Source organism: Arachis ipaensis, chromosome B1 (genome assembly GCF_059453495.1).
Source record: "Arachis ipaensis isolate K30076 ecotype BB chromosome B1, ASM5945349v1, whole genome shotgun sequence".
NCBI lineage: Eukaryota > Viridiplantae > Streptophyta > Magnoliopsida > Fabales > Fabaceae > Arachis > Arachis ipaensis.
The window spans coordinates 942,366-1,008,712 of record NC_142436.1 but is presented as its reverse complement, the minus strand read 5'-3'; the positions used below and the strand labels follow the sequence as shown (position 1 = coordinate 1,008,712).

At 32.9% G+C, this 66,347-nt stretch overlaps 5 protein-coding genes and 2 pseudogenes across 13 annotated transcripts; 5 read left to right on the top strand and 2 right to left on the bottom strand.

Moving 5' to 3' along the window:
- The first annotated feature begins 12,732 nt into the window (after positions 1–12,732).
- Positions 12,733–13,719, top strand: LOC148575525 (uncharacterized; annotated as a pseudogene).
- A 13,357-nt stretch (positions 13,720–27,076) lies between these two features.
- On the bottom strand, positions 27,077–32,944 carry LOC107627419 (Pentatricopeptide repeat (PPR) superfamily protein). Of its 4 annotated transcripts, none has more exons than XM_016330277.3 (7): positions 32,732–32,944; positions 29,483–32,065; positions 29,333–29,385; positions 29,182–29,262; positions 28,017–28,101; positions 27,630–27,722; positions 27,077–27,544 (listed from the first exon to the last, which is right to left on the bottom strand). In XM_016330277.3, the coding sequence occupies exon 2, from the start codon at positions 32,004–32,006 to the stop codon at positions 29,553–29,555; it is 2,454 nt and encodes an 817-aa protein (XP_016185763.1). In that variant the 5' UTR covers positions 32,007–32,065; positions 32,732–32,944; the 3' UTR covers positions 27,077–27,544; positions 27,630–27,722; positions 28,017–28,101; positions 29,182–29,262; positions 29,333–29,385; positions 29,483–29,552. The 4 variants fall into 4 exon arrangements, with proteins under 4 accessions (XP_016185763.1, XP_088356882.1, XP_088356883.1 ...); XM_088500756.1 differs by having other exon boundaries at positions 29,483–32,151; positions 32,732–32,920; XM_088500757.1 differs by having other exon boundaries at positions 27,119–27,544; positions 28,025–28,101.
- A 2,433-nt stretch (positions 32,945–35,377) lies between these two features.
- On the top strand, positions 35,378–40,324 carry ICME-LIKE1 (alpha/beta-Hydrolases superfamily protein). Its single transcript, XM_088500755.1, has 11 exons — positions 35,378–36,226; positions 37,191–37,267; positions 37,381–37,450; positions 37,547–37,627; positions 37,793–37,867; positions 38,239–38,340; positions 38,520–38,660; positions 38,884–38,949; positions 39,049–39,192; positions 39,505–39,595; positions 39,713–40,324. The coding sequence occupies exons 1-11, from the start codon at positions 35,673–35,675 to the stop codon at positions 39,872–39,874; spliced, it is 1,563 nt and encodes a 520-aa protein (XP_088356881.1). The 5' UTR covers positions 35,378–35,672; the 3' UTR covers positions 39,875–40,324.
- Positions 40,325–43,252: 2,928 nt separating this feature from the next.
- On the top strand, positions 43,253–45,959 carry LOC107627256 (Bifunctional inhibitor/lipid-transfer protein/seed storage 2S albumin superfamily protein). The gene is made up of 2 exons (XM_088500754.1): positions 43,253–43,660; positions 45,648–45,959. The coding sequence occupies exons 1-2, from the start codon at positions 43,312–43,314 to the stop codon at positions 45,662–45,664; spliced, it is 366 nt and encodes a 121-aa protein (XP_088356880.1). The 5' UTR covers positions 43,253–43,311; the 3' UTR covers positions 45,665–45,959.
- Positions 45,960–47,145: 1,186 nt separating this feature from the next.
- LOC107627011 (uncharacterized) lies at positions 47,146–52,292 on the top strand. Of its 4 annotated transcripts, XM_088500753.1 has the most exons (11): positions 47,153–47,415; positions 48,523–48,655; positions 48,762–48,894; positions 49,022–49,150; positions 49,942–50,032; positions 50,207–50,274; positions 50,723–50,795; positions 51,268–51,389; positions 51,469–51,570; positions 51,734–51,833; positions 51,970–52,292. In XM_088500753.1, the coding sequence occupies exons 5-11, from the start codon at positions 49,949–49,951 to the stop codon at positions 52,144–52,146; spliced, it is 726 nt and encodes a 241-aa protein (XP_088356879.1). In that variant the 5' UTR covers positions 47,153–47,415; positions 48,523–48,655; positions 48,762–48,894; positions 49,022–49,150; positions 49,942–49,948; the 3' UTR covers positions 52,147–52,292. The 4 variants fall into 4 exon arrangements, with proteins under 4 accessions (XP_020967798.1, XP_088356877.1, XP_088356879.1 ...); XM_088500752.1 differs by lacking the exon at positions 48,523–48,655 and having other exon boundaries at positions 47,155–47,415; XM_021112139.2 differs by lacking the exons at positions 48,523–48,655; positions 48,762–48,894 and having other exon boundaries at positions 47,146–47,415.
- A 713-nt stretch (positions 52,293–53,005) lies between these two features.
- PPR40 (pentatricopeptide (PPR) domain protein 40) lies at positions 53,006–55,343 on the top strand. Its single transcript, XM_021112083.2, has one exon. The coding sequence runs from the start codon at positions 53,059–53,061 to the stop codon at positions 55,063–55,065; it is 2,007 nt and encodes a 668-aa protein (XP_020967742.1). The 5' UTR covers positions 53,006–53,058; the 3' UTR covers positions 55,066–55,343.
- A 2,565-nt stretch (positions 55,344–57,908) lies between these two features.
- On the bottom strand, positions 57,909–63,872 carry LOC107626851 (histone-lysine N-methyltransferase family member SUVH9 pseudogene; annotated as a pseudogene). 2 transcript variants are annotated; one of them, XR_015901891.1, is made up of 3 exons: positions 61,175–63,866; positions 58,945–59,022; positions 57,909–58,170 (listed from the first exon to the last, which is right to left on the bottom strand). The product of XR_015901891.1 is annotated as a histone-lysine N-methyltransferase family member SUVH9 pseudogene, transcript variant X2 (transcript). The 2 variants fall into 2 exon arrangements; XR_015901880.1 differs by lacking the exon at positions 57,909–58,170 and having other exon boundaries at positions 58,406–59,022; positions 61,175–63,872.
- Between the last annotated feature and the right edge of the window lie 2,475 nt (positions 63,873–66,347).

The window sequence follows — 66,347 nt, the reverse complement described above, 5'->3', positions numbered from 1 at the left end:
TTCGGCATAGGATTGGGTCGTGTTCTTTGTTCATAAACATCATCGTATAGAATTTTGTGACATGGATGTTTGGGTCGCCTACTCCTAGATAGGGCTTTAGAGTCGTTGGTAGGGTGAAGTTTTTGGGCATTTCGAAGCTCATGACTTCTTTTGTAAAAGGGTTGGTTCTTTTGGTGGCTGCTTTCGAGGGATTAGGTATAGTGTGTTTTGCCTCCGATGTGTGCTCATCATTGTTATCTTTGTCTTCAGCGTTCTTGTGCTCCCCTCCTTTGCTATGATTGTGCTGCCTCTGGCGTAAGAGTTTGGCCATTCTCTGATTTTTGGCTCAGAGGGTCTCATTGATGGCCAGCAGCGAGCTCGGCGGGGTTAGTGTTTGAGGGAGCATGGATGTGTTCGTCCACCATGCGTCGTGACCTGCAAAAAAGATTAGGAGGTACATAGGGTAAGGAATTGTGGGGTTAGAAAATTTTGGGCCCACGGTGGGTGCCAAATATTCCTGCGTGAAAGATATTTTCGAGGTATAGCTCGTCCTGATGATACGTGAACAAGCTTTCCCTTGAGGCAAGAGGGTGGAATGTCGTCTTCTTGTGGAGAGGCGGTGTTGGGCACCTGCAAAGGGACTCCAATGCTCAAGTAAGTAAGAGTGTGAGATGTTTAGAATAAAGAGTGGAGTAATCGTGTATGTGTGACTGAATAAATCACTTGTATATATTGAATTACTTTCAGGCCGTTATTCGTATTTCTGTTATTGGTTTTGACGGAATCCTTTGTTGGCAGTCTGATATTTGAGAATTTAGTGATTTGAGTGTGGAGAGATTTGTGGAGAAGTTATTGTATCTTGCTTATTCTGATTCCAAAATTGTTGGTATAAGTCGATTTTAGGGTAACGAATCTTCCATTTTAAATTGTCATTTTTTTATAATGAATATGTTTATAAATTTTTAGTGTGCAAGTTAAATTATGTTAAATTGTGTTAGATTGTGTTGGAATAATTTATTTTATGATTGTTTGTTATGTTATATATTTTTTTAAAAATATATTTAAAGGTTATATCCATGGATATCTACATTTTTAACTATACTAATCTAGCATACCTGCTTGAAGATATTGTCTATTTTAGTATTTTGGGTTCCATGTTTTTGTTCTTGATGGTAGAGATGATAGCAAAATCTCCTATAATTATCCATCAAAATATGTCACAAGAAAATTTTTTTTACATCTTCATAAGACATGTTTTATTTTTCTCTCCAATTTATGTGGAAATTTAATTTATATTCCATCTTTTAATAAGGTCCAATGTTCTAGTAGTTGGCACATCAATTGAGATAATGACTCTCATACTAACGGTAACATCAATAATAATAGATTTTAGATTAAACATCTATTAACTCGTTTATCAAATTACCCAAACAATTCAAACAAATGAGATGTGATTCTTGATTTGACACTCAAATCTGATTAAACTCAAACTAAACATGATGGGTGTTAGGGAACTACTCTAACAAAGATGTTAAAAATATCTTTTTAGAGTAAAGTATCGTTTTTGTCTTCAATGTTTGGAGTAAGTTCTATTGATGTCTCTAATATTTAAATCGTCCTATTTGTATCTTTAACGTTTATAAAAGTGATTCAATATTATCCTACTATCAATTATACTAACAAATTAGATTATATTTTTCAATTATTCTCAGTTTGATGTATTCATTCTCAATTAGGTTTCACTTGGATGTGGTCGATTTTAATATTATACCCACTATTTGTTTTTAGATTTAATTATGTCCCTAAAAAAGTGAATTATGTAAATGTTGTAGGAATTAGTTTCAACATTTGATGAGCTATTTTTCGGAGTAGATCATCGATTCTATCCCAGACATTTGTATTCTAACTTCAAGAAGAGATTTTTAAAACTCAAACTAAAGTGCTCATGATGTGTAATTGACGACAGGATAACATTGAATCACTTTTACCAACGTTAAGGATACAAATAAGACGATTTAAACGTTAGGGATACAAATATAATTTACTCCAAACGTTGGGGACAAAAACGATACTTTACTCTATCTTTTTATGATGATCTTAATTTAAAAAATGTAACTTATTTATTTTATCACACTTTAAATAAAGATAATATTTTTATAGCATATAAAAATCAAGCCCTAAAATCTATCATCCAATAATTAAAATAAAATATTTTTATATAAAGACGTACAATTATAAAATCTTCATTAGACTATTTACGTCAAATTATTCTTGTATAATAACTTTATCCAATGTATATTTTAGCTTTTGAACGAATTAAGTTCTGTTCTTTTTCTCTGAAGACAAAGTATACTCCGGCCTCCTAAAAAAAATTGAATAGGTACTTATAAAGGTACTTAACTTCAAAGTAAAAAAAATATATTAGAATAGTAGAATAATTCATAATTAAAAATTTAATTACTTTAATTTTGAGAGATAGATAAAGATTTATATAAAGATTGGATTATAAATGACATTGATATTATGACCATTTAGTTATTAAGTCAGAAATTATACAAGAGAATACAGATAAAAATTATAAATATTTATTAGGATAAAAGATATATAGGTTTCTGATTTTTTAAATTTTTGACAAATACATCCCTGACAAAATTTAAATACAAAAAAGTTTCTGATTTTAACAAACAGAAGACAATTTAGTCCTTATGTTTATTTGTCTCTCATACACCAAACGGAATTGACTGACATGGCTGAAACGGTGTCCAAGTGTTCGTTACGTTGCCACGCTAGAAGGAGAATAAAGTTTGAAGGACAAATGAGTCCTTGACGTCATTTTGCAAATAAAGTTCGAAGGACAAATAGGTCCTTGAGAATTTAGTTCATTATGCTTCTATATGTATCATATATTACTATCTAATTGAAATATACCTATATTATGTATCTTATATTACTATTTAATTTAATAATCAAATGTGTCACATGACACTCTTATTAAAATTGAGAGAAAATATTTTTTTTTTTCGAAATTAATAAACTCGTTTCCTAAATTCTCTCATCTGTCTCTTTCCATTCTTCTATTTCTCTCTACTATTTTTACTTTATATATAATTATATTTTATATTAGTAATTTGACAAATCAAAATAAATCATCTGATATTTTTTTACAATTAAAATATTTTAAATGTAAAAGTATACACATTAAATTATTTTAAATTTTAGATAACGAATGTTAAAATTAATTATTAATAAAAAATTAGACTTTTTCATATAAAAATAATGACTAAAAGTCTTATTATTTAATTTTTTATCTGCAGATATCTTGATCTTCTTAGTCAAAAACTTTTGTTAACTTACAATTTTTTTGTAAAAGTAGTTTGATTTTATAAACCTTTTGTGCCATGCATAGTTTATATTGTTAGAACAAAGTGAACTATAATTTAAGAAAAATTTATTCTCGTAATGTTATTATGGATAAAAATACTAGTTCTAATATAATACACAAATACACTAATGCTAACTTAATACATGAATGATGCACAAATGAACTAATGCTAACTTGATGCATAAATGAACTCATGCTAACTAATGCCACTGGTATGATAAAAACTGAACTAATGCAATTTAACAAATTCTAATATAATACACAAATGCACTAAAACTGAACTAATGCAATTTAAGAAAAAAAAAGTAGAAACAGAACAAGCCCAATTTCTACAATTTTAATACAAATAATTTAAATTGCAAAATATAACAAGTTAACTAGATTTCAAAATACAAGCATAATTTTATAAATTAAATTCTCATAATAGAAGCATAATAGAAGTATAATGAACTAAATTCTCAATGACTTATTTGTCCTTCGAATTTTATTTGCAAAATGACGTTAAGGGCTTATTTGTTCTTCGAATTTTATTCCCTTTTCAGCGTGGCACCGTAAACGAACACCTGGACACCGTTTCAGCCAGGTCAGTCAATTCCATTTGGTGTATGAGAGACAAATAGACGAAAAGACTAAATTATCCTCTGTTTATTAAAGTTAGGGACTTTTTTGTATTTAAATTTTGTCAGGAATATATTTATTAAAAATTTAAAAAGTCAGGACCTATCTATTTTTTTTTTATTATTAAAAACAGAATTAAGTGAATGATAGTTTTATTAGTTACACTTGCATTTTGACTTAGTTTGATTAGTTACTGGTTAGTTACTAGCTCTTAATTTTTATCTTTGCTCTTCTTTATAGTAATAATAGTCATTAAACTTATTGATTATTATAAATTCAGAACTAAAGCAAATAAAGGCGAGTTATTATTCATTATGTACAATAAAAATCAAATTATTTTTATTCTGGATCAAACTAAGTTATAGCTCATCTTGAATAATGGATCATATCTAACATACACTAGGCAATAATTATTTTTATTGATAATTAAGTATTGAAATAATTTAACACATGACATAATAACTTAATCTTATTAGCATATGTATTATTACGCATCATATACGCGTCACACGCATTAGCATAATTTTATTAAACCCCAGACAAAATCCGAAAATATTTAATAACAAAAAAATTAATAAAAAATAATCATAATTTATTTTATTTAATATTCATTAATTATTCAACAGTTAATGAATACTAAATAAAGTAGACAATTAATCAGTGTTTAAAATGCTGCTCCCACTCAACCATAAAAAATCACTGAGACTAACATTCTTATTATAACCTAAGATCGAAGTATAAAATATAATTAATTAAATATAACATTAGTACAAATATAAGCACTTCACTATACTAATTAAGTTAGTAGTATAACTAATTTGGGTTGGTCGAATGGTCAGCTCATTCGTCCGCCTAAGTAAATGTCGGGAGTTTGAATCTTGCCTTGTGCATGCAGCAACCCATTAGCCAGCGACAGACTCTTAAATGGAGCTCCGATCCGCGACAGATTAGTAATTGGCCTGTCGGGTTGGGAGATATTATGGGCAACCAAAAAAATTAAGCTAGTAGTATAATTAATAAAAAAAAGACAAACTTATGTCAACCCTAGATTTTAATTTTTTACTTATTAATTAAATAGATTCTCATAATCACCTTTAATGAGTTTGGTTTAAGAAAATTCAAGAAAAGGTGAACTAAAACATATTCAATTAACAATCACATTTTTATGCTTCCGAGGCCAATACTACGCATCACACATGTATTGGGATCAATTCTGGAAACAATCTGGAATATGATACCATTCTTTATGTTCTAGATAGAGACTATTTTTCTCTATAAACCTAACTATAACTATTTCTTTTTTTTTTTTTTTGTTGAGAGAGATATTATTGATTATCATATTCCAATTAGGATTAGATAATATACAGATTACACTCTTTGAAGTAATATGCAAGTTATTCTTTTTGATATGTCATATTTTAATTGGGTATTTATTTTAACCTGAGTTACTTTTTCCACTCTTTCGTCGTCGTGCGTCTCCCAAACATTACCGTCTCATTGGTGTTTCGATTTTTCTTCTCAAATCATTGTCCTAGAAAAGGTACTCCAACTCTCTCTAATTGTGTTTACTCCTCCTCACTCCTTCGTCGTCGTCATTACGCCTCATAAGCATCACCGTCTCATTGGGTGTTTTATTTTCTCTTCCCAAATCATTCTTTTAGAAAAGATATTCCAACTCTCTCTAATTACGTTTACTCATTTTCATTGTACTCCTTCATCATCATCGTTACGCCTCCCAAGAATCACCGTCTCCTTTAGTGTCTTGTTTTCTCTTCCCAAATCATTCTTTTAGAAAAGGTATTCCAACTCTCTCTAATTGCGATTACTCCTCCCTACTCCTTTGTCGTCGTCGTTGTGCTTCCTAAGTATCACCGTCTTGTTGGGTGTTCCATTACCGTCACCGTCTTCCAAGATATTATTAACTCTCATGAGATTAAATTAACTCAGGTTAAAATAAAAACACTCAATTAAAATATAATACATCAAAGAGAGTAACTTACATATTATTTTAGAGAGGATAAGATAGCATTCACCAATAATTAAACATTATTCACATATATATAATTTTATATTATTGTGCTATAGAAAATATTTAACTCTTAAAAATTAATTTTAAAAATGATATGTATAGTTAAAATTAAAACTTATAATATCTAATTGATTCACAGCATAAAAATTTTTTTGATTGATATATTAATTAATCTGTGAAAATTGCATGTATAGTGAAAGTTTTCTCAGTGGTATATACATATGAATCCTGGCATAGCTCCTTGGATCTTGATTACAAGAAAAACTAATTTTATTGATAAAATAGCACTGTGACAACTTTTTTTTAACTTATTTACTTTTGATAATAATTATATATTTATCATTATTATAATATATTATAATGACAACTTATTGAATTTTGTAACTGTTAAAAAGGTCTTTATCATACTGACAATCATCTTAATTGAAATTAAAACTTTTTTATTGACTAAATATAAAAGAGTTAATATCTAATTATTAGTAAATATTGTTAACAAATATTTTTAGTGTCGCTAAAAAGAATAAATTATTACTAGAAGTGATTTTTCTTTTATTATTATTATTATTATTATTATTATTATTATTATTATTATACACACCAATAAAAAAGATCACTGCTGGAAAATAATTAAGTATGAAATAAGAATATCCCACTTTAATAAATAATAGTATGATTCTATCCACACCTTGCATATGTGCATTAACATAATCCATTAGTCAGGCATATACTCATTTCCAGTAAACAATTATTTCTCTTAGGAACAGACTTAGGAGTATATGCTTTAATTTATCCTTTATTTTTCATTATTTTAATGTATTAATAATTAATTAATTATATAACATTTTCTTCTCTCAGTGTGAATAATGAGTAGGTGGTTCTGATTCTTCTAAAACCATTGAATTATTCTTGAAGGAATTGTACCTAATTGATAGGGTGATATTGACATGTAATGTGAAAAGGAATGATATATATTTGTCACAATAATTTTATTAAGTGGCATTTATATTATTAAGGTTTAATTACTCTATTAGTCCCTATAGTTTCGCAAAATTTTCAATTAGGTCCCTATACTTTTTTTTCTTTTAATTGAGTCTTTGCACCAAAATTTTTTTTAATTGGGTTCCTACACTTTTTTTTCTTTTATTTAGGTTCCTGTACCAATTCTTTTTTTTTTAGTTAGGTCGCTATAAAATTAAGCCAATTACTACTAAGAGAGACTTAATTGAAAAAAAATTTTAGTGCAGGAACCCAATTAAAAAAAAAATATAGGGACCTAATTGAAAATTTCACGAAACTATAGGACCAACAGAATAATTAAATCTATTATTAAAAATAAGTAATACAAGAAATTTTATAATAAGATATTATATTTAAACTTATCAAGTAGCTGGTAAAAAAATAGATTAATAAGAGAATATATTTAATTCCCAATAATACAAAATTTATATAAGGTATTATATTTAATATTTATTAAAGGTTTCACCTAAAAAAATTTATATAATTAATATATTAAAATATAACCGATATAAAAACAATGGACAAGAAATCATTTTCATATAACCAAGTGCATTTGTTTTATACTTTATTTAAAGTTAGTAATAATCTTGAATTAGAAAGTAAAGCTTAATTCTAGTTTAGGCAAATATTTCAACACATAATTCATTTATGTCTTGCATGTATTTGTATTCACATGAGGTATAGAAAATATATAAAATTTTTGCAAAAAGTTCCAAAGTTTATTAATTAATTTACTGACAGATAGATTAGAGAAACCAAAAGTGGATTTTCTTGGCTTGTAGCATATTTACTAAAAGTGATAAACAACTAGCTAGGAATATATATAGCTAGCAAAATTGGCTTAACTCTTAAACTCTTATTTATTTTTTGATCTTAGTATTGACACATCAATCATTTTAGATAGATAGAAATAATGTACAAATAACTAGGAACCTTTTCATATTATTAGGGTTTGCATCCAACCCATATATAGTAGTGCAATTATTATTACTACTACTACTTTTAGTATCTTAATTGACAATTGTTAAGCTACATTATTTTGGATACTAATTTATAATTTAATTATAAAAAGTACATACATATTTTAAGTGTTTGAGTGTTCTGACGGTTTTATTCTGTAGTACTTTAATTTATTTAATAATGAATTATAAAACTTAGGAGAATTATCATCACAAAAAACTAACTATTATGGTAAAAAAAAAGTCCAAAATCTTATAAGATTCTTTTTTATACTTTTATCTCTTGATGTGCGACTTTTTATTTAGGTATTGACTCTACAAGACTTATAATATATATAATATTTTTTTTAAGAATTAATAATATTCCAATGATTTTTTATTTTGTAACACTTCACTCAGTGTCACTTTATTCGACGTTATTTGTTTTTAATTTTTATAACCATATAGATGTTGAATTGGTGATATTATTAGTAATATTATTTGGTAGCAGTTTTTTGAAACCGTCACTAAAAAACCGTCGCAATCTGCCGTTTTTTGTGTAGTGAATAATGATGGTAAATTATTTCTTTGACATAGAGTGAAAATGTTTCTTTAGTTTAAATTCTAAGGCTGAGAGGTAGTTATCTATTCTAATATATATATATATATTTAATGGAATTCCTTGTCGGTTCTCCATAAAATACTCGTTTGACCGAGGACTTCCAAAAGCATCGTAAGCTAAATCCGTGCTGACAAATAACCAACCCGCAATGAATAGGGAGGGTATAGTAATGCTATGAATAATCCAGTATCGAATACTGATAATAATATCAGCAAAAGAACGTTCTCCGGTGCTTCCAGACATGTTGAGCTCCACATATATTTTTTCTTAATTTATTGTAAAAAATCACACATTCCAAAAAAAAAAAAGACAAGATAGAAAGGGCAAATTAACAAGTAGCCACCTAAAATAATAATTCTCATATTCGAACAATAATATAGCATCTTGGCTTGGATGGTATAAATCCTGTTCCATGTACTGAGGAAAAGAATTGTAAAATATAGAGGAGACATAAAATAAAATTAAAAAAAAAGGAAGACATATTGTATCTGTCACATGTATGTATAGATGAGATTATGCAAGAATAATAATGTCATTATTTTTATCTTTGAAAGAATCAAAATCATCTTTTAAAGATTTTGAGAATTTTTATGACTCTTAGGGCATCCATAGCATTTTGGATTTCTTTGGTTTATTCTATTATTTTCCTTTATCTCTTTTCATAAGTACAAATATACTATGAAAATTAGGAGCAAAAATGGATGCCAGGTGTATCATATGCAATATAAGTAAGATATATGTTACATCAATCACTTATTACTAAATTAAAAAATTATAACTATGAGTGAGATTATTATTTTAATTAATTAGATAAGACTGTATTTCTTTTTAAAAAAAGGTTTAATTACTCTACTGGTCTCTATAGTTTTGCAAAATTTTTAATTAGGTCCCTATATTTTTTTTCTTTTAATTGAGTCCTTACACCAATTTTTTTTTTAATTGGGTCGCTATACATTTTTTTTCTTTTATTTAGGTCCCTGTACCAATTCTTTTTTTTTTTTAGTTGGGTTCCTATAAAATTAAGTCAATTACTACTAAGAGGGACTTAATTAAAAAAAAAAAATTAGTGCAGGGACCCAATTAAAAAGAAAAAAAGTATAGAGACCTAATTGAAAATTTTACGAAACTATAGGAACCAACAGAGTAATTAAACCTAAAAAAAATTAAAATTATATATAAAAATTTAATTTCGGTATAATATCAATGTAAAGCAGTTTTATATTTGTATTTAATTATACAACGTCATATTAAAAAAATATGTAATTAAATAATTATATATGAAAACTGCTCTAACCCCGTAACAAAAATACAATGGATTATATACTAGAAATGTTAGATCCATTAAATTTTAAAAGTGATGGTTACTTAATAAATAAAGTCAAAAAATAAGATCTTGTAGACTTTCATGCATGACTTTGCATTTGGATAAGAATTTTATCGTACATATATATATATATTTACACATGGCATGCATTAAAATTATTTTTTGGTTTCTTTTATCCTTTTTAGGGGTATAACGAATAAAAATAGCTTCTACACAATTTGGCACTTGTTGGGTTCCATCACTTAAATATATTTATATTACTTTTCCTATATATAAAAAAATCAAAGTTAAAATACTACATGCAACTTGTGATCTTTCTAGTAATTTACAAGATTATTTGATATTTTAAAAGGGTAATGTCAGCTAGACAAAAAAAAACAGACAGAACTTATTTTATTTAGCATTAATTAATTGTCGCAACAATTAATAAATATTAAATAAGGCAAGTTATAGCTGTTTTTGCCTGATTTTCTTTGGTTACCAAACATTTTCGATTTTAAAATAGGTAATGAGATCCGACCTTGCTATATAGTGATGGGATTCTATTTAAAAAATAAAATGAAACCTTCAATTATTTAAACTCTTTTCTGTTTCTGCTAAAATATTAAAAATAAGAATACATTTTCTCAATGTGTCTGATTCACACACAAAAATAAATAAATAAATAATCCAAACTTAAATTTGAATGTCGGTTACTCGGTATCAAGCCTAAAAAAGAAAATGAAAAAAACGAATAAAATTGAAACCCAATTCTATCACATTTTAGTAAAGAAAATATTTCAAGTGTATTAATATACTAATATTTCAATAATTTTTAATCGTTAATTTTAATTATAAAAAATATATATAATATATATAATTAAAATTAACGGTTAAAATTCACTAAAATATTAATATATCAATATACTTAAAAATTTTTCGTTAGTATATTGAAGGGTTTTGTTACGGTGGGTAACCAGAGATTAGTGGGCCGGAAGACGTTGGTTGGCCCAAACGCGTGAGGGAGGTGACTATCGAGTGGACCTGAAACTCGGTGTTCCTCCGTCCGACTTGTACGTGTGGAAGAATGGGGGGTGGTACCTGCAAAGACACTCCAATGCCTAAGTTAGCGAGGGTGTGAGCAAGTTTAGAATGTATTGGACTTAGTGATACCTGAGGGATGTCAGGGTATTTATAGTGGTGAACCAATAACCACCGCTGAAGTAGTGCCACCTTTTTAGGTGGATAACGGTTCCCATATCTTAGGGAGGTTAAGATATGGCTCTATGAAGTGGTTAGAGAGTTTCTAGGGGCAGTTACTCATTCGAATGAGTGTTATCTGCCAGCTAACCCTCGTATCCGACTTCTTTGGAGCAGGTCGTGTTCAGTACCGACTTCTGGGGATGAAGGCTGGTACTGGGGGAGGGCCAACCCCTTTGGGTTGGGCTTCTTTGCTTGGATCCTGGGCCCTATTTATTGGGCCAGGGTATGAACAGTGCCCCTACTCAAGCCCAATTTATTTTTAAGAGTTGGGTTCGAGTATTCAACTCGGGGTCATAGCCGATTTGTAAGAGGACCGACGTGATTTTTCGTGACCTTTTGGTTCTGACAGTTACGTCCAATCAAGTGTCGTGTCTGTTAGGGGTGTGCGTAGGGATTTAATAGCCTTGGTAATGGTGCATCTTCATTAATGATTGCCCCGATTTTACCATTATGCCCCTAACGTTCTTATAAATATTTTCCCTCTCTTTCGTTGTTTCGTTTCTGCGATCTTTCAAATTTTCCTTGCATTCGTTCGTGCTGCGTTCTTGCATTTTCGAAGGCTTTTGCTTCCAACCCTTATTTCCGGATAAAGGTTAGTTCTTTAATATGCCTTTGTAGATAAATTTGATTTGTAGACTTTAGTTTCGCATCCTCCTCCCTTTAGAGACCGTGTTGGTGATTTTTCTTTTCCCCTTGTAGGTTTTGTTACCCCCTTTTTTATAAAAAGAAATGGCTTCTGTAGATGCTCTCTCTCACTGGGTTGATGTCACGGTCTTAGGGGAGGAGCCCTCAGTCGATTCTGAGTTCATTACCAACCTTCGCACTCATCACAGAATTTGTACTTCTGAGGATGACGAACCAAAATACGAATTGGTAGTCCCGGGTCCTGAAGACCGGGTTTGTTTTGGAAGAGTCGATGAGGCGGCCCCTCATTTTTTCTTTATGTATGAATGCATGATCACCCGTTTGGGTGTTTTTCTTCCTTTTTCAAATTTTGAGATATCTGTTTTGCGTCACTGTCGAGTCGCTCCCACCCAGCTTCACCCCAACTCTTGGGGTTTTTTGAAAATTTATCAATTTATCAGCCAGGCTTTAGAGTTCCCGACTTCTTTAAAGATTTTCTTCCATCTTTTTCATATGACAAAACCCTTCAGTGGGCTAAACAATAAACAACAGTGGGTGTCGTTCCGAGCCATACAAGGTCGGAGACTTTTTACCCTTTTTGACGAGTCCTTTCATGACTTCAAGAACTACTTTTTCAAAGTGCAAGCTGTAGAGGGTCACCACCCCTTTTTCCTGGATGATCATTCTTCTCCCCGATTTCCTTTATATTGGCTGGAGGCCTCCCCTTGCGAGAAATATGGTCTGGATGACTTAAATGAGGTAGAAGCAGCCATTGTGGGGTTCCTCCGAGAAGCGTGGGGGAGGGCCCCATACTTGGATACTAAAAAATTTCTCCAGGGGTCGCCGACCTTTGTCCAGTCACAATTAGGTAGCTTTTTGCGTTTCTCGCTTATTTCCGACTTGCAATTTCTTTTACCGACTTTGTCTGATTTTAGCTACCAATTTGTTTTTGCAGAGATGGCAAAGAAAAACGCTCAAGAGTCTTACCAGAGGGTTCAGGAAGCCAAGGCAAAGTCTCGAGCCAGGTCTGGAGGTGTTAGGACGGTTGTCTCCCCCCCTCCTCCTCCTCGGAACGTTGGGACTCCCTCTCAACCTATTGTAATTTCTTCCTCTGCTTCCTCTCTGCCACCCCCTCCCGTCCGACCTACTCCCGAACCAGAGCCAAAGAAGCGCAAGACCTTAGAGTCTGGCGCTTCTGGTGAGGCGGACGCTCTTGCGTTTGTCCAAAAGAACATCTATCCTCATGCTCGTATGAGTATGGATGATGTTTCTGTTCGGCACTACCTCACTACTGTGGTTGAGGAGAGTCTCAAGACGGCGGGGGTTTGTGGCAAACTCTTGGATATATTTGAGAAGACTCCCATCAGCTCTTTAGGGACGACCTCGAGGGTCGAGGAGCTGGAGGGTAGGCTTCGTATATATCAGGAGCATGAGAAGGAGTTGGAGGGGAAAGTCGCCAAACTGACGGAGGAGAGGGACAGCCTCAGAGAGAAGGGGAAGAAGTTGCAAGCCCAATGCAACATGGAGATGGATTTGAGGAAAGCAGCGCAAGCCAGCTACAACAGTTTGTTTGCTGATCTTGTGTCTGTAAAGAATGACTTGCTGAACGCTCGGAAGGCCTATACCGAGTTGGAGGACTCTATTGCGGATGGTGCTGACGAGGCCTAGAGGATTTTCAAGGAACAGGTCGGAGTTATTGCTCCTGACTTGGACCTTTCTCCTTTGGACCCTGATAAGATTGTTATTGATGGTGCCATCGTGGATCCTCCTGTCCCCATAGTGGAGTCTGAGTCTGATTTAAAGACTCGGGGGCAGAGGATCGTAGAGTCCCCTCCTCGCTCTAAGGACGCTCCGAGTTCTTCTACCATCCTCCCGACTTCCTCTTCAACTCCTGCTCCTGGCGTTCCCCCTGACTCTGCTGGTGGTGATCTTCTAAAAAAGTGATTTTGGCTATTGGGGCCCGGCCTGTGGGCCCCTCTTTTTAAATTCTTTATATTTATTTGTTGATGTTTTGAACGATTTTTTGGCCTTTTAAGGCCGTAAACAAAACAGTAATGCCCCTTTTTTTTAATAAGGGTTTAATTTAGCGTTAAATAAATGCCCTTTTGGATAAGGGTTTTGAGTTACCTTATGCGCGCATGCTTTTCGTGGTTCCTTTGACTCTTTGATCTTTTCTAGAAAAACCTTTCCTTGGGGCTTGCCTGCCTTTCTGAATCTCCTTGATCTTCAAGGCAGCCTCACAATTTTTCTTAGTTTCTCCTATCTCTTTTTGTTATTCCTAGTACTCAATTTCGTTCTATCGAGCTTTTCGTGACTTAGGCTACTTTTGCGATTCATTTTAATTTTACTCGGTTTCGCATTCTGACTTATGAGTCGGACGGCTCCCGAGTTTATCATGATCGACTTCTATAGCCTCTTTACGCCGACTTGTACCTCGTCGTTTTATCCTGACGACCATCTAGGTCGGTTCATGGGATTTTCACGTTTTGTCGAGCTTAAATCGGCGCGTTTCGTAGAAAGAAAATAAAAAAGGGAATTTAAAAGAGATATTTAAGATGAAAAAAGATCTTTATTAATCGAGGAGGTACCTTGTTGCTACTAAGGGCTTTTGATAATTTATTTCCCTTAGTCCCTACTATGATGCCTCGTTAAAAACCCTTCTTCAGAAAAAACCCTTTGATTCTGGGAAAAAATCATGAAGCTGGGAAAAGAGTACATCAGGGAGTAGAGTTCGCTTTTAACTGTAGTACCTTTTCATATTACAAGCATGCCATGACCTTGGTAACTCGGTGCCGCCTAAGTCGGTCACCTTATAATAGCCTTTTCCTAAGACCTCTTTGACTTTGTATGGTCCTTTCCAATTAGCAGCGAGTTTTCCCTCCCCCGATTTATTGATTCCAATGTCGTTTCTGATTAAGACTAAGTCGTCAGGGGTGAAACTCCTTCGAATGACTTTTTTGTTGTACCTTGTAGTCATCCTTTGTTTCAACGCTGCTTCTCTTATCTGAGCTTCTTCTCGGACTTCAGGGAGCAAGTCGAGCTCTTCTTTGTGCCCCTGTATATTCCTGATCTCGTCGTGGAAAATCACTCTTGGGCTTTGCTCATTGACCTCTATTGGGATCATGGCTTCTACGCCATAGACTAGTCGGAAGGGTGTTTCTCCAGTGGCGGATTGGGGGGTTGTTCTGTAAGCCCATAGTACTTGTTGGAGCTCTTCAGCCCAAGCTCCTTTCGCCTCTTGTAACCTTTTCTTCAGCCCTGCCAGAATGACTTTGTTGGCTGCTTCGGCTTGCCCATTGGCTTGTGGGTGTTCCACCGAGGTGAACTGGTGTTTAATTTTCATACTGGCTACCAGGCTTCTAAAGGTGGAGTCGGTGAACTGGGTTCCGTTATCTGTGGTAATGGAATAAGGTATCCCATACCTTGTGATTATATTTTTGTAGAGGAACCTCCGGCTTCTTTGTGCAGTGATGGTGGCCAGTGGTTCTGCTTCTATCCACTTTGTGAAGTAATCTATTCCCACTATTAGGTATTTAACTTGTCCTGGCGCCTGGGAAAAAGGACCTAACAAATCCATTCCCCATTTTGCAAAGGGCCATGGAGAAGTGATACTAATGAGCTCTTCTGAGGGAGCCACGTGGAAATTTGCATGCATTTGACATGGCTGGCACTTTTTCACAAATTCTGTGGCATCTTTCTGTAGGGTTGGCCAGTAGAATCCAGCTCGGATCACTTTCCTGGCCAATGACCTGGCTCCGAGATGGTTCCCGCAGATTCCGCTATGTACCTCCTCCAACACCTCGGTGGTCTTTGAGGTTGGTACACACTTTAACAATGGTGTTGATATCCCCCTTCTGTAGAGAACATTTTTCACCAGGGTATAGTGTTGTGCTTCCCTTCGGATTTTCTGGGCTTCTTTTTCCTCCTTAGGGAGGATGTCGAATTTTAGGTATTCGACTAAGGGGTTCATCCATCCGAGGTTTAATCCGACCACTTCAAAGACTTCTAGTGTGTCTTCCATTTTTACCACCGAAGGTTCCTGGAGAGTCTCTTGGATCAAGCTTCTGTTATTTCCTCCTGGCTTGGTACTTGCTAGCTTGGATAGGGCGTCTGCTCTGCTGTTTAGATCCCGAGTTATGTGTTTTACCTCGGTTTCTGCAAAGCGCCCCAGGAGCTCCGAGGCTTTCTCCAAGTACCTTTTCATAGTTGGGTCTTTTGCCTGATATTCCCCACTTATTTGGGAGGTCGCCACTTGGGAGTCGCTGTATACCTTCACCTTCGTAGCGCCGACTTCTTCTGCCAGCTTCAATCCTGCGATCAAGGCTTCGTATTCTGCCTGATTATTTGAAGCTGGGAATTCAAACTTGAGGGAAACCTCTATCTGGGTTCCCCTTTCATCTACCAGTATTATGCCTGCGCCGCTTCCTGTTTTATTGGAGGATCCATCCACGTAGAGTTCCCAAGTAGTCGGTTTGTCCTCTTGATCCCCTGCGTATTCTTCAATGAAGTCGGCGAGGCACTGGGCTTTAATCGCCGTCCGAGTTTCGTATTTCAAGTCGAACTCGGAGAGCTCTATTGCCCATTGGACCATTCTTCCCGCAATATCCGTCTTTTGGAGGATTTGCTTCATGGGTTGGTTCGTGCGGACTCTTATTGTGTGAGCCTGAAAGTAAGGCCGTAGCCTTCGAGAGGCTATTACTAAGGAGTAGGCAAACTTTTCTAATTTGTGATACCTTAGCTCAGGGCCCTGTAGTACTTTACTGATGAAATAGATTGGGTGTTGACTGACCTCGTCTTCTCTTATCAAGGCTGCTGAGACAGCCTTGTCTGCCACGGATAGGTATAGGACGAGGTCTTTTCCGGCTATAGGTCGGGTCAAGATAGGAGGTTGGCTCAAAAACTTTTTGAACTCCTGGAACGCCTCCTCGCATTCGGGAGTCCACTCAAACTGGTGCCCCTTTTTCAGTAGGGAGAACAGTGGAAGGGATCTTAATGCTGATCCTGCCAAAAATCTGGAGAGAGCTGCTAGTCGGCCATTCAGCTGTTGGACCTCTCTCAAACAAGTCGGGCTTTTCATCTCTAGGATAGCTCTACACTTGTCGGGATTGGCTTCGATCCCTCTTTGTGTCAGCATGAATCCTAGAAATTTTCCTGCCTCCACTGCGAAGGCGCACTTTGCAGGATTTAGTCTCATCCCGTGCGACCTTAGGGTGTCAAAGACTTGTGAGAGGTCGGATAGGAGGTCAACTTCCTCCTTGGTTTTTACCAACATATCGTCGACATATGCTTCCATTAAGCTCCCTAAGTGTGGGGCAAACACCTTATTCATCAGCCTCTGATATGTGGCTCCTGCATTTTTCAATCCAAATGGCATGACCACGTAGCAATAGTTGGCTCTGGGCGTGATGAATGATGTTTTTTCCTGGTCTGGTTCATACATCGGGATTTGGTTATACCCTGAGTAGGCGTCCATGAATGACAGGTATTGATACCCCGAGCTAGAGTCCACTAGGGCGTCAATGCTTGGTAGTGGATAAGGGTCCTTGGGACATGCCTTATTTAAGTCGGTGTAGTCGACGCACATTCTCCATTTACCATTTTGTTTTTTGACTAGCACTACATTGGCTAGCCATGTTGGGTATTTGACTTCTCTGATGAAGCCGGCTTCTAGGAGTGCCTGCACTTGCTCTTCTACTACTAGGGCTCGCTCTGGGCCGAGCTTGCGTCTTCTTTGTTGCACAGGTCGGGACCCTGGGTAGACCGAGAGCTTGTGAGACATGAGCTCGGGATCTATCCCAGGCATGTCGGAGGCCTTCCAGGCGAAGAGATCGGAGTTATCTCTTAGAAGCTTAGTCAACCCTTGTCTTAGGGTTTCCCCTAGGTTGGCTCCTATGTGAGTGTTTTTTCCTTCCTCTTCGCCGACCTGAATCTCCTCAGTTTTTTCCCCGGGCTGTGGTCGCAGCTCTTCTTTAACCCTTGCTCCCCCGAGTTCTATTGTGTGGACTTCTTTGCCTTTTCCTCTCAGGTTTAGGCTTTCATTGTAGCACTTCCTTGCCAGCTTCTGATCTCCCCTCACCGTTGCTATCCCCGACGAGGTTGGAAACTTCATGCAGAGGTGGGGCGTCGATACCACCGCTCCGAGTCGATTAAGGGTAGCCCTGCCGATTAAAGCATTATAGGCCGATCCCATGTCGATGACTATGAAGTCTATACTCAGAGTCTTTGATTTTTCCCCCTTTCCAAAGGTGGTGTGGAGGGGCAAAAATCCTAGTGGCTTTATCGGCGTGTCCCCTAATCCGTACAAGGTGTCGGGGTAAGCTCTTAACTCTTTCTCATCTAAACCTAGTTTGTCGAAAGCGGGCTTGAAGAGGATGTCTGCTGAGCTTCCTTGGTCTACTAGTGTTCTATGTAGATGGGCATTTGCCAGGATCATGGTGATTACCACTGGGTCGTCGTGCCCAGGGATTATTCCTCGCCCATCTTCCTTTGTGAATGAAATGGTTGGGAGGTCGGAGGACCCCTCTTCAACCTGGTAAACTCTCTTGAGATGTCTTTTACGAGAGGATTTTGTGAGCCCCCTCCCGCAAACCCTCCTGAGATCATATGGATATGTCTCTCCGGAGTTTGTGGTGGTGGGTCTCTTCTATCCGTATCTTCTCGCTTTCTTTTTCCATGGCCGTCCGACCTTTCTATGAGATATCTGTCAAGCCGACCTTCTCTGGCCAGCTTTTCTATCACATTTTTAAGGTCGTAACAGTCGTTTGTAGAGTGCCCGTATATCTTATGGTACTCACAGTAATCCCCGCGGCTCCCCCCTTTTTTATTTTTAATGGGTCTGGGGGGAGGCAGCCTTTCGGTATTGCAAATTTCTCTGTATACGTCCACTACAGGAACTTTTAATGGAGTATAAGAGTGATATTTCCTTAACCTATCGAGGCCGAGCTCTTCCTTCTTCTTCGCTTCCCTCTCCCTTTCTTTCGCTGGGGGAGGGTGTCTGAGTCGCAAGCTCGGGTCTCTTAGCCTAGCGTTTTCTTCCATATTGATGTATTTTTCAGCTCTTTCCTGTACATCATTTAAAGAGGCAGGGTGTCTTTTTGATATGGACTGTGAGAAGGGACCTTCTCTAAGACCATTGACTAGCCCCATGATGACTGCTTCTGTGGGCAGGTCTTGAATCTCCAAACATGCTTTGTTGAACCTTTCCATATAGGCTCGTAAGGACTCCCCGGCCTCCTGTTTTATTCCCAGGAGACTCGGTGCATGTTTTACTTTGTCCTTCTGGATGGAGAACCTCATCAAGAATTTTCTTGAGAGGTCTTCAAAGCTGGTAATTGACCTCGGAGGGAGACTGTCGAACCACTTCATCGCTGCTTTTGACAAGGTTGTCGGGAAAGCTTTGCATCGCGTAGCGTCAGAAGCGTCGGTCAGATACATCCGACTTTTAAAGTTGCTCAGATGGTGCTTTGGATCGGTGGTTCCATCGTAGAGGTCCATATCGGGGCTTCTAAAGTTTCTTGGAACTTTTGCCCTCATTATGTCCTCGCTAAACGGATCTTTCTCTCCTAAGGGAGAATCTTCTCTATCATCGTGGGAATTCCGACTTTTGAGGGAGGATTCTAACTTTAAGAGTTTTCTTTCTAACTCTTTTCGTCGCTCCATCTCCTCTTTTAGGTTCTTTTCAGCTTCCCTTTGTCGTTCCCGCTCCTGTTCTAGCTGCTCGAGGCGGCTATGGATTAACCCCATAAGCTCACTAGCGAGAGAGGGTCCTTCTTTTTCTGATTCGCGCCCCTCCGAGGAGTTCACCTTCGGATTTTTAATTCCGGAGGTGCCTTCCTTATTTTGGTCATTGGCTTCCTGGTGGAGGTTCTGATCTGCTTCATTGTTTCCAGTGTTCAAATTCTCTTGATCAGAATCTGTCTCCACATGACCTTCTTCAGGGGATCTTTCCGCCATCACTGGTTAATCTCTCGGGTCCCCGGCAACGGCGCCAATGTTACGGTGGGTAACCAGAGATTAGTGGGCCGGAAGACGTTGGTTGGCCCAAACGCGTGAGGGAGGTGACTATCGAGTGGACCTGAAACTCGGTGTTCCTCCGTCCGACTTGTACGTGTGGAAGAATGGGGGGTGGTACCTGCAAAGACACTCCAATGCCTAAGTTAGCGAGGGTGTGAGCAAGTTTAGAATGTATTGGACTTAGTGATACCTGAGGGATGTCAGGGTATTTATAGTGGTGAACCAATAACCACCGCTGAAGTAGTGCCACCTTTTTAGGTGGATAACGGTTCCCATATCTTAGGGAGGTTAAGATATGACTCTATGAAGTGGTTAGAGAGTTTCTAGGGGCAGTTACTCATTCGAATGAGTGTTATCTGCCAGCTAACCCTCGTATCCGACTTCTTTGGAGCAGGTCGTGTTCAGTACCGACTTCTGGGGATGAAGGCTGGTACTGGGGGAGGGCCAACCCCTTTGGGTTGGGCTTCTTTGCTTGGATCCTGGGCCCTATTTATTGGGCCAGGGTATGAACAGATTTTTTCCCCTATTATTACTTCATTCGCCACCTTATTAAATTGTTAAGTTTATTTAGACTTGTTAAAACATAAATAAATATACAAATAATTTTTTATAATTAAAAATATTATTATTTTTATTTTATTATAAATATTTTGTATATTTTAAATATTATAAAAATTTAGATATTTATAGACATTAAATTTGTTATGTCGCATATATTTTTTTTTAATTAAGAATAGTTTTATTTATTTTTTTTTAAATATCAAAACTTTAATTTTAATAAACTATAGACTTTACTAACAAACTAGATTTAATACTTGAAAAATAGTCTATTAAGAGTGAAATTTGATTTGTTATCACTCCTAATAGTAATGAACATTTTCATTTATATCTATTTTGTTTTCTTTTCCAACAAGAATTATTTTTTACTAACTTCTAATTAAAAAACAAACAAAAAATTATATTATATTATTTTTCCACTACTAAATTAATAGCCATAAAGAAATAAAGAAAAACAATTTTGTCTTATAAATTTATATATTCATCCAACTATCTAAAAAATAAAGAAAAAAATGTGTCTTATAAATTTTAAAGTTAATTATTCTATTGGTTCTGATAATTTCATCAAATTTTTAATTAGATCTTTATATATATATATAATTAAATTTTTAGATTATTTTTAATTTTGTAATTAATTAAGTTTTTTTATGTCAAAAATATTAAAATTAATATTTATCTCAAAAAATATGTGATAAAAAATCTAATTAAATTTTTAATTGTAAATATATACCTTCAATTTACGAATATATATATATATATATATATATATATATATATATATATATATATTCAGTTAATTTTAATATTTTTTATATTAAAAATAATCTAATTATAAAATTAAAGAATAATATAAAAATTTAATAAAATTATAGAGATTAATAAAATGATTAAACTTAAATTTTAAAAGGTTCAAGACATCCAAAACCAACAAATGAGGCGCCATTTATCTTATCCTTGTTGAAAAAGATCTATATCAACATGCTATGTCGCAATAATTATTATTTCCATGTTATCAAATAATAATTTGATTAATGAAAAGATAAATATGTAAAATCATCATTTATTATGCACACAAACACAATAAGCCGCAAATCTAGATTCTGCTTTCAAGCACTTTAACAATTTGGTGACTGTTCATCATCTTATTATATATATCTTGTATACTCTGGCATGTTGATTCCTCAACCAATAAAAATATTAAAACATATAGTGCTAATGATATTTGAGCCAATAATAATAATGTTTATTTGAGTTTTATAAAGTGGTATATGTATATTTTTCATATGTTGCACAAATTGTGGGATTGACTTTTAATAATACTAATGTTCATTCATGTTTTGATAAGATTTAATTTTTGCCATGTTTAATTTTTTTTATTTTTTATTTACTTTCTTTTCATCAATATTATTTAAAATTTTGATATTATGTCATAAAATTATTCTATTTATATAATAATTTGTAAAGGTAGAATAAATAAATATATATATATATAATATTTTGAAACCATAAATTATTCAAAGCACAAGGAGGTAAAAAAATAAAAAAATATAGAAAAAGTGATAATTAAATATCTCTTATGTAATAAAGCAACAAGGTGCAATTAAAGCCAGTCCAAATAAAAAGGCCAAATCAAATGTATTTTTTTCACATATATATATATATATATATATATATTTTAGAAATATATTCATCAACACTCTATGAATAACTTTTGATGAAAATATATATTGTGGTGAAAATGAACAAGTTGCCCCACTTTAATACTTTATTATCTTTTGATATATGAAACTTTATTATTATAAGGTAGGAAGCTAAGAAACAAACAAATGTGTATTATGTATTTGCATGAAGCAAAAGTCTCAATCAACCAAAACTAAAATCATTTTGAATTCCATTTGGTTCCCAAAAAGTAGAAGCAAATCTCACTTGATATATAAGAGTGGCACCACATGTGATCATGAATATATGAACTTTAAGTTATCCGTGCTTATATTTATATATATTATGAAATTTGTTATTTCTTTGTGATAAAATTAAATAAAATCTACACAAAAATATGATCCTGTGCATGTGTTTATCTTTTTTTTTTTTTTTTGCTGTATATTATTTTCTGTATGTTATAAAAATTGATTCGCCCATTATAATTCGACTATTATTTTTATAGAAAAATATAGGTAGACAATAAAATCAGTAAACAATATGAACAATAGAGTAAAAAAAATTAAAATTAAAATTATAAATTAAATTATTAATTAATTATTTTTAATTTTAAAATTTAATAAATAAAGATTAGCACACTCAATTTAAATTAATCTCCCACCTCCATTTGTCATTTTCAGCCTGTAGAGGTATCTCGGCGCCGCTTCACTTTTCCTCTCTCCGATATGATACTCTAGTCGACGCTGTCCAGCCTCCAGCCGACCCCCCATCCGCCTGCCGACGCCGCTCAAGCATCTCCGCGAACGTCTGATCGCTCAGTGTGTCATCTTTTGCGCTGCCCATCTGCGTGCCAACTGTGCACCCTCCGCAGCCTCGCCTTTACTGTTACAGCTCAATACCATTGTTGACAACAATGACAACTACCTCAACGCCAACGTATTGTTCAAAGTCATGTAGAATTTTCATTTCATCCATCTTCGCCATGAATCTCACAACATGTTGCACGCACAGTGAGAAGGTATGCAGTGAAAGTTTTATATAACGCATGTGGATGTTTATTTTTCATGCAAATGAGATGTTTATTTTTAGAGTAAATAGGTTCTTCACATAAATGAGATGTTTGTTTTGAATGTAAATGAAATATTTATTCTCTAAGCAAATGAGATGTTTATTCTTAACACAGTACTCGAAGTTGGTGAAAACGGGAGATGACGACACTGGTGAGGAGTTTGGATAAAAAAGAAGTGTAATTAGAGTTAAAAGGAGGAGATAGTTAAAATTTAGAATGGTAGAGTTAAAAAGATTTTTTTTAACTTAATTTGGGGTGTTTTTTTTTTTAATCTTTAATGGGATAAAAAATTAGCCTATTATTTACATTATTTAAATGTTTCATTGTCTACTTAGCAAAATCCTATTTTTATTATTCGAACTTTGTGATGTTATATGCTCTAGTCCTTTTAATAAATAAATAAATAAACCCATAGCTTTGCTAGGAATTTATTAAAATAAATCCAAATAATTTAGTTATTGAAATTAAACTCTAACAAAGATAATTAAATAATACTACATATATTATTTAGATTTCTACAATTTTTTGGTGTGTACGGATTTTTTTTGTATGTCTGCGGATAAGGTAGGATAGGGTACATCCTAAATTCGTATTCTACCATATCCGCACCCCATATATAATACACTATAAAAATTAGGTATACAGTGAAAGAGGTGAGAGTTAAGTCCACAACCTCCCTCATATAATAACTTGTAATAAGTGAGCAACCATTAAATTAGTTAGTTAATTTAGTAATTTAGAGTAATTGTATATTTATAATAATAATAATATGTATGTAATTTTATGTTAGATTTTTTTAATATTTTAATATTTTTAATTTTAATTTGAATTTAGTTTTTTATTTTTTATTTTATTAATATGTATGAAATTTGGAATGATTGAATTTTATATTTGTTTTGAAAAAAATTGATATTTCTGCGGATAGGGTAGGGTAGATTGGTAGAGTTTAGAACTTTACGGTGCGGATAGGGTTAAGATTGAGAGATTCTCAACCTGTGGATAGAATAGGATATGTTTTAATTAAATTTTCAACCTGAGGGTAGAATTAGGGTAGAGTCCAAACCTTACCCTACCCTTCTCATTGCCAGTTCTAGTCGCAGATTTGAGCTTTATTTAAGAATTTATCCCTGGCCAATAAATTGCTATATACACAAGACGAAATTTGAACCCTTAACATTTGTTTAAGCGGACGAGTGAGCTGACAAATTAATTGTAATTTTTTTTGTTCATAAATCATAGATCGCAGTATAGTTTTGCGATTTATGGACAAATTTTGGCTTTAAGAGGTGATGAGATTAATTAATTACATTTTTGCTGTGGTTTTTTTTTTTTTTGGTGACTACATTTTTTTGCTGTGGTTTAAAGTGATTTTACTCTAAATAAAAACAAACATATGCGTAAATCATGTTGGATCCAGGAAATTAATTCATTAGTTATTTTTGTAGTTACTTTATTCACATAAAAAAAAAAAAACCCATAAAATAATAAGGTTTTTCATTTCTAATCATTTCAACCAATAATATTAAGAGGTCCAGGTAATTATCACTCTGATTAATCCATTAGTAAATAGTCTTTCATTTAAGTCCTATATATGAAAAAATCAATTTTAAGAGACCAATATATATATTAAAAAAATACTTGCTTCATCTAAAAAATATATAATATATATAATTTTAAGAGGAAAAAAAGCTCACATGCATTGTCTAGCTTTTATAGTTTTGAAGTGCATATTTTTCACATGATTATTCAACTTTTTTTTTTTTTGCCATATTTCTTGATTATAATTGAGTACTTTGTATCAGAACAAAGTAGAGAGAATCTAAAAGAAATTATTGAAACAATTAATCACTTAAATAATAATAACTAGCTGTTGTTTCTACTTTTTAAGTCCACATCCTTAAACTTTCATTATACATCTAATAAACCTAATAGTGTAGACAATCTTTTGACTGCTTTAATTATGTTTAGATAGATTAATTAATTATGAAAATCATCCAAAACTAATAAAGTTAAATTTCTAAAACTCAACCGTTAATGAAGTAGCTTTGTACTTGTATACTTACACTTTACAACTTAACAATCTTTTGACTGAAAAAGGCATTTATATATATATTGGTAGTGTGTAACATAAAAGAATGAGTCAAGAGATGTATTTTTTAATGATATAGAAGAAACAAAATTGGTGCCTCCGATTTCTTGTTTAGTTGCACAATAATTTCTAAAAGCCGTACAAATCGAATTGAATTGTCTGATTTACATTTTTTAAACTTTAAAAAATTTAGCATTGAAATTGAATTTTTCGATTTTTGTTTTTAAAAATAAAAAATTTTAAAAGTACAAATTGAACCTTTCGATTTGATTAATATCAATTAAAAAAATAACTCCATATCAAACAAAAATACCCAAACTTCTAATAATAACGTATTACACATATTTAATCATTATAAAAAAAAATTGGCCCTTTCATGTACGTAAGGTTTGGTTTTTCATACACTTTAATTTATGAAGAAAAAAAAATGTGAAGCACTTAGTAATTTCATTTTCAAGACATTGTTATGAACCATCTCTTCTAAATTCTAATACTATGGTAATGTATATACAATGTTATGCATATACATTGTTTAAGGTTTTTATATCTCCTCTTGTTCACAAGTTTAAAATAGGTAAGGAAGATGGATTTGAAAAGCTTATTATATATTTTTACAATTTTATTCTTTATTGCATTAGCAATAAACACTTAAATGGTAAAAAATTGTAAACTAATAAGTAATAACCTATATATTAGAGATAAAAATTTAAATTAAATTAAAAACTCAAAATTTCGAATTTGGAAAACTTGAAAATGAAGAGTTTGGAAGATCTTGGAACGTTGACAAAAGTCTCCAAATAATAAAACTCATGAATGAGATTTAACCTTTTAAAATCTTTCTCTTTCCTTTGAACTAGCACTTTTTAACCTAATTCATAACATATTCTCAACGTTATAATTATTTTTCTTATATTAGGAATTCTTCTAACTTAAGTTGTAGCATTTTAAAGTGTTACGGTGTTATCAATTGTAAGAAGTAAAAGTACCAAATTAGTTGCCTAAATTACTTTATATATTTGACTATGAAATATGCTTTCATATCTCATTTATGTGGCATCCAGATGTAACCCTAACTCCCCAAGTTTGATGAGAATGATTTATCAAAATCATACACAACTTAATTAGATTTTTTTTCCCACTTTTTTTTAGGTTAAATATATAACCACTAAACCACCAATGCATGATCATGGAAGAGTTATGCCACTAGTAGCAATTAGTGCTTACAAAAAAGATAATAAAGCATTTGAGTCAAAGTCAATGATTGATCTCTTTCGGCAGACGCTAAAAACAATACTTGAGTGTATGACAATGATCTTTATATATGTAAATATATCCTTTCTCTTTTTCCTTTTCTTCTTTTTCCTTTTTTGGCTAAAATTTTTCTAATCTTTATATATATTGTACGATATAGAGATGGGAATTCTTTTTTTAATAGAATGAATTTCCTACATAGCTTTGAAATTTTATTTTATTTTTTCTTGTATAAGCTAAAATGAGAACATAATTAATTATTTAATTTTGATCCATTATATTCATCAAGTGCCATAGTATTGAAAAGCAAAATTTAGTTGGAGATTTGGTTAAAAACCAAATGTATGTCTTGCATTACTTGAATTTTAAATATTGACTTGATGGATATTGATGGAACAAAATATTAAAATGTTTAGTCACTACTTAGATACAACAAAGATAAATAAATAAATAATATTTGACAAAAGAATGAAGTAAATCACATTACAAATTTTAAGCATATATATTATTCCTAAGAATGTTATGGAAAATTTATTGTACACTCGTCAAGAGAGAGTGATTCTTCCTTCGCAAGGAATAATGACCATAGTCAATGAGTAATTGCTCAAATGGCATAGTCTCTCCATACTCAATTAAGAAGTTGCGGGTTCGAGACTCATATCTTTGGTTTAAAAAAAAAAAAAAGGAATAATGACCATAAAAAATGTGGGTGAAACCTACATAATACTCATAAATTATGTGGGGAAAAAGAAAGGGTGGAACAACTGCTCTTCCATGGTTACTAACAACAAAAAATTACTCCGAAAATGGAGATACATTTAGGCAGACCATGACCTAAACTAGCCAACTCGTCCACGCGCATGTTAGCTTCCCGGCATAAGGTTTGCATCCACCTACAACTCACCGTCGTCGGCTAATTCCCTTATAGCCAGACGAGACACTGCGTAGCCCTAGATTACTCGCGGCGTCACCACAAGACCTATGGTCCATGTTTCTACAAAAATACACAAGCCCTAAGAAATACTCCACAGCTTTGCTTTGGTTACCAAACAAGATCCTAAATTTACATCCAAGCCAAAATGAAACTTCCCTTGTGATATCTAACATAGTCCTTAGCCAAAGATATGATCCTGCAGTGCAATTTTAAGAAGAGGACTAGTAATTTGGTATTATTCTCGACGACGACAGCACGCAAGAGAGAAATAAGGTTCCTACCGTGTCTAGCCATGGTTTAAAATCTCCTTGGTAAAATAATCCTTAAGGTGCTTGAGCTTCTAGTCTCGAGCGCTCAAATCTTGTCTTAGCTGACTAGAAAAAGAAAATGCAAGACTGACTTTGAATTAATTTTTCTTAATAGAACCATTGCAGAACAATCTCTAGCATACTTTTGATGATGTTAACTTGCTCATAAGTGACCATGACAAACATAATAATATCATTTGAAAAGCACAAGTGAGGTAAATTAGGATCATTCCTACTGATTTTAATTGGTTTCCACGTGTTGTGTTCAATATAAGTATTGATAAGGTGAGCCAATCTTTCCATTTCACACAGAACAAAAAGCACTTTTGAAAATGCAGCATGTACATGTACATTACATACCTGAATACCTGATAATCCAGCGAAATCAGTAACTACAGCAACAAATGGTCTTGGACCATTGTTTTAAGGAAAATACAACACAAGCCTGCAAAAGAAAATAACAAAGTATCGAAATAAAACAAGTTTTAAATATGGTAATTAATGGCTTTTTGGTAGTAAGCAATAATATTTTGTACAATGATCCAGATGACTTTATGGTTTTTGGTCATGTCAAGAGATCCAACAAAATGTTTACATTAACTTTCATTTTAATACTCCGTCAAACAACATAAAGTTAGGCTACTCATTTTAGATATTTTCGAAATCAATAGCTTAATTTGGTTAGGAGTTTGAACTTTGAACTGTGTTTGCATGGGATTCAAACTTCAATATTAAAGCAAGGAACGAAAAGCATGGGAAGCTATTACTGACAAACACATATCTATAGATCTATAGATCCGAGTGTAATCACAAACATCCTTACTAGCACTTTAAACTCGGTAGACCCAAATGCCATATGAAGAAAAGGTGTCTCCTTTTTATACAGTTGATTAAAATTACACAAGGAACTCATCCAAGGGAAAATTTGTTATCATAAAAATTAGCATGTGATAATGGGTGAGAGATAACGTTGACTGCAGCTAAGCCGTTAATTGATGAGCCTTTTTAGTTAGATGCTATAATAGTTTGCTAGTAACAAAAGGATAAAAACAAGGTGTTAGATAGGGTGCACAAGGAATCTCTAATTGACAAAGGAAAAAGAGTAGAGATATAATGAAATTAGATAATGCACTAATCTTCATAGTTCCTATTGAGAAAGCTCAACTTTGGCTTTACACTTAATAATAGCACCAGATACAAGGGGCCAAACAACTTCTTGAGGTAAACATAAAATTTTGGAAGTGCAGATGAAAGTTGCCAAGGACTAAACAAGTTAAATGCAATTTTCTTTTCTTTTTTCTTGAAGATTTATATATTCCTAATACTTTCCAATAATCTTGGGTGGAGTGGTAAAGTTTTTGTCTAGATCACAAGTTCAAATATCAAAACAGCCTCTCTACTTATGGAGGAAAGTCCATAGTCAATTTATTGTAAAAAAGTAGTACAAAATTCTGTGGTCACTGTAGTTTCGGTTATTAAAGGAGAAACCTTATACTCCCAAATGAAAAGTAGACTAATCAATTACCTGAAGAAACACATTTGCATTAGTCTTCACCTGATTCAACTTTGACTGCAACTTTCTTAAGAATTTTCTGTGAACGATGTACTGCACAAAACACTGTGTCAATTGTTTCATAATTACATGTCATTCTAACTCATATACTGTAGATCCATACCTATGCACAACAACTTCCTAGTAATCAAATCACAAGGCTTTTCTCTTTCAAACCTGTATAAGCAAACACAATCTCTTGGTCAATAATCAAACAACTATAATTCAGTAAGTCTTCACAAATTACTTAACAGCATCTTGGACTTTACTTCACCTTTGGGTATTTACTTGATATACTTTAAGACTTCGGACAAACCGAAGCTCAAACCGTCTATACTGATTGATTACTTTCGAAATTGAACCTTTCTAGCTTTCACAATACCACGTTCAAAAGCCGAGATGAGATCAGATCCTGGTGTCATTCCTTTGGAAGACATTTCCTTAAGCAGTGTATCAGCTTTCTCCATGTGCCCTCGGATACAAAAGCCAGAAATCATAGCACTATATGTTACAGTATCTGGTTGTAATCCTCTGTCAACCATTTCATCGAAGAGGCTAATGGCATCTTGAAAGTTAGCCGCCCTTATTTGACCATCAATCAACACAGTGTAACTAACAACATCTGGAGTTATTTCCATTTGCTGCATCTCTTTCCAGAGAGAAGAAACGTCCCATGTTCTTTTTCCACTTGGAGACAAGAAATGCCTTCTTAAATTTGCTTTCAAGTTCCCATCAAGTAGAACTGTATACGTAAGGACATCAGGTTTTATCCCTTTTCTCTTCATATCCTCAAAGAGTTCATGGGCCTCTTGCAAGTAGTTCATCCTACAATATGTATTTATCATAATTGTGTAAGTTATTACATCAGGCATAAATCCTTTCTTGATGAAAAAATCAAACAAAGAACGAGCATGTTCCAATTTCCCATCATGGCACATAGCAGCTATTACTTTAGAATACATTATTTTGCTAGGTTCCACGTTAAGAGCCAACATTGTGTCTAGCAGCATAATAGCTTTGTGGATGTCACCTGCCATGCAGAGTTTATCAAGTAGCTTAAAACAGGAACCTTCTTTAGAAATATCTCCTTGGTTTGACAGATTAAGGAATAGTTCATAGGATTTTCCGATAAGGTTTGCTTCACAGTAGCCATTCACCATGGCGGAATAGACTTCAATGCTCCTATCTTCCAAGCTGTTAAAATATGCCTCGGCTTCCACTACCTTCCCCGCTGAACATAAACCTTCGATGATCATCTTGTGTGTAATGGAGTTTGGCTTCACACCTTGAGTCTCCATATAGTCCAAAAGGTCAATTGCATCATGAGCCTGGCCGTTTCTAGACAAACCAGCAGCAATTACATTATATGTGACAATATCAGGCTTCAAACCTTTCTCTTTCATTTCTTTGAACATAGCAAAGGCATCAACAAGTTTACCCCGAAGGAAATATCCATTTATAAGGGTTGTATAGTGCTTAATATCTAAAACCATACGCTTAGCTTTCATGTCTTCCACCATGTCCACTGCATCGTCCACTTTCTCCAACTTACACAAAGCACTGAATACAATGTTGTAGGCCACCCCATCAAGAAACATGCCTGATTCCTTCAATTCTTTGAACAGCTCAACCACCTCCATAGTAAGGCCCATCTCAACCAAGCACTGGAGGATGTAGCTAACAATCACACAATTCGTTTTTATACCTCTTGAAAGCATGGCTTCATGTAGGGCTAAAGCTTTAAGCAGATTATGACTTTTACAGTACCCATAGATCAATGGTGAATAAACATCCACCTGACAAACCAACCCCTTCTTTTCCATATCTAAATACACACTCTCGGCTTCATCCAACTTCATCTCACTACAAAACCCCCGGACAACGACTATGTAAGCATAAAGGTCTACAGGGACATTCTCCCTTCTACATGCTTGGAGGATGGCATATCCCAAAGTGGACCTCATATTCTTGCAAAGCCCCTCAATATAAGCCGTGTAACAATACGAATGAGGCCTTACCCCGGCTTCTTCCATCTCCTTGAACACATAAGCTGCCTCTTCCAGTTCACACTTCTTACAGAATGCCTTTATCACAATACCATAAGTGTAATGGTTAGGACACAAACCAAGTCTCTTGAGTTGTCTATAAATTGCCAACGCCATATCAACCTTACCATTCTCAACCATCCTATTTATAAGAAAGTTACAAGTAAGGATATTCGGCACAACACCGCGCCTCCTAGTTCGGAACAAGAAATCAGTGGCCTCGTCAAACATTTTAAGAACAACACAAGCTTTAACATACACATCAATTGCTCTAAGCATGTAATTGTGATTCCCACCATTAACAGCACCATCATCCAATAGTAACTCAAACAAGTCATGGATTTCAAATGAAGGGTGCTGTTTAGACAGTGCAATAAGATCATGGAACACGGAATCCAACCTTCTATTCAAGCCCCAGTAGCAGAAAATCCTGATGATTGCTGCATAGGTTGAAATGTTCTCAGGGAACCCCACAAACTGTTGTTGCTTCAGTTGAGTGAAGAGTGAAAAAGCAAGAGAAGGATCGTTCTGCAAACTTTTCACAATGTGAAAACTTTCTTCTTTTATGTTGTCGTTGGTGATGTTATTGCTGCTACAATAAGAAGAAGATGAAGAAGAAGAATAATCCTCACTTTCACTGAAATCGGTGTGTGAAACATTGAAGTGTGCAAGTGCAGCAGTTGAAGCAAACTTGAATTTGAACTTGGAGCTGTGAGTGAACTTGGTGATGGGGAACTTGAAGCTAAACCACATGGAAGATTAATATTGAGCAACATCAACAACAAAACTCCGTTTTGTTCCGACAACAAAAACTGTGGCAGAGAGAGAGACACACAAATCACCAGGTATTAAGAGTAGCTGGTTGGGGAAACCAAGCTTCCGAAAACTGGACTAGACACTAGACATCAAACATGGCAAGAAGAAATAAATATCAAATTGCACACTGCAAGTTAAAGATATTCTGGTATGTAGTATTAGTTCTAATACAGCAATCTAACAGCAAAACTTGATCATACTCAATTGCCATAACACCATCTATAGAATGAATCAAAAGTTTGTACAACCTCAATTTTTGGCTTTACACCAGAAAACGTGCTTCAACGATAATCATACAATACAAAATCTTATGCTGACACTAAGCTATTGCTAAATAATTCAATGATTTTTTGTTTCTTTTCTTGCCTAATGTTCCAAATATACTACTTCTTGGCTCTATTATCAATGCATAATCCAATTTTCTTTAACAAGCATACATAGTTTAACCTTTAGAACAAGTTCAGATTCATAGGAATTGGTATAAATAAAATTATCAGCGGCAGCAGCAGCAACAATAAATAACTAAATTAGAAGCAACAACAACACTTATAGCAGCTACAATTCAATAATGCACTGCAAAGATTCACTTATAGCAGAAGCAACAACACAATCATTATCAGCTAAAAGCTAAGTAGCAAAAAAGAGGAAGCAGAGCAGCGTACGGAAGTGGAAGAACGGAAGCAGCACAGAAACAGATTCGAATCTTGCATACAGAACAGAAGAACGAGAAACGAGCGCGGCAGCGGATGCGGCGGCAAACCGGAGAGGCGCAGGCGGTGACGGCGAGAGCTGGGACTAGTTGTGAGAGGCTTTAATCCGGTTTTTCGCAAGGTTAGGGAAAATGGACCCTTTCATTACAAATTAATTTATTAATTAATTAAAATACGTGAAATTCTAGTATTATCCTAACTAATAACTTGAGTTTACTTCTTTACCCTTCCTAAAGAAACTAATGCCTCTGTTTCCTTTTTTGTTAAGAAAGCAAAATTTTGGATAGGCCCAACAGTAAGTTTAAACAATTAACAATCACTGCGCCTCCTGACCAAAAACGTCATAATTAACAATTTTGGATAGGCCCATTTTGACTGACCCAAAAAATGCCGAATTTATAGTGTTAATGCTTCTACTTGAATTATTGATACGTCAAAAAAAAAAAAAATATATATATATATATATATTGATAAGAGCTAACATGTCTTTACTCTTTAGTTTGTGTTTTCATTTTGAAACTACTAAATGAAAAATCAAATATGCTATTGAAATCATAGTTGACATAATTAAATCAGTGATTGAATCGGTCATACTATTAATTTATTGATAATTAATTGAATGAATCAATAAAATCGGTCCTATGTAAATAAATAATATAAAATAATCAAAAATCTATAATCAAAATTAAAATATATATCTTTATTAACATTTTAAGAATAATTAAATCTTAAATTTTAAAAATAACTAATAAAAAGACATAAAATTAATCAGTACTAACGTAATAGTATCTTAATTTTACACAATAAGAATAACAATTCATGAACTATATCCATGAACTATATCCAATAATGTTTCTAATGATATATTTGACTAAACCATCCTAAAATAATATAAAATAACAATTATTCTAAATTAATAACTAATATATTTGTAAAAAATCGTATCAAAATTCAATCTCTAAAGCATCTTTTGAGAAATACATATTTAATGTTGCATATTTTTGTCACATTTTTAAATTATTTAAGAGCATTTTTGTTGATAGCAAAATTCAGACACATTTTTGTCAACGATAAAATTATTCGAATGTATTTTTGGTAATTTACCCAAATTAATAACTAATATACTTATATATATAAATATATATGTTGTTTAATTATTTTTTAATATATATTTTATATTCTAATAAATATTTTATATAAATAACTAATTTAATAGTTATTTTTTGATAATTATTAACATGAATGTAAAATTATATAGATAGATAAAATCAAGGGTGAGGCCTAATAGAAACAAAAAAAACAAATAAGCAATTCCAGCTTGCAAACTGCTATGGATCAATGCACAGACAGATGCATGCTCCTATAAGCAAAGGCCAAGCTGTATTTTATGATTTTATCCATACATGTTTCTTGCAAATATGTTATAAATTATTATTGGATATCTAAGTCTATTTATAAATTATTTAATATTTTAATCATGTTATTAAAGCGTATGGGCGAAGGACTTTGAAATAAATGTTCACTTCTCACACGAAAAAAAAAATGCTCACTTTATAAATTATTTTGTATAATATTTTATCATTTAAGTTCTCAAACTTAATGTTTCATAATAATAATAGTATGAAGTTATATCTACGATAAGAGTAATAAAAAGCACAAATTTATCAATATAATTTTGAAAGTTCAATATCAATTTTTAAAACAACATAAAAATTACAAGACATCAAAGTTGAAAAAGAATAATTCAACCACATAATAAGAAGCTTTTAAGTAAAAAATTGAAATAGTCATCAACTAATGCAAACATCATATAAATTGATATTTGTGTAATTTTTTAGAATTTCCAATACATCCTATTTTACAATTTCTAGAATATTAAAGGAGAAGAAATTATTAACGCAATTTTTTTAATAAAAAAAATAAAGTATATTTTTTGTTCCTGAAATTTGATAAAAGTTTTAAAAATATTCCTAAGGTTTATTTTGTTTTAATTTTATCCCAAAAGTTTTCGATTTGCATCAAATATACTCATAACAGCTAATTTTTCAAAAAATTTAAGACCAATTTAACAACAATTTCATAAGAACAACTCTCAATACAAGCAAATCAAGCATAATTTTTATATATTATTGTTAAATTAATCTTAATTTTTTTAAAAATTTAACCAGTAGGAGTATATTTGATGCAAATAAAAAACTTTTGAGACAAAATTGAAATAAAATAAAATTTAAAAATATTTTTAAATTTTTTTTTAAAATTTTAGGACAAAAAATATATTTTATCCTAAAAAAATGAGACTTGCTACACATACAAGTCTTTTTGACATACAAGTTTATATAAGTTAACCCTAACTTAATAAAATTCATTTTTATAATGCAAGAAAGAAAAAGAAGAATTTTGAATTATACAAAACTTATCAATACATATACACCAAAAATTTTTAAATAATATAATATAAATGACTTGTATAAACTTGTATGTGTAAATAACTTGTATGTGAAGAATAATTCAAAAAAAATTAGAGCTCAAAAATTGGTAGTTATCTGTTACAGTTGTCTTTTACTCAAAAACTTAAGTGGACCCCACATTTGCAGCTATGAAATCCAATCAACAAAGTAAGCACCTTCTTCTTCCTTCTTCATTCTTCTGAATCCCCAATTTCCCAGAACCCTAAAATTTCTCTCTCAATTTCACAACCCAACTGTCCCAATTAACAGTTGTCCCAACTTCCTCTTATCCTCAAAATTCCATATTCTCTGTTTTTTGGTGACTAAAAAAGTAAAAACCCTTCTTTTTAAATTATTATTATTATTATTATTCCCAAATCGAACCAAACAAAATTTCAAAAAATAAACCCTCCAAAAATAGAAAAGACAAAGCCAAAAAAATAAAAATGGCATCTAAGACGCTTCTTCCGATATCTATGAAGAACAAAAGGGGTGCAATTGCTTTGGATCATTCACCTCCATTTTCCATTTCTTCAATTCCAAGTCGCACTCATTCTTCTTCTTCTTCTTCTTCTTCATCTGTTAATGCAACAACAATAATGGTGGTGAAAGGAATTGAAACCGATGACGCTTCTGCAAGGCTCCTTCAACGTTCTTCATCAGCATCTTCTTCTTCTTCTTTAGATGACGTCACCAACGTAAAGACCGTTATGCCCTCCAAGCCAAACATTCCAAAGGCGTCGAGCTTCAACAACGGTGGTCAGAAGAGGAGAAGGCGCAATGCGAGTGAGGATTCGTTTCCTTCGATCTCCGATGGTGGTGGTGGTGGCAATGGCAAGGGAAATGGAAATGAAATCAGAACCGTCGATGGTGATCGTCGCGGTGGTGGTGGTGGTGGTAGAAAGTTTTCGTCTTCTTCAATTGGTGAGGAAGTTAGGCATGTTGCATCTGAAACATTTCTATTGACAAGGCTTTTCTTGACGATGCTGGCATACCTTGGGTATGATTCTCAAATCTTAATCTAATCTATTGTTTTGTTTGTGTGTGTTTTTGTTTGGTTATATGTAGAATTTGCATTGAAAAGGACTTGAATTTTGATGAATTGTCTATGGATGTGGTTTATGAGTTGAAGAAATGGCGATAATTTGAAAGAAAAAATGATATAGTAGCTGATCCTGTTGGTCATATGTGGAACTATAAACATCTTAAGTCCAATGATTGAAAGGGATTTAAGATTTTAATGGTTTGTTGGTTGGCATTGTTAATGATAGGATGTGGTGATGGTGACGTTTGATTGATGTAGATAGGTTTCCCTTGGTGAGAAAAGCCATTGTGCTTGTTTCTCTGTTATATGTTGCAATTGCTATCTAAAGGGTATGGAATTATATCACTAAATGTGTGTCCATGTCAATGAATTGATCTAGTGGATTTGTGTCCATGTGTTGAACAAAAAATCAAAAAAGAAAAAGGAAAATTGGCATGATGTTTAAGCATTTTGTCTCCATGATTTGGGAGTTTGTATACTTGGAAGCATATATGCAGGAAAACTGAGATTTGGAACTGTGAGATTTCCATAAGCATAAGTTTTCGAGGCTTGTATTATCATATGGAGTACCAAGGCAGAACTAGAGTATTGATTAGCGTTATAAACTTTTTATAATTTGCATGATTGGTTTTTGTCTTGTTCGCTTATTTTCAGTAGGTTATGGTATTCATAAGTTCACACTTCACAGGTTCTGCTTAGAATGAGTGATTATTGTGCAGTTCCATTGACTTAGTAGTTCATACTTGTTAGGAATTATAATATTGTGAATTGATAGCTAACAAGTAATGGTTAAAATGCTAGGTTGAGACTTGAGAGTTTAACTAATTACCTATATTTTGTAATGTTTGTTTGTTTGTTTGACATGGATATTTTAAAATAACAAGTTTTCGATGCATTCTGATTTGCTATTTTTATTCAGGATAGGCTACAAATGGATCATACAATTCCTTGCACTTGGTTGTTATGCAGTTATGATTTTCCCAGGAGTTATTCAAGGTTTAAATTCAGTAATATATATATATATATATGTTCAGATTCTTGTTTGAATGCATTAGTATCTCTCATAATGATCATCATTGGAGCATAAGTGTTTTTTCTTTTGTTTTTAGTTGGTTATTACTATTTCTTCTCCAGTCAGATACGCAGAAGCATTGTATACGGAGATAAACCACGAAATCGGTATGCTATATTTATACTCCCCCCCCCCCTCTCTTGCATTTGTAAATTTCGATAAGTGATGTAACTTTTATTAATTATTTTTATTATCTTTTACAGGCTTGACTTGTATTTACCAAAAAATAGCAATGGTCCAAAACCAGTTGTCGCATTTATTACTGGTGGAGCCTGGATTATTGGGTATGTGATGTTCATGCTTCATTTAAATATTGGCTAAACTGTTTAATCTCTAAGTTATTGAATTCTACTAATTTTATGGTTTCTTTTTGGAAGGGTTCATGTGTTTAAATTGTTATATACACCAACTCGTTTCTTTCAAGTTTTGATGTTCTTGTACTTTTGCAGCTACAAAGCATGGGGTTCTCTTCTAGGAAAACAGTTATCAGAGAGAGATATCATTGTGGCATGCATTGATTACAGGTGATGGATTAATCTTTCGAAGTTATCTCCTTCTTTTCCATTTCTTTTTTCTTTTCCAGTAATGCAGTTGCTTTAATGGCTACTAATTTATCATACATTATCCAATGATTCAATAGTTTTTTCATGATATACCAAGATTCTGTAGGACCTGCTATAACTTGGTATTAATTGTAGAACATTGTGTGTTATTCATTATGATGAAAATAATTGGCCTTTCCGGAAATTAGTTATATGCTTGTAATGGTTCCTGAATTCTGTGTGAACTCTATTGTTCTTCTTTTTGGAGAAACTATGTTACACCTTAACACAACATCATGCTTGCTTTCTTCATTCTTCCTGTTTCACTGTTACATATATCGTTTTACTTGCAGAAATTTTCCTCAGGGAACCATGAGCGATATGCTAGCCGATGCTTCCGAAGGAATCTCATTTGTGTGCAATCACATTGCAGAATATGGTGGTGACCCTAGCAGGTTAGTGATAAATATCTTAAATTCCAAAGTTCGTTCATTAGTCAAAGTCACTGGATTGGTTCCGGCAACTCTTGAGGGTTGAGGCACTTCTCCTTAGCGAGTTGTATGCTTTATGCTATATAATTTACCTAATGGCATAAATGGTTAAATGCATTTTTCATGGCTCTTTTTCTGTATAGAATTTACCTAATGGGGCAATCAGCTGGGGCGCATATTGCCGCATGTGCGATTGTGGAGCAGGCAATCAAAGAGGCCGCCAAAGAAGAGGGTATTTCCTGGAGTCTTTCTCGGATTAAGGCTTATTTTGGATTGTCCGGCGGGTATGTACTTTTATAAAATCATTATTATAAACAAAGATTAGTGTTTGTCATTCATCAACACAGCACACTATGTCGAATCATTGTTGGCTTCATATTATTCATTGTCTTATTCAGTCCTTTCTTCCTTCCCTCTGCTTAAACGCCATGATCTTCAACAAATTCAGTACTAAGATTTGCATCATTTATCTTTTTTGTTTATTTTTTATTTTCTACATCTAAACAGGTATAATGTGTTTAATCTGGTAGATCATTTCCATAACAGAGGTCTTTATCGATCCATATTTTTAAGGTATGTACTTAATTAGTTTTCAAGTGTGTTAAAATGTTTAACATGAACCCCTCTGCTTTTGTTATGTTAGAGATTCAGATGATGCCTTTTATATTGCAGCATAATGGAAGGAGAGGAAGGCCTACGACGCTTTTCACCAGAAGTAATGGTTCAAGATCCAAACATGGCAAATGCTGTTTCTCTGCTACCTCCTATTGTTCTTTTTCATGGCACTGGAGATTATTCGATACCATCAGATGCCAGGTTTGAGCTTGAGCCTTTTTCAAGAGGTGTTTTAAGTTTGCGAGCTATTAGAGACATACAAATTCAACGGCGACCATCGAATTTGCGGGATATGCTATATGTTACAACTCTTTATTATGTTTGATAACGGACTAATTCGATCGAATTAAAAGAATTGTAATTCTGTATGAAGCTCATTTAAAAGAAAAAGCTAAAAATTGATTTTCGGGCAAAATAAGATGATCCATACACACCCTTAATCACTACTTGTTTGCTTCTTTTGAGTTATGAAATTGAGTATTTTCTTTCTGAATTTGCTATTGTTTTTCACAGTACATCATTTGCTGAAACTCTTAAAAAACTTGGAGTCAAAGCTGAAGCAATTCTCTATGAAGGGAAGACTCATACAGATGTGTTTCTTCAGGTAACTGACTGGTCGAGTCCACCTTTCGGCATTTTCATAGACAAGCTTTGCCAAGTATTTACCTTCAGTTTCCAAGACAACCATTTATGTGATCTACTTCTGATCTGTACCTTTCAGGATCCGATGAGAGGTGGCACGGATGCTATGTTCGAAGATCTAGTCAGCTACATTCATGCTAACGATCCTGATGCGCGCGCCAAAGATGCCTTGGCTCCTCCAAGGAGACGCCTCGTACCCGAATTCATGTTGAAATTGGCTCATATTGTTAGTCCTTTCTAGCTAGCAAACATTCATTCGTTTAGTTTGTGTTTTCATTTTTTATTTTTATTTCTAATGTTTCCTGTTTTCAGGATTTTGTGAAGGAAAAAAAATGATTGTTTTCTGTTTTCACCTCTTGTTTTCTCTTTTTTCTTCACAAAATTCTAAAAGCAGAAAATATTAAAAATAAAAATAGAAAACGAAAACGCAAGCCGAATGCACAACTTCCATAGTTGATTTTGTTCTCCCTTCTTTTGTAAATAACCATTGTTATGACAACCTAGGTTGTTTCTCAATTAGATAGGATTAGCTCCCTATTGGTTTCAAGATTATTGAAACCCCCAAATATGAAATAGTTGAGGGAAGATTTCTATAATTCTATCTTGTATCTTTAATCCAAACCATAGTTATCATTTTGAGGATTTAATATTTTGTTTCACTAACTGAATCAAATCTTTGAAGTGTTGTGTCTACTCATACCCTAATTTGAATAATGTTTTTTGATTTGTAATATATTATCATGCAAATTAAAAGAGCCAATGAGCTATTTTTTTTTACATATATGAAGTGAGATATCATATTATATTAACTTAATCTTGTTTAAGTGAAGTTCATATTTCATTTAATGAAAAATATTAAATGAATCATGCATAATATTTTGTAACTAAATTAGAATGATGCAATGACTCCATCATAAGTACCTACATCAATTATCATTCTTCACCTACCAAGATAGCACCTATGAAGAGTTCTAAATCTATAAGGTAGTGTTTGATGGAGAGACAGAGACAGAAAGACTAAGACTAAGAGACAGAGATTAAAATAAATTTTAGTATTTTTTTTTTGGTGTAAAGTGGGAGACAGAAATTGAAACAATAATGAAACTCTAATTTAATTTGTATAAAGAGTAAAATTGGAATTAATTAATTGAAATGTGGATATTTTAGGTATAAAATGTTATTAAATTTTCAATCTCCATTTCTAAAAATTTTAGTCCCCTGTTTCCCTATTTTTTGGAGGTATTGGAGGTATTGAACTAACAAACATGATACTGAGTCACAATCTCTCTGTCTCTATCTCAATACCGCAAAACAAACGCTACCTAAGCAACAAGCAACTTGAATGATAAAATAAAATCATCGAATATAATGTTTTTGGCAACTGAGATGAAATTGTGACAAATCAGCAACCAAAATAATAATTAAAAAAAGAGGGGGGTGGAGGAGAGAATATCATTTAGTAATTGTTATAGAATGTATATTAGCCTTTCAATTGTTGAATTATATATTAATATTTTGACTATTATATTCATTTTCTGTTAAAGAAAAGAAAGTATGGACGTTGCTAGGAGTTTATGCAATTAATTTTGATTTTTTTTTATTTTTGAAATACCTTGTTGGATTGAAATATTGAATTATTGCAAAATGTTTAAATGCAATCTATATCATATTACTTTTTTAATTAAATAAGTGTTTTTTTTTTTGTGAAAAATAAAAAATATTGAATTTCAATTAAGATTGAAATGTGTTATAATCAACCTCTAAGCCAATTAATTTCAAATTAATGATCTTATTTGGCTTATGACAAAATTGCACTATTGAAATTTCCAAGCAATATGAGTTCTTTAATTCAATCCCAATCAAATATCATAATTTAGAAACAACAATGCAAAAAACATCATTATTATTGTCTCCTATACCACCTAATTGCTTCCAATGCAATCAATGGCATAGAGCACTAAAAAATGTAACAAAAGATTAAAAAAAAGCATAGCTTCACCAATAAATTTTGTTGATCTTTTTTTGTTTCTACCCTTAGCATAGTGAGTCACTCATGCAAACAAAACCACGTGTACTTGTTTTATATGCTAAGCATGCATAGTGGAGCAAATTATGAGGCTACCAACAGTGCATCAAAGTTTTAGCCTTGCCAACTTCTTTTCCCATGTTCACATTAGGTATTTTCTAGGGTGAGTACGGGTAGCGGGTATTCGATTACTCATTCGAATTCGAACCGAATTAATTAAATTGATTCTAGAACCAACGGGTAATTGGATCTGATCTGAACCAAATCAATGGCTCTTTATAGTAATTGGTTCAGGTATCGATTTTGGGAGTGTAAAATTCGAACCAACCCGTAGACCCGACCATGTATTAATTAAATAAAAAAATTAAAATATATATGCCTTTTAATGATTTTGAGTTTCATTCTATTGCACTTTTATATTTAACTTTTAATGTGTTTAGTGTTTAATGTATTTTATGTTTAATATGTTTAGTTTTTAATATATTTAGTGTTTAACATGCTTGAATTTTTTTCTATTGATTTTACATGTTTATTGTACTTACATAATTTTTAAGATAAAAATTTCGTTTTTTTTTTTATAAATTTCTGTTTTATCGGATACCCAATTACTCGAACCAAACCAATTCATTTTTAATCGGTTTGCTTTGGTTCGGATATATACACACAAAAATATAAATCCAAACCAAACTAAACCAATTATAATTCAATTGGTTCGATTCTAATTTCACCTTAAACCCGAACCAATCCGACCGTGCTCACCCTAGTATTTTCATTACATCTACACCTCTCTAAGTTCTAAATCTTCCTAATAGAATGAGACATCTTAGGTAATTGATATTAGTATAAGTGGTAAAACCTTGAAGGGATTTAGAAAGTTAGGGAGGATATCTGAAGAAAAAAAGGAAAATTTTTTGTTGTGTCTATTAGGCTGTGTTCGTTTATAAACAGAAGACACTGAAATATAAATACAGAAATATAAAATCGTGTTTGACAAGTAAAATATAAATAAAGATATTATGTCTTAAAACACTAAATTAATATATTTTATATCTTTTCTGATAAAAATAATATAGAGATACTGAACAGTAACATCAACATTAGGGACGGAGGCAAGTGTTGGATAAGGGAGGCAATGGCCTCCCAAATTAAAAATTTTAATGTATAAAAATCATTAATTTTTATATTAGCCTCCTTTAATTTTAATTTTTTTTTCTTCTAAAATTATACTTTTATGTTGGCCCCTCCTAAAAATTACTCTAACTCCGTCCCTGAGTAACACATTATTTTTTTATTTTTTCTTTTATCATCGCTATCAAATTTTTTGTGCTAGACATGAGGAGGGGTGGTTTAAAGCAACTTTTTTCTTATGAAACAAAATTCAATACCTTGTCTTTATTTGATGCAATCTATATATCACACTCTATAAGCTAAGATATGCTGAATTGCTCATTGTGTGAACATTCTAGCTAAGATAGCAATGGACTTTATGATTATATATGTTGAATATCATATATTCAAAAATCACAACCACCCCACTAGTGCAAAATTAGGCCCCATTTAAACCCTTTAACTACACTATATATACATGCTTCTCCTAAGCCTCAATTCAATGTACTAATATCAAACTAAGCTATATACTATATATTGAAATTATGGAGTCATCAATGATTAGTAGAGCTACAATTGTGACATTGATGGTGTTGTTATTAACATCAAATAATTATAAGAATGTAGAGAGTGCTGGAGAGTGTGGAAGGACACCAATAGGGTCAGCAGCTGCAAGCTTAAGTCCTTGTTTGGGTGCAACAAAAGATGTAAGGGCAAAAGTGCCACCAGCATGTTGTGCTAGGGTTTCTGCTTTGCTTAGAACCTCTCCAAGATGTCTTTGTGCTGTGCTCTTGTCACCATTGGCCAAACAGGCTAAGATCAACCCTGCCACTGCCATTACTGTCCCTAAGAGGTGCAACATTAGGAACAGGCCTGTTGGAAAGAAATGTGGAAGTAAGTTTTTTTTTTTTTTTTAATTTGATGAAATTTATTAATGAAATTCAATGAATTTTTTTAATTTTATTTTTGAAAATATATTGACTTTTTTAGAAATTTTGATATGAGAAACTTTTCGGAGTCAGTAATTTTTAATATTTTTTATCATCATCATTTGATTAGTATAAATACTAAATGGGTAAAATATATCTTTTGTCTTCGAAGTTTGGCAAAAGTTTTAAAAATATCTATAAGTTTTATTTTGTTTTAATTTTGTCCCAAAAGTTTTCGATTTGCATTAAATATACCCTCGGGGGCTAAAAAATATATGAAAATTGTGCTTGATTTACTTGTGTTGAGGGGTTGTTCTTATGAAATTGTTGTTGAATCAATTTTAAATTTTTTAAAAAATTAGCCGTCAGGGGTATATTTGATGCAAATCGAAAACTTTTGGGACAAAATTAAAACAAAATAAAATTTAGGGATATTTTTAAAATTTTTGTCAAACTCTAAGGACAAAAAATATATTTTACCCATATTAAATTGTCTATAACAAATCAATTTTATTAATTCATATGTGCAAATTCTGAAAAATGTGAGTGCAAGCTGTATTGATTTATGTGTAAGTTCTGATAAATATAGATGCAAATTATATGCTTTTTTGTGTAAATTAAAATTCCTATAAATATAGGTGTAAATTATTGCTAATTAAGAACTAACAAAAAATGATAATATTTACCGGCTATATAGTATTGCTGTTTTTTATAATAACATATTTGTTACCTTTTTTGTAATTATATTTCATAAAATATAATACTGAACATTATTATTGTATAGATAATATAAAGTTATAAACTCTTATAAAAAAGACTGAGGTGAGATTAATGTTAATTTGATAATATAAAAAGGAATTCCAATAAATTTACAAAATTTTAAGAAAAAATAGTGTATGAATATTCCTAACAATTTGTATGCTGGATCATAATTATGAAATAAATCTTAAACATCTTATTTGGTAGTTTAAATAATAGTCATACATTTTTAGTTGTTATATAGGATGTTGTATGAAACAAAAACTCTGTTACCTATTAATGCTTAATTAATAAGAAAGCATGCATGAAAGCAAGATACTATTACCTATTATTTAATTACATATTTCAGCAGATTAATGATTAAATATATGATTGATATTAATATTATGATATAGCTTTTTACATAAAGTATTGATTTGTTCCACTTGTAAATTACTGTAGTAGCAGAAATTTTGATTTGTTGAATGTGTTGGATTTTCATTATTCTACACAAACATTATATGTAGGGGTAGATGGGTCGATTTGGTTCGGATTTATGGAAAAATTAGAACTAAAATGATCAAAATATAATTGGTTCGATTTGGTTTGGATTTGCATTTTTTTGTACATATACCTGAACCAAACCAAACCGATTAAGAATGGATTGGTTCGGTTCGGATAATTGGGTACCCGATGACTTTGAAATTCATAAAAAAAAAACAAATTTTTATCTTAAAAATTCAACAAGTACAATAAACATGTAACATCAATAAAGATAATCCAAACATGTTAAACACCAAATACATTAAAAACTAAACTCATTTAAATTCAAACATATTAATAATGAATAATCATTGTCTAATGGAAAAAGCCATATATATTTTTTTATTTTTTTATTTAATTATTATATGATCTAGTTCGCGGGTTAGTTCGAGTTCCGCACCCCCAAAACCGATACTCGAACCAATTGGTTTGGTTCAAATTCGAACAGGTAATCAGGTACCCACTATCCGTGCTCACCCTAATTATATGTGTGCAAATTTTACAAGTTGATTTAAAAATTAAAAAAAAAGTAATATACTTATTAACTGTCTGACACTGGCATGAAATAATATATGGGATAGATGCTAATAATTATATATTTTCTGAATACTCATATTGCTTTGGAAAATAATTAAAATAATTAACTAACATATTCTCCTTTTTATTTGCAGGATACACTCTTCCTTAAAAGTAATTATCATCCTGAGAGAGTAATTATTAATATTATATATGATTATATATGCAGTATTTAAAAGACTATAGAGATCAATAATAAGTGGCGTATAATGTCATATATATATGACACTATATCAACTAGAGAGGGTATTATTGCTAAGCCTGAGAGTATTTGTATTACATGGTTGGATGTTTAATTTGTCTTGTTTGTTATAATTAATATGTAATGTTTAGTATTTACTGGTATCTTATTGGAAAATGTTATATATGTACCATTTCTTCGAATAAATTAAATTTATATTGCATAAGTTTTTTTTTTCTTTTATTTATTGAACTTCCATTAGTTAATTTTTTACTCCCCTAAATAAGTATAATTTGAGCTAATATTTAATTTGATTTTTAAATTTACATACAAATTTTAATTCTTAAAATTTTAATTATTTTTATTTAATTTTAAAATTTTACAAATTCACATTTATATATAAGATAATCTTTAACATATAAATATTAATGGAGTACAAATATAAACGGTTGGATATCACACTAAAACTTATAAAATTATGCAGTCTTAATTTTGGTATTTAAATACCCAAAAACAGTCTCCTATTATTTGTTTTGGGAGGAAATATTTTAATAAACATAATTTTTTATGTTGTTTTGGGACTATTTGAATGCGAACTAAAATGATATTTTATAGAGTTCAACATGATATTTGACTGTTTACGTCAGCGTTCCATTAACGTTTGTTATCAAAAGTTGTTTTAAGGACTGATATATGTTTGTAAAATTTGGGGACTAAAGAAAAGCAATTGAAATTTTAAGAATTAAATTGAAACTGGCTGGGAACAAATTAAGAGTTTATTTGGAAGGCTAGGAATTATAATTCACTCAAGAGTTGAATTTTTTTCTTGTTTCGGAACAATTAAAAATGGGAATTAGATCTTCTCACATTTTTTTCTCACTTGAGAGCATAAAGTACGATCTCTCATTATTAATTTTATAAGTCAGACAAAAAAAATATAAAAGAAAAATTTTTAAAAGGTCTTAAATCACGTTTTACTCCCTCAGTTGAAAAAATAATTGAGAGGATCTACTCTCCTAAAAATAAATTATTTAAATTCATTTGAAAATTCTAATTTTTATTGTTCCTTCATTTGTAAATCAAACCAAAAAGGGTTTGATTTTTAAATCAATTCTCACACTCTTCAAACTTGAATTCCATTCTATTAATCATAGTTCTGAAAACTAAACTAGATTGACTGGTTCAACTAAATTAACCGAAAATAGATTACTAAACCGATTTGATTAGGCTCATAAATCGTCTGACAAAAAATCGGTCAAAGAATCGATTGAACCGAAAGTTAACCGATGAACCGTCAGAACCGGCCAGATCTTAAAAAAGATTTCCGGTTTGATGTTCTCCTCCAAACGGCGCCGTTTACACCTTTTGAAAAAAAAAAAACAAAAAAAACTTAATCCCCAACGCATCCCCCCAGCTCCAGCCCCACTCCTCTGTCCTCTCCTCTCTGAAACTGAAAACAAAAGGGGAAATTGAAAATTGAAAGAACAAAGAACCCTAGCCCCGCAGCCCCGCAGGCGTCGCCTGTAGAGCCTCCATCGCCGTCCTAGGAAGTTGTGTTGCCGTCGTAGGTAGCTCCCTCGCCGTCGTGTGGAAGCTCTGTGGCCGTCGTCGTCTCCTCTGTTCGAGCACTCTCTCTCTCTGTTCGCCGGTGTCGCGGTCACTCCCCTTCCTCTTCGCCGCCGGTAAGCACTGTGACTTGGAATTATTTTTGCTCCCAACGTTCTGATTAACTCAATATGCTTCGTGATGCTGCATTGTCTTTGATAATGCCAAGTTTCTTCAATATTATATGGATTCATTCAGTGTGTGTTGTAATTGCTACTGCACATGCTACGTATTCTAAGGTTCTTTATCACAATCTAATGTAATTTCAACTAATCATGATTCAACTCTCCCGATCATAAATCTTGGATATAATTTTTAGGACAGCATCGCAGTCTAATCTAAACATATTCTAAGGTTTTTTATCACATGAAATGGTATTCCATCACTCATACAAAAATAAACTATATATATATCCAAGATTACTACCCTGTACGTAGTCTATGTCATCCCTCCTATTTCCATAGTCAACCATCGCCCTATTCAATCAATGCAAAGAAAGGTCCACTCTCATCTCAAACCCTGGACCCAGGCAAGAGGTTCTTAAACATAAGGAAATGTAGTTTTCTGCACTATAATCTCCATGTTGCATAATAGATAAACTTTCCATTTACTAAACTATTGTCCCGATGGCGAGAAGCTCCTTTCAAAGGAAGGAGGCAAATAGCATATAAGGCCTGCTTGATTGCTTTCACCTTCCTATGTTCAAAAAAGAAGAAGAGCCTTTCTCACTGCCATAATTCAAAGCATTTTCATTTTCTTCCTCTCCGATTAGTCTCAGCTGCATATCCATAGGCCCTAATCTAGCGCTTGATTTCGTACAGATTCGCAATTTCGCATAAACAAATTAGTTAGGGAGGACCAAAACAAGCAATTATTATTTATTAGTAACCTTTGAAGTCCCACATGGACTAATGCAGCACAGAACCCAATGTTTATAGGAATTCTGATAGGATTGTTCAATCGCCGAGTTGGGTAGCGCTAACTTGTAACCCGAGTGGGGGCACTAAGGTGATGGAACATGGTTGGCTATGCTTGGTTGGGTTGGTGGCTGCACCATGCTGGCTTGCCCACTCCAAGTTGAGAGTTGAGTCATGATTAGTTGAAAACTTGTTTGTTAATATTTCTTTTGATAGTAGAACATTATGTGGCAACACAGAACCCAATATTTATAGGAATTCTGACAGGATTGTTTAATCGCCGAGTTGGGTAACACTAACTTGTAACCCGAATGGGGGCACTAAGGTGATGGAACATGGTTGGCAATGCTTGGTTGGGTTGGTGGCTGCACCATGCTGGCTTGCCTACTCCAAGTTGAGAGTTGAGTCATGATTAGTTGAAAACTTGTTTGTTAATGTTTCTTTTGATAGTAGAACATTATGTGGCAGCACAGAACCCAATGTTTATAGGAATTCTGACATGACAGGATTGTTTAATCACCGAGTTGGGTAGCGCTAACTTGTGATCCGAGTGGGGGCACTAAGGTGATAGAACATGGTTGGCTATGCTTGGTTGGGTTGGTGGCTGCACCATGCTGGCTTGCCCACTCCAAGTTGAGAGTTGAGTCATGATTAGTTGAAAACTTGTTTGTTAATGTTTCTTTTTGATAGTAAAACATTATGTGTTTGTCACTATGTGCATTTTAGTTGTTTTTGTTAATGTTTCTTTTGTTGAAGTTCCCCGCAGGAGACGTTCCATTCCAGATCTAAGCCACCATCACTGGAATCGCATTCATTCACCCAACACTGATGAATCCGCTGCTGCTGTCTTTAACAATTTGAAACCCTAAAGACGCAACATCGACTTCCTCTCACGGTTTGTTGAGAATTGAATTGATTTTTCATTAGTATTCTGTTTCATTTGTTGTGATTTTGAAACTATTTATTTACTGCACATAAGGTGTTTGCGTTATTGTCTCTGAGTCTGATATTTGTTCTGAATGCATCTTTGAGCAAGGTAGAGAAAATAGGAAAAGTATACTAAACATGAAAACATGAAAACGTAGCAAGATTTTAAATAGGAAAATCGCCTTATCCAGCTAAATTTTGTAAAATCCGTTGATTCGTTTAAAATCATAATACTAGAAGATTTTAAGAGTTAAATCAAGAATCTAGCTAGTATATCTTTGAGATAAACTACAGCCCATGAATTGTCAAACTGTAAAATCTCATCATTTTGGAAGTGGGTTTTCCTTCAAATTTGTGTTTTGAAACCTTTTTTGCAAACTAGATTTTGTAGAAACCCTCAATTTATGTGGGTGTTGTTCTGTCTTGTGTAAAGGAGATTTTTTATTATGTCATTAGAAGGCTTGTAGAAATTCCAATAAGAGTAATAGATAAGTGTAAGAACATCCTGAGATAGTCATGTTGAAATTATTTCAATGCAGTGATTTATATGTATTTTGTGCAAAGCTTTATGTTGAAATTATATGCGAGTGTGAGTGATAGGAACAAATTTAGACGATTAGATCTTGCATGAATGACCAAGAAAGCTATATGTACAACCCTAGTCTAAGATCTGAGCTATTTTACTTGAAGAACGTGGAGGATTGAAATTCTAGAATTTTTTGGTGAAGGTAATTTTGTTTGTGTACTAAAATGCTACAGGATTTTCATGGGAATCAGTAAAACGGAAGTTAACCTGAGGAGGTTGCTTGCAGCTGCACCTCAGCAACAAAACCAGGCAAAACTCGTTCATGTAAGTTTGAAGGAAATAAGGCTCCACTCTTTAATTTTACTAATATTGAGGTTGTGTTTATCTCAGTAAGCTTATAAGTTGTAATTGTCTTTAGTTTTCTTGAAATATACTTTTAGTTTCTTGCTGACTCTGGAAAGTGGTAAAATGTAAAATGATCATTTGTTGACTTTGCAGTATGTAGCTACCTTGCGGGAACAATTGGAACAATTGGCTGAAGAGAAGACACCAGAAGGCTTACCGAGGTAATGCACTACATTTGCTTTGCAATTTCTTATACTTAGAGTCTTAGACATAAGTGAGACAAAGTAACTTCATTGTCTATTCATAAGTCAGAACATCATTTTTACCCCTTTCATGTCCTTCACTTGGGTTTAAATATAGGAATACCAGAACTTGCTGAAATTCTAAGGATTAGATGGAAGGAGACTAGATATAATATATTTAGTATTCAATACTTCTTTCTTTACTAATATTCATGATCAAGAATGAGTGTGGCCCAATATTGTGCCTAACATAATAAGACGCCTTATACAATAGTAATCTAAATGACTCACATTGAACATTATTTATGTTTAAAAGTAAAACTGGTAATTTATTATTAATAAAAGCTACTATATTCCTGATACATTTATGTGTTCCTTTTACTGAATATTTGTGGATTAGTGTTTGTGTCTGACTCTGGTCATGCAGGATTTCAAAGGCTACAATAAATGAATATTCAGTGAAGATTGAGGCCATTGCATCCAAACTGGTTAACTCTGAGGTGTGTATTTCTAATCTCTTATTTTACTTCAGGGAGATATTGGAATGAAAAAATCTTGGACGCTACCTATTAAATTCCTTTTTGTGTTCCAACAAAAGATGGAAATTCAAACTATATGAAGATGGAATTTACGCATTTGAATTTTTGATAAAGAAAGGAATTCTCATTTTCACTTTGGTTCTAATTTCTAAATTTCTGAATAATTTAACTATGCTCTATAATTACTACCTACTCAACTAAATAAACACCAAGGGCTTTTTTGAACAATGGTGAAAATCAAAATACATAGTATGTGAAAAGTGTATATAAACACTTCATTGCTTGAATTTCATCACTTGGTTGGAATGAATCATGTGGCAGCAAAATGAGCTCCTTTTGATTTGTTTACCATTCTTCTGTATATCCTATTTTAACTTGGTGGAATAGGCAGATTGTCATATTAACCACTTGACGTTGCTACTCTTTTACTCAGCCTGATGTACAAGAATCTGATAACAACTTTGAAAGGACCACTGATAAAGAAAACCGCTCTGAAATAGAGGCCAAAAAGCAAATTCCTCTTTCTCCTTCTTCTGGATTAAGAAGAAGATCTGTGTAAGCCCCACAGTGCCTTCTTGCAGCCATATATGTTTGTAGGTTGTTTTATTGTTACTTATCTTTATTCATCAAACAGACCTGCCCCAAGTTCTGAAGATAGACCACATGAGCCTGCCGAGACTGGTCACTCACCTGTAAAATTGGATGCCGCGGCTCATGCACACATTGAAAAGCACAGGTATTGCTTAATTGGGTTGTAATTTAAAATTTATGTTATGTTGGATTTTGGTATTGCGGTTTGGGGAGTCCATAACCTTTACACCTTTTCACTCAAAGTCTATGTTATATTGTTGTATATTCCTATTATTTTTTTAAATTAATCTTCCTTTTATTCTTTGCAGAAAGTTGCAAGAGGATTTGACTGATGAGATGGTTGTGCTGGCAAAGCAACTCAAAGAGAGTAGCCTTATGATGAATCAATCTCTGCAAAATACTGAAAAGGTCTAATTTTCACATATTCAGTTTAGTCCGAGTTTTATAACCGTTAATTAAATTGATCATTTTCTCACCAATCTAGTTAACAGAATGCTGCCATTGCATATAGTTGATGTATTATTGTTTGTGGTTTGGGTTGCAGATACTCGACTCGACTGAGAAAGCCATCGAGCATAGCTTGGCAAGCACCGGCCGCGCCAATGTGCGAGCAACAGCAATATTCTCAGAGAGTTCCAAGACTTCTTGCTTCACTTGGCTGCTCCTGTTTGTAATGACTTGTGTATTTGTCATGGTTATACTTCTAATCCGTGTCACTTAATATATGAAAATGACTATACATTATAATTTATACCTTCCCTAAAATGTAAAGTTCCTTTTCTCCGGGACATCATGAACTTATTATATATTTGTACTTGTTAGTCTCTCTGCTTAGTAAATGATTGAACAATGTTTTATTTTTTTAAATATCTCACATATTTGAGTCAATTCAATTTTGGTTTATGATTTTCAGTCAGTTAAACGTTTTGATGTGTTACTATAAAAAATATTTTATATACACTAAAAATTAGGCACTAAATTAATCACTATTTATTTATGTATATTTATACATATTGATTTACATAATTTTTTAATTAAATAATTAGTTACTAAAATAATAAAATACGTCATAATAAAATAATCAAATTTGTGATAGATTGATAGTTAAATTTGTTTATAGTAGTATAATAAAAATGTTTTATGAAATATTAAATATGTATTTTTATACACAATAGTTGATTAATACTTAAGTTTTTGTGTGGATAACATATTTTGTAAATTATCTATTGAAATGTTTTTAACGTAGAACGCCTATAATTCAGGCCAATAATGTATGGAACTAGATTTTTCTTTAAATAATTAGAATTTGGCACGCATTTCGGTACATTTAGATTGAAAAAAAATAAATTTTCTTATTTAAATGAGGAGACAAAAAATATATTATTTGAATATATAAAGGTAAATAGAAAATATAAATATTCTATAGAATCAACATTTTTTTTAATATATAATTTGAGTTAGATATAGGTGTGATTTTAAACCAATTCTCCAATTTTGTGATTAAAAAAAAATTAAAATACTATTTGAATAACCTATATTTTATATTAGTAACTGATTTTGGTATAAATATAACATATTCGTTAAAGGCGCCACTCTGCAGAGAGAAGTTGGTTGATTCGTTGAGGGAAGAAATATGAGAGTGAGACTGAGAAGCTTCTCTTCTTCACCATCACCTCCCAAGCACACACTATCTTCTTCTTCTTCATCATCTTCTGCGAGTCAACCCTCAAATTCTCCACCCATTGATCACTCTTACATCGCTCGCGTACTTTCCAGAGCCGATTGGGCTTTGTTGCTCAAACACGAATTCTCCAAAAACAAGGTATCTTTACTCAACCCTCGTTTTGTTGTAAGCATTTTTCAGAATCAAGATAACCCTTTACACTCCATAAGGTTCTACACGTGGGTTTCTGCTGCAAACCCCTCTTTGGCAAATAATCAAACACTTCATAGGGTATTAGGGAACACCCTTTATAGGAATGGCCCTGTTGTTTTGTCTGCTGATTTGATTAAGGATGTTTCTGATTCCGGTTTTCGGGTGTCCGAGGAATTGTTGTGTGTCTTGTTTCGGAGTTGGGGTAGGCTTGGTTTGGCCAAATATTGTGGTGATGTTTTTGGGCAAATTTCATTCTTGGGGATTAGCCCTAGTACTAGATTGTATAATGCACTAATTGATGCATTGGTGAAGTCGAATTCGATTGATCAGGCTTATTTGAGGTTCCAGCAGATGTCGACGGATAATTGCACGCCGGATCGGATCACTTACAATATCCTCATTCATGGTGTATGCCAGAAGGGGGTGGTGGATGAGGCGCTTCGATTGATTAGGCAAATGAAGGATAGGGGGCATTTCCCTAATGTTTTCACCTATACAATACTAGTTGATGGGTTTTGTAATGCAAGGAGGGTTGATGAAGCCTTCCGAGTTCTTCATACGATGAAGGAGAGTCGAGTTAGTGCGAATGAGGCCACGGTTAGGACATTAGTTCATGGGATTTTTCGATGTATAGAGGATACAAGTAAGGCACTTGAATTATTATCTGATTTTCTTGAAAGGGAGCCTACCCATTTTAAGTTAGGTTGTGATACCATTTTGTATTGCCTGACAAATAAGTCGACGGCGAACAACGTAATTGTGTTTTTGAGGAAAGTGCTAGCAAGAGGCTATGTCCCCGGAAGTTCCATTGTCAATGTCATAATGGTTTGTTTGGTAAAAGGAGCAAATCTTAAAGATACTTGTGAGATGTTTGAAAGTTTCAGAAAACTAGGTTTGAAGCCCGGGGTTGATTCTTATCTTTCACTTCTTGAAGCCTTATACAAGGACGGACAGAGCATGGAAGGGGATAGAATCTTTGATCAAATGACTGTGGATGGTCTTATTTCGAGTGTTTATGCGTATAACATGATTATTGATTGCTACTGTCGAGCCAAAATGATGGATCGTGCATCAGCAATTTTTAGAGACATGCAGCTTAAGGGATTCACCCCAAACCTTGTGACATTCAATACCCTTATTAATGGCCATTGCAAGGATGGAGCTATAGCCAAGGCACAAGAGCTGCTGGAGATGCTCTTGAAAACTGGACTCAAACCCGATATCATTACTTTTAGTTCTATAATTGACGGACTTTGTCGAATAAACAGGACTGGGGAGGCTTTTGAATGCTTTAATGAGATGATTGAGTGGGGCATCAATCCAAATGCCATTGTTTACAATATCTTGATCCGGTCTTTATGTGCCATTGGGGATGTTTCGAGATCAACAAAACTTCTAAGAAGAATGCAAGAGGAAGGAATAAGCCCTGACACATACTCCTATAATGCTTTGATTCAAATTTTTTGTAGGATGAATGACACTAAGAAAGCCGAAAAGCTGTTTGTTTCGATGTCAAGATCTGGCTTAAATCCCAATAGTTACACATACAGTGCTTTTATAGAAACACTGTTGGAGTCCGGGAGATTAGAGGAAGCGAAGAAGATGTTTTACTCGATGGAGGCAAATGGTTGTCCTCCTGATTCTTATGTATGTAATTTAATTATTAAAAAACTGGTTCAGCAAGACTGCTTCGAAGACGCAAAAAACATTGCAGAAAAAAGCAGACAGAAAGGAATGTCCTTGAATCCTGTGTTCAATTCATAGAGTCGGTTTTTCGCCAAGTTTCTGAAATGCTGCCATTGTTGAGCATTCTACACGGAATGTATTATTGCCAGACAGGTACCTTCTTGATACTCTTTCGATTACTTGTTAAGAAAATAAAATGATCAAATCAATTGAAGTAGGAAGGGTGAATTAACTTGATAACTAAATAGAATCTATTTGGATTTTGGTGATATCTTTGTTAGCAACCTAAAATGTTAATAGGAGCTTATATGTTTAACATTTATTCTAACATAATCTAAAAAAAGTTTGGGAACTAATTTGGAGTTTTACTTTTTAAATTGAGTTTTAGGGAGGTTATACTGATCTTGTTTGAAAACGCTGGGTTTAAGATGGATCTTCATTTTCTTTTATAGAGAGTTTTATATATAAATGGTATAAACACAAATATGATTATGATTGGACATTGTTTGATCCATATAGTCGACCCTACCTAGTTCGACAAAGCTTATTGGTTGTTGTAAGACAGACTTATATTGTTTGAGAGAACATTTGAGGGAAACCATGGAGCTAATCTAATTTGTTTATATATCTATTATGCATATTGTTACCTCTTAACAACAGATTGAGATTTTTTTATTCTTTTTTTCTATTTTTATTGTTATTGCAACTTGATTAGATATGCTTTAACGGTTAAATTTTCTTTGAGCTTGAAATCTGCTGGACTGAAATCGGATTGTGATATTACTAAAGTTCTCGGTTTTGAGGATTATGAATGAAACTTTGCCTTTTCTTGAAGCAGCTTGAGCTTAGAAAATGGAAATTACAATGAGATTATGTAAGCTTTTAAAATCATGATATTGTTAAACTTATAATCTGCTCGAAAATATAACATGTAACCTCTTAATTTAAAAGGTGTAGAGGCCATTAACACTCTAATTAAGTAAACTAATGATGATTTTTTTTAAATATGCTTTAGTGCAGAAATTTTGATTAAAGGAAATGTTAAAATAAACAGTAAACGCATGTGAAAGTTATTATTCCAATAAAGTCATTGTAGTTAAATCCTCTCATAAAATATTCGACTAATACACTTAATTAGTGGTTAAAGAATTGAAATACGTTTCATATTGATTAATCTGGCCTTGATAGAAATGAACGAATTCATACCTAATCTTTGTTGTAGCTTTTGTCAAAGTTAACTGGGTGGTTAGGTAAAAGCCTAGAAGGGCACTTTACTTTATTGAGAAAGGGAATGAGTGATAAGGATAATGTTTACAACAAAATTTATTCTGTCATCTTGTCTCGTGAGTTGTAACATTTTGGTAACATTTGGTGACATGCAATAAATTGCTCTCAAGGTAGTTTTGCTAGTTAAGTACGAACTATAAATCTAAGTTAGCAGAATTTACATTCATCGAAGTTAATGACATCAAAGAAACCAAACTAAAAAAAAATTCAATATTTTAATTCAATTCAGGAGCTGTTTTCATAAAATTAATATTCAGAGTTTAGTGCTTGGTATCATGAGTAGTGCTATACAAGTCTTTTTGGCATACAAGTCATACAAGTCACTTGCGTAACGCGCCGGTGTCACGTTGTTCCTCTTTGTATCCCACGTTCTTCCTTTTTTATTCTTCTCCTTCTTCTTTGCGGTTATCCTTCTTTTTCTTCACGTGTTTCATCTTCATTGTCATTTTTTTATTACTGTTGTTATTACTGTATTTTTTTTCCTACTTCTCTTTTTATTGATTTTGCAACATTATGTATTTTTTTCTTCTTTTTTAATTTTTTCCTCCCAAAAAAAAAATTATAAGAAGATGAAAAAGAAGAAGCAGTAGATGAGGAGGAAGAAGAAGAGTTTTGAATTATGCAGAACTTATCAGTACACATATACCGAAAATTCTTAAACAATACAATCGAATATCTTCGTGTTACACTTAAATTGATTGCAAATACAAAAAAAGTTTCCTCTAATGGTGCATTTTTTTTTTCTTCTTTTTTTTCTTATTTCTTTCTCTTAGTTGAATGAATGTAAGTTCATCATTTTCTAAATAATTTTGCAGCATTATGTGTTTCTTCTTCTTCTTTGTTTGATTTTTTTATTCTTGTTAAAATAGTAAAACAAAAAGAAATTTGAGAAGATAAAACAGAAAAAAAGATGAATAAGAAAAAAATGATGATGACGAAAAAGAAGCAGTAGCAGAAGATGAAAAGGAGGGAGAAAAAGAGTTTTGAATTATGCACAACTTATCAGCACACATACACCGAAAAATATTAACGATGAAAATATAGAAAAATATTTTCTTTAATGCATAACTTTTACATTACATTCAATTCAAACCATTAACGATGAAATATTATTCACCTACAGAATCATAAATTACTAATGAAAATATTAACTAAAATCGAACCACACATCAACCACTTGATTGGATTCAAAACAAGGGTCAATTGACAATCTGATATTGAATTATTCATTATCTTCAACAACGAAATAACTGATGATGGAAGAGGAAAAAAACGAAGGAGAAGAAGAAATTCTAATGAAAAAAAAAAAAGGAGGAAGAAGAGGTGGTAGTGTTGATGACGACAACAACAAAAGATAACGAAAAAGAAGAAGAAAATAACGAAAAAGAAGAAGAAGAATGACACGAAAAAGAACGTACGCATATAAATATAAGTAACGGCACGAAGAAGAACGTGCGCATATAAATATAAATGACTTGTACGTGTAGAATTCTTCTTGTATCATTATAAGGGGGAAAAGGATAAGGTAACTTCCTCTACACATAAGTAGAATAATGCTATATATCCAAACTTTTTATAAATCAAGTCTAATCAAGTTAAACAACAGAATTTGGAGTAATGCTACTCATAACTGATTTTTGTTGATGTTAAACCAATTTAATTGGATTTGATTAACAAAAACACTTGAATGTGTAGCATTATTCATATAAGTAAATAAGTAAATAAATAGATTAAAAAATAAGGGGAAGAACTTGAAAAGAAAAGAAAAAACAAATTTTTGTCATAAAAGCAGGTGACAGGAGCAATCTACTTTGACCCTAAGCAATAATGACCCAAATTTGGTGTTAAAAGAATCTTCCAAGCCACATTATTGTTTGCGTGAAACCACTTTCCCACCTACAAATAAAAATTTAACGGCAATGGGTCACCAAATATGCTTGAACCAAGAATGAAGCAGCTATACTACAATATGTAAAAATATATTTCTACACCATGTCAAGGGCTTGCAACTATTCTTGAGGCCTTATAAATTATAATAAATCTAATCTATCCATTTTATCATATACTTTTCCTAAGGACCATTGGCAATACGCCACTATACTCAATTTAAAGTCTAAAGCAATTTAAGCAATTTAAGCAAACAACAGTATTCAACATGCATAGTGTGTTCTGATGTCATCTAAATGCATCAAACAAACATGGAACTCAGAATCAACAAAAACAAAATGAAAATTCAAGGTGAAATATCTACAGTATATTCTATGGGTCAAAAGTACCCAAGTGCCTATGATGATAGATACCAGATTGCTAACCCATTTTGTTTCTAAAACTAATTAGATTTGCTGCATTCTGTTCATCCATCATTGCCAGCCACTAGTATCATCCCTGTACAAGCTTTGAACTTACATTATATACAATGACAAAAACAGGTTAGCAAAGCCGAACTACTTCCTAGAATTGGGTGGTGACAAGATTTGCAAATATTTTGCCAAAAACCAGGTATCGAAGAACAAATGATGGCAGCAACAACTGAGTATAATTTCAGATTTGTTCCAGTTAAGCAGAGGAACACTATTTCCTGATCTTCACCACGCAGAAAAGGCCATGAATTGGCCAACAGAAGTTAGATAAAACCATTATGTAATATAGCTATTACGCGATTTGCGGTACCCTAAGGGTTCATAAGCAAGCACTCCAACGGTTCCGCAAATCTGGGTACAGTGAACCCTTCTGAAAATCAAGCTAAGTCTGCAAACAAATACAAGAATGAGTCAGTGAGTATCTATTACTAAGCCTAGTGCAAAGTACATGTGCAATCTAAACTTGGTTAGTTAATTAAACACAAAGGTCAGAGACAAATAGATACAATATTATGAACAATGTTAAAAACAATAAACCGACCCAGTTACCTGACAATTTTATAAATTATGCATTTCAGAGTTAAGTTGGGTTGCTGGATTATCCAATGGTTAAACCCACTTAAACCCCTTTTTTTCATTTTTAAGTACATTGACCTACCAAATATATGAAAATAACAATCCAGGATCCAGAGTTCCTATCATGTGTAGAGCTCAATAATAGAACCTAATGAAAGAGAAGGATGTAGAACTTATTCACTTGTGTGTAAAGCTTGGTAGACATGGTCAAAATAGTTACCCTAGAAAGCAGAATACTGTGTGTTTTAATAGTCCCTTTTTCAAAATGTCTAAATACATTAATTTTTTAATGAATCCAAAAAAGTGAAATTGACACTTAAGGGAGATTTGGTAAAGCTTGTGCTTTTCGAAAGTTGCCTATCTTTTTTGTTTTTTCAAAAGTCGTAAGAGTTATGTTTGCTAAAACAAAATAAAAGTAGTTTTTAAAAAGCCTAAGTTACAACAATAGTGTTTGGTGAAATCACTTTTAAAGTTTAAAATAATTATAATAGACATAAATATAATAAAGAATAAGAATATATTTGGTTATTCATTAATATATATATTTATATTGAAATTTTTAATTTTGAAAATCACGGTTTAACTTTGAAAAGTAACACAAGCACAAGAATTTTTTTGTTTTACAAAGTGTTAACTTACACTTTTGAAAAGTTCATAAAGGTGCCAAGATTTATAACAAAGGCATGCCAGGGTAGAATAAGTCCATTCTTCTACCCTTTTTTTTTTTTTTTCTATTTCATTCATTTGTATCTTTGAGAAGGATGCCAACAACGACCACATATATGTTGCGCCGCTAGAAGAGAAACCACCTATTAAGTATGGCTTGGGGCCTGCTTGGACACCAAAGCCCACCAAAGCCCAAAAGAAGACTCTTCTGCAGTGGCATGCATGCATTTCTACTAATCAATTTAAATTTTAAGAGAATTGATTCACAATGGCATCTTTCCAAGGAGAATGTCTCTATCAAAGCAATTTCTACTAGCATTAAAAAGGAATAATAGTTAGTGGTCCATTCAAGCATTTTTTCAGTATTAATAGGTCCTATACAAACACAAATGTATCCAACCTTTCCTGGCAGGAAAAGCATAGTTTGTTGTATTTTACAGAATGCCAAGTTAGGTTTGAATCAAATTCCTAGTTTGATAGTTAATGGTAATATCCAAGTGTGGGTTGTGTCAAGCAATGAATTTTCTAGGAGCTTCAATTGTCAAGTAAAGGCCTAATATTGGTTTATAAAATCCTATTCATTATTTGATAAGCCAAACACATTCTTGTTGGCTACACATGTATATTAAGAAACTTGTTATGATAAAGAGGGTTATGTTGGGAAGAGAGACAGACTAAATGGACAATGGTAATATAATAAAGCTCTTCACAAATTACTAACAAACTAAGTTAGATAATTAAACAATCTAGGCACAGAATGATTACCAAATCAGAAAATCACCAGATACTAAAATCACTTCAACATGAATATGGGAATTCAAAACACAAAATGAGGGTATAATTACACGAACCATTTTGCAAAGGGACTGAATGGAAAGTCAGTACTCAGTAAGGGACATTTGGCTATGTCAAACAAATTTTAAGGGGATATTCAGTAAAATAGCACCCATGGAAAGCAGATGAAAGTAATTATGAACTGCATAATATGTTAATATATCAGTGAGCAACCATAGTCATAATGGGTTTGCATTTCGCAACGCAGACTGCAATAAGATACTCAAAAGACAACAAGGTCAGGTCAGTCATCACCCTCACTGTAATATGTTTCCAACATCCAAGGTGTTTGAAAACAACACAATACTAATATGATATTCCGATAAGTCACTATCATATGGATTATGGTATTAAGTCAACAGTTTGCAATGGAAACTGCACAGAGAATGGATATGCAGATGATATAATCTAGTGAAAGATAATGGTTAAACCAGACGAGTTAAACAATATAAGATGGCTTTTACCTCAGTGAAACAATGCCTGAAACTCGGCTTCAGCAAAACAAGAAGGGCTTGAATCTTATGAATTCACCCATTACATATGGAGAGCTTGCCTGTCCACTCATCAGCTACCCCATAATCAAGGCTGAGCTCTCTCAGTGGAGGGATATTCTCCATTGCAAACAGCATAAGGTGAGGGAACATCAAATTGTTGTGATCATACAGAACAAATTGAACCATAACATTTGGACTTGAACTATGGCTCATATAGCAAGCAACGTTTCGGACTGTTGACACATCCAGAGAAAAATCCAAAGGAGGAATTGACGGATAAGATGGACGCACATAGTCCGAGTTTACCTGAGACAAATCACCCCATTCTGCCCACCTTTCAGAAAACCGATTAGGATATATCAACGAGTCACCATTCATCGTCAAAAGCTGTGCTTGCTCCCTAGTCAAAACAACCCCTGCATACTCACAGATAAAAGCACCAGCTTGAATAAGGTCCAAGGACCTTACTCCCCAACCTGTCTGCTTCGACCTAAAAACCTCCAACCTGTTCTTCGCCCCATTCTGTGACACACGGTTCCTACATTGAGGTGGACAACTGCAAAAAGGGCCACACTCAAAAATCAAAGGCTTCCCCCTCACAAGGATCCCCTGCTGATTATAAGGAAAATCGCCTCCATTCTTCATACTGCAAAAGCATCCATCCGTACAACCGTCGATACAATCACACCCAGTAGCTGTCCCGCTCTGATGAAACACAAATGGAGGGAAAACAGTTGTCGGAAGATAATCAAAACAAAGCGGCTCCTTACTATCATCAATGTCATTAAAGAGCCGAACCGCAACCTTCTCCTTCTTATTGGAAATATCAACAGAAAGACAATACATTGGTTGAAAATCCACTCCACTTTTCCTAATACTCCTAGCTTCTTTAAGAATAGCACTACCCATCTTAGGCTGCCCTTCAACCCTAACAAGCTTATACTTATAAACACCAAAACCGGACTTTCCAACATCAAACCAGCACTCGGATATCCTATATAAACCATCATAGACATAAATCTTACCGGATTTCGCAGCGGCTCCCTCATACTTCATCCCTCTAATCACTCTAACCTCAATATTATGATACATACTCCTCTCCAATGCGAGGTTCCCACTCTCCAACTTCTGGTGCGTGGCTTGCCTCACGGAATTCATGGCCTGCCCGCCTTGTCCAGTGTAGATTATGACATCTCCTTCGTCCATATCATCCTCGTAGCCACCGGAGACAATGACACTCGTTGCAATTGGCTCATTGTTGGGGCTCATGGAAGCTGCCAGGTAATCAATGCCAGCCTGGATCTGACCGTGCAATCCAAGGACACACAATTCCATCCGAAAGAGGAACACGTCGCCAACACACACACCGGGAATCGCTCCGACGATTCGCTTATCGCGGTTCAGCCAAAGATCCTTCATCCTCATCATCTGCGCCGCACGAATATCCCCTCTTTGCCGCATCCGCCGCGCCATCTTGGCATCAGCTTCGCCCTTGTTGACTGTTTCCGTCTGCTTATAGCCGGCGCCATCGTCAGTCGCCGATTGTTGTTCCCCGGCGGATTCAGGAGCTGGCACGGCAACAGAGACGGTGGTTTCAGCTGAGGAAGAACATTCAACGGTGGATTCAGATGCAGCGAACGGTTCATCGGCGGCAATAGTAACAGCATCAGCGACGGTGGCGGCGGCAGCGGCAGCTCTCCTCTCCTCCTCGGCGGCGGCAGCTCTCTTCTCGGCAGCTCTTTTCTCCTCCTGGACGCGCTTCTCTTCCTCGATGGTGCAGAGAACGCGGATCGAGTCGTAGATCATCCTCGTTCGCCTCACGACCTCACGGAAATGAAGCTGCTCGTGAAGGCTGAGTTCGGAGACTCTCACTAGCTCCTTCTTCTTGCTCACGCGCTTCGAAGGAGCCGCGACGGTCAACGACGAAGATGGCGGAACGGGAACCAAGGCGCGTGAATCCGCTTCGGGCGTTGCCTCAGCCTCAGCCTCAGCTTCAGCCTCAGCCTCAGGTTGGGAATTAGAAGCAGAAGCATAGGAAAGAGAATCCTGAAAATTCGGCTGCGACTGTGAGTGTGATTGTGGCGTCATGGGTTCCGGAACGGCATCGTTTTGGAAGAGAGTATCAGAGAAAGCTGTACGGAAGAGCTGAGAGACTCGGAAGAAGTGGTTGTAGAGCTCGGAGTCTTCTTGTTCTTCTGGAGAAGCAGACGCGAATGGTGGCGCGTGTAACTCAAACTCGTTGTTGTTAGGTTGTGGTTGTTGTTGGTGAGGGAACCAGTGAGGGTATTGTTGGGAATTATTAGAAAAGAAGAAATCGTCGAGAGGCTCTGGTTTTGGAACTAGTAACGGCGTTTGTGTTGGTTGTAACGGTGGTGAATGAGGGTGTGGGTTGTTGCTTGGGGTTTGGAGTGAGAGAAGAGAATCCATCGTTTGAAACGGGAAAAGAAATGAAATGTTTTAAGTGAACGAGAAAGAAAGAAGCTACATTGGAGGCATTTTATTAAAGTTCTTGTTTCTCTTGGGAAGAAGAGAAAGAAAGAAACGAAGGAAGGAAGACCCGAGAATGAGTTATGAGGCGGTTTTTTTTTTTTTGTTGTTGTTGTAAAGAGGAAAGAGGGTGAGTGACGAAAGAGTGATGATGATGAGACAAATGGAGTTGGAGTCGCCACTTCACCTCAGAATTGGAGTTACTGAGGAAAGAGAAATTACCAAAACCCCACCAACATATTTAATTGTTTATTTATTAGTAAATAGTAATTACTAATTACTAATTACCACTACTCTTGCTTTTTTTTTTTTTTAATTATTGGTGTTATCCACAAATATTATATATTAAAGAATATATATATATATATATATATATATATATATATATATATATATATATATATATATATCGAAGATGAATATGGGAAGACTATGCCATTTGAACTATAACTTATTGACATTTTAAAGATATATGTTAAGATTGTAAAAAAAATTAATTTTATTGAATTTATTAAAAGATAATATTTAAAATATTTTATTAATTATTATATGTCTTTAAAGTATATATTAGTGAAATTTTATATTAAATAGATTTTTTTCAGTTAGACGGTATTAAATTTTTTTTATTTCTTTGCAAAAAAAATTGAAGAGTTGTTTGGTTTATATTTTTATTTTGGTAAAGTATATAAATTATAAAAGGAGAAAGCAAAAATGGAAAATAAGATATCATTATGTTTAATTTTTAATTCACAAAATTCTAAAACACAGGAAATTATTAAAATAATATTAAAAGTTGATACTAATGATACAAATTATTTTGAAAAACACGACAACATAAGTATTCGAGCAATCTTAAAATATGATAGACATAATAAAAAAATATATTATTATAAGTGATAAATAATTTTTGTATGTAGCAAAAAAATTGTGTATTTTATCTGAATTTTTATTTTAAAAATAAAATAAAATTTAATCTCTATTTTTATTTTTATTTTTTTTAAAAAGTTGCAATCACTCATAAAATAAATTGAAATAATAAATTTATTTGTGTAAAATATCTAATTTTAAGAATAAAAATATCTTATTTTTTAATTATATTTAAAAAACTTATCAAAGCTTAATTTTTAATTTTTTTAAAAAAATATATTTAATATATAATTATTTTTATCACCATGCTTTTCGAGTAATTTTAGACAAATAGTAGAACTTAATGATATATTCTTATATAATTTATGAAATGATTTGATCTATTAAATTTGAATAAATAAAAATAAAATATAAATAAATAACATAGAAAAAGAAAAATGTTTTTTTATAGGGTAAATAACAGTATACCTTAATTTTAGTAGATTGCTTAATCAGTATCAAATCTATTTATATTTTTTTCTTTTTCAAAAAAAAAACTTTGACAAAAATCCTAATAAAACTCTCTTGATATAATATCTTATTTTGGATCTAAATCTTCTCAATTTCTATTTATAATTGATAAATTCAAATGTGATTTTTAACAAAGTAATTAGTTAATAAAATTTTAATATAATAATTTAATTATTTATCAAATAATATAAAATAAAATTTAATTATTTATATTTTTATGTTATTTTTTAGAATGTTATTTTAATATAACTTTTTAATATTATAAAAATTTTATTACATGATAATTGATTTTATAAATAAAAAAAATCATATTTTTTTGTATTTATATATTTAAAAATATTTATTTATTTATTTACGTACTAGTGATATTTAGTGTATTTATATTTATTAGATTTGACAATGTTTTTTTTAGTAATTTTTTATCTATATTTGATGAAATTTAATAATTTATAAAAATATGATACATTTAATATATATAAAATTATTGTGTTTATTTAGATATACTCACTAAAATTTTTTATTTTTATTATATAATTCTTTTATTATATGTGTTGTTTGGTCCCACTTAAAAATCTGACAGAAAGAAATTATGGATTTTTTATTTTAATAAATTAAACAAATGTTTTATTTATTAAAATAAATAATTTTAAAAATTATTACAAAAATACGTCAGTCTCTTTTAATGGTAAACGAGATAATTTTGTGCATATCGTATAAATGAGATATTTGTATTTGTAAATATAAATATAAAAATATAATTTTTAAAAATAATAAAAAATATTAATAATTTAAATTAAAGTAAATTTTTAAAAGTGGAACATTTTAAATAATAAAAAATAAATAATTTTAAATAATAAAAAAGATGAATAATTTTAAAATATTAAAAAAAATAGACTATTTTAATTAATTAATTAATGAGGACCGAACATAAAACAAAACACTTCATGCAACTTACTTCACCTCTTTAAAATAAAACTCCCTCATGCCTATTTTAACGCAATCACTCCACCACTTTAAAATAAAACTCCCTCATGCCTATTTTAATCCAACCACTTCAAAATAAAATTTCGCTGATTTTAAATTATATATCCTAGAGTATTATGCAGTAATCAATAATGTGAAGTGAGAGAGATTAAGAGGAGAAATTGATATTTTATTAGTTTAGTCAGTGAAATAATGATAGAACTTATATTTATGTATGGCATAAAAGAACGTAAATAAAAATGAAGTAGTAAAAATTCTGTAATTAACATATACTGATATACTAGAGTAAGTTATT

Excerpts from the sequence above, each read along its gene's own strand:
- LOC107627419 (XM_016330277.3), bottom strand. The coding sequence starts at position 32,006 with ATGTGGTTTAGCTTCAAGTTCCCCATCACCAAGTTCACTCACAGCTCC.
- ICME-LIKE1 (XM_088500755.1), top strand. The coding sequence starts at position 35,673 with ATGGCATCTAAGACGCTTCTTCCGATATCTATGAAGAACAAAAGGGGT. Across the intron at positions 37,268-37,380 it reads TTTCCCAGGAGTTATTCAAG|TTGGTTATTACTATTTCTTC; the intron begins GTTTAAATTCAG and ends TTTTGTTTTTAG. Across the intron at positions 39,596-39,712 it reads ATACAGATGTGTTTCTTCAG|GATCCGATGAGAGGTGGCAC; the intron begins GTAACTGACTGG and ends TGTACCTTTCAG.
- LOC107627256 (XM_088500754.1), top strand. The coding sequence starts at position 43,312 with ATGGAGTCATCAATGATTAGTAGAGCTACAATTGTGACATTGATGGTG.
- LOC107627011 (XM_021112139.2), top strand. The coding sequence starts at position 49,949 with ATGGGAATCAGTAAAACGGAAGTTAACCTGAGGAGGTTGCTTGCAGCT. Across the intron at positions 50,275-50,722 it reads ACACCAGAAGGCTTACCGAG|GATTTCAAAGGCTACAATAA; the intron begins GTAATGCACTAC and ends CTGGTCATGCAG. Across the intron at positions 51,571-51,733 it reads GCACACATTGAAAAGCACAG|AAAGTTGCAAGAGGATTTGA; the intron begins GTATTGCTTAAT and ends TATTCTTTGCAG.
- PPR40 (XM_021112083.2), top strand. The coding sequence starts at position 53,059 with ATGAGAGTGAGACTGAGAAGCTTCTCTTCTTCACCATCACCTCCCAAG.